The sequence below is a fragment of the Gordionus sp. m RMFG-2023 genome, chromosome 1 (genome assembly GCF_954871325.1).
Source record: "Gordionus sp. m RMFG-2023 chromosome 1, tfGorSpeb1-WG-v2, whole genome shotgun sequence".
NCBI classification, from domain to species: Eukaryota; Metazoa; Nematomorpha; class Gordioida; order Chordodea; family Parachordodidae; genus Gordionus; species Gordionus sp. m RMFG-2023.
The window spans coordinates 29,111,543-29,163,579 of record NC_088775.1 but is presented as its reverse complement, the minus strand read 5'-3'; the positions used below and the strand labels follow the sequence as shown (position 1 = coordinate 29,163,579).

The window sequence follows — 52,037 nt, the reverse complement described above, 5'->3', positions numbered from 1 at the left end:
TGTCTGGCACCTCTTGAAATTCTGGAGATCAGACGAGGTTTGGGAAGGCCAAGGAATTGGTCAATGAAGGAATTAGTGATATAAATGTGTGGATTAGATTCAAGAATGTTTGAAGTTGGATTAGATTCAAGAATGTTTGAAGTTGTAATATCATCACAATTTGATGTAGATGGAATTGATAACTGTGTCAAAGGATTTAAGAGGGAACTGTGAGGGATTACTAGAAGAGGGGTAGAAGCGACAGAGCCAGAATGAGAGCATCTTTGTCCATTCACACTATGAGCCCATAAACGGCCATTTCCAAGTATTAAAATAGAATTTCTGCATTGAGAACAGATACTTCTATCCAACATAATATGTGGGTCTACTATTGGGTATTACAATCCATCAATTATCCATTAATATTTTTATTATATCTGAGAATTCATAACTGTACTTCATCATTTTTGGATGCAGGCATTTAAGATTATAATAATTATATACATTCAATCTTTCAAATTAGCATATGTTGTTCACAATGATATATATATAACATAGATTGGCGATTCATTCATTAAATGCATGATAAAAATGTCCTCATATTGCAATCAGCTGTAGCGCCATTTTGTAGTTTGGATATCCATTATTTGTCAGCATGAAATATTAATACATATATAATATTGGCAAAACTAGTCTACGAAGATAATTTATTTTGAAAAGTTTCCATTTATGATATATTATTTTTCTTATATTCTTAAATATTATGGTAAGATTATAATTTGTTTTAATTATTTCTTAGTCTAGTAAATTTTTATGAACGTAGATTAGCTGATTATACCTAAAAAAATGATTCTAAGACTAACCCTCCTTTTATTTTTTAAAATATAGTTTAACATAATTCAGTATGGACTTATAAATCATATGTTAATTTTAGGATACATACAAAACATGTCTTTTAATATCACTATCATTTATTATTTTATTTAGATAATGGGAGTGTGCTGTCTTCAGAATTGTATGGCACAATTAATTTTATATTGATGATAGATCAGTAAAATAAAAATAATGAAATAAATTAATGAACAAACTTATAGAATGTTTGATTATATGAATACAAGAAATTGTCTTGGGAAGGGATATAAAGCCCCGCTATATATAAATAATATGATTCCAGAATATCAAATTCATTTTGATATTCTGTATTCAAACCTTAAAACTTTAAGGTTAACAAATGGTGAATACGTTTATAAATCTTCAAAAAAAACATGTGTAGAGGGGCTTATTCTCTCCATGACAAGTATCCTGGAAATTGGAAAGGAGTTATTAATTGGAGAAAATCCTAAAATGAAGTATTATATTTAACTTATAACAAGAGTTATTCATTAAATTTTAATATAATAATTTTTTTAAGGTTCTTTTTAACATATAAAACATCACAAGATCATTTAGAATTATAATTTTGTAGTATTCGTAGCAGGAGTGGATTTAATGATAATCCATCAGCTTATCAACTACAATCTGCTGTTCGCACTCCATTAATGGTGAAATTAGATCCAACAATCATGGGAAATAGCATTTCCTTAGATAATACGCAAGTATTATGTTCAAATTGCAAATATTATGTTCAAATTTTCAAAATAATCATGATAATGATGTTAACATTATCAAACCTATAGCCAATCTAGTACCCATACCCACCACTTCATCTTATTATTTTAGAAACACAAACCAAACATATTCCGAAATTATTTTTATATTTAGATAATGTATCAATTATATATCGGGATATATTGTACACCAACTTATTAAAGAAAAAAATCTACATTGTGATGTTTGCATTACAGCAATGGTTAGTGATTCTTATAATGATAATAATATCAATAATATGCTAATAAATATTAAAAATAATGGGGGGGTTGGTGATAGCTTCTACTAGTATGTCCAAACTATGCAGAATATGTGAAAGTTCATTTAGAACTTATCAAAATGAAATCATACATAAAAATATTTTTAAAAAAATGGAAGTATTAATTTTTTCCAAAATAATAGGTACAAATATTTAAAAGAAATGAATTTAATATTTTTTTAATAGTCACAAATCTCTTTATCGATCTTTGTGATCATATCATTGAACATGAAATTGGGTATAGCCATTTTCAAATTCTTGTAAAATTAATTGTTCAAAAGTAACCAATTATTAGATTTTATACTATTTTTTTTAAAGATATTTAAATATTAGATTTTATCATTTTGCTGACTTAAGAAACCAGGAATTGAGAACTGGTATGTGACAGAATCTTACGAAAGCAATACAATTTAATAATTAATAATTCATATATAATAATATATATATCTTCTATTATATTTTAAAAATTATATTGTATAAGGAATGACCAGATATTAGGCATATTATAAAAATTATGATCTTATATATTATTTATGCTAATTAATTATATTAATTTTTATAGGTGAATATAATCAAAAATGACGAAAATGTACTCAAAAATAATATGAAAGTGAATTGTTGCAATATCTTTTCCTTTTCAAGGCCTATACATTTATATCATTATATACTTATTAATTATACTTTAAATAAATGATTTATATAATATAATTTATACTCAAGCAAAAAATGATATTATTACATTATGTATTTTTTGAAAAAAAATAAAAGATATTTTTTTATTTGTCATTTATAATTAAGATGAAATAATCAAAACAAAAAAATGATCAAATATGAAGAGAATCTTAATAGTATATACTTTTGGAGTTATCTTAAGTTCTTCCTTTATAATAAAATTAATAATACAAAATAAAAAAATTAACAGCACCTATTTCTCTTATTAGTAACAAAATTTGTAGATTTTATTTAATTTTATCTATACAGGTCTATTTTTTACATAAACTTATGAGTGATTATTGTTTTAAGTTATAAGCCACTATTTTACATAAAATTTAAAGTACCAGCTACTACAATAAATATAGGTGCATCTATGATATTTATTATTAAGACAGGAATCATAAAAGATTATATATGTAAAATATAAAAATAATATATTTATTATTTTTAATTAAAAGATTCTATAAATGAACATGTGTGTAACAAGATTTTTATTGAAATATCAAGTGAATTTGATAAAACTATAAAAGCTAATATTCTTGGAAATGAGGGGTGGTATTGTGGCTCTTTATATATGTATATCTTGAGTCTTATATTTTAGAATACTAATAAAATGAATTGAAGAACTTGCTAAAATCATCAGTTGAGGTGAGAATTTATTTTGTATTGATATAGATAATTTAAAAATAATGATCGAGCCATTTGATCCATATGGGTTAAAGGAATCTGGGTGGTAAAGGTTAATTGGAGATTATTTGGTGGATTTTTTGAGGGTATAATAGATAGAGGTATGGAATATTTTGCATGAAGGGTGGTATTGTGTCTTTTTAAATGTGTATATCTTGAGTCTTATATTTTAGATTACTAATAAAATGAATTGAAGAACTTGCTAAAATCATCAGTTGAGAATTTATTTTGTATTGATACCGAGAATTTAAAAATATAATAATAATAATGATGAGGCATTTGATCAACGTTCAAGCTACAAAATGGCGCTACAGCTGATTGCAATGTGAGGATGTTTTTAATGAATGAATCGCCAATCTATGTTATATATATCATTGGTTGTTCACCATTTGCCATGAATGCAGGGATTTATCAATATAATTTTATGTATTCAAACTTTCAAATTAGAAGCTATCAATTTTAAATTAGACATAATGCTATTATAATATGTGATGGTATTAGGTTATTTTAAATCTATCAATTCTCTTATATTTGGATAATGCTAATATGTATTTTAAGAATTCAATCTGTCTTGATTTCTTACCATTCTACACCACCTGTCTTGAAAGCAGGAATTTATCAGTGTAAATTTTATATGTTAAAACTTAAAAATAAGCAGCAAACAATTTTACATTATAGACATAATATAATACTATTGTAATTTGTGATGGAGTTTGATTATTTTAAAATTTAATCAAATCTCTTGTAATTAAATAATGCTAATACATGTATTCCAAGAATTTAATAATTATCATCTGATTTTGAATTTATAGATATACAGAAACATAAACTAAAAGTTTACAAATATCATTAAACTATAATCCTGAAATGATAATATCAATTATCAGCTGATTTTGAATTCATAGCTAAATTAAATACTCCTAAAATGATAATATAAAAAATTATCAACTTAATTTTAATTTATAGCCATACAAAGTTACAAAGGCAAACACCTTTATCAAAATATGGAAGTAATAATTTGCCTTTATGGTATCGGGCCGATCCGTTTGTCTGTCTTTTGTCATTATACCATTTCGTTTCAATTTATCGAAAAATTTCATCTAATTTTCTCCACGCTTCTTTTAGAAAAATTTCAATAACCTATTTACTTTGACCACAACATGCAATGGTAAATTATTTAATATACATTATGTGATTTATTGTTTTCTAGATGTTTGCAAATATTTGACTGCAAGAAGAGAAATCTAATTTTCTCCATGCTTCAATTTTTAGAAAAATTTCATCTAATTTTCTCTACTCTGTAAATGATACCTTCCTCATTCTCCACTCTGTAAATGATACCTTCCTCATATAGAAGGTCAAAATATTATAAAAACAAAATATATTTTACCTATAATTCACCCACCTGCAATGGAAAAGGTTACAGTGTAAATAACCTATTTACTTTGACCACAGCATGCAATGGTAAATTATTTAATATACATTATGTGATTTATTGTTTTCTAGATGTTTGCAAATATTTGACTGCAAGAAGAGAAAGTTTTTACAAAATAACATAAAATATTATACTTTAAATTTAAATAATTAATCAAAATTTTGTTAATATATTTTCTTTTAAATTTTATTAAAAATAGTTTATCTAAATTATGATATAATATTACACTTTAAATTTTTTTAAAATAATTAATCAAAATTTTGTTAATATATTTGCTTTTAAATTTTATTAAAAATAGTTTATCTAAATTATGATATAATATTATCCTTTAACTTTAATATAAATAACAAATTTTTTTTAAATAAATTTTTCCTTAAGTATCTGGCATTCTGGCTGGTGATGGAGACAGAAATGTGGTGATATCTGGGGTCTTTTTGGAAGAAGATCAAGAACCCGTTTCTTCCAATCTCAATCAAGTGCAAGAGGCTGGGGAGAGTGTTGGAGGAAGTATTTTACAAAATAACATTATACTTTAAATTTTTTTAAAATAATTAATCAAAATTTTGGGGAATGACTAAAATACGCGTCCCCAAAAACTACGCGTCCCTACGCGTCCCCGGTCAAAACGATTTATTTTTATTAATATTAATAGGAAATCTTATTAAGCTTTATAAGATGAGTTAGAAAATGTTTTTTTTAATTTAAAAAAAATACGGTAACTATATAAAATTTACAAAAATTTATTTTTTTAAAAAATAAACTACGCGTCCCCGGTCAAAATACAGTTTTTTTTAAAAAATCAAAACGGATTCATATTTAGCTTATTAAAAGAATACAGAATATGTAAATATTATATTTTAAACTATTTTATAACTTAGTGATTTTTTCAAAAAACACTTTTTTTTCAAAACACTACGCGTCCCCTGTCAAAAAACCTTTTTTTTTAAAAAATAATAGCAGATTCATGTTTAACTTTTTAAGGAGATTCAGAAAATGGTATTAATAAAAAAAAAATTTTTAAAAAAATTTTTTCCAAAAAAATTTTTTTTTGGCTAAACTACGTCCCTACGCGTCCCCGGTTAAAAAACCGTTTTTTTAAAAAAATAAAAGCAGATTCATGTTTAGCTTTTTAAGGAGATTCAGAAAATGGTATTAATAAAAAAAAATTTAAAAAGAAATTTTTTCCAAAAAAATTTTTTTTTGGCTAAACTACGCGTCCCTACGCGTCCCCGGTCAAAATACAGTTTTTTTAAAAAAATCAAAACGGATTCATATTTAGCTCATTAAAAGAATACAGAATATGTAAATATTATATATTAAACTATTTTATAACTTAGTGATTTTTTCAAAAAACACTTTTTTTTTCAAAAACACTACGCGTCCCCGGTCAAAAAACCGTTTTTTTTAAAAAATAAAAGCAGATTCATGTTTAGCTTTTTAAGGAGATTCAGAAAATGGTATTAATAAAAAAAAATTTAAAAAGAAATTTTTTCCAAAAAAATTTTTTTGGCTAAACTACGCGTCCCTACGCGTCCCCGGTCAAAATACAGTTTTTTTAAAAAAATCAAAACGGATTCATATTTAGCTCATTAAAAGAATACAGAATATGTAAATATTATATATTAAACTATTTTATAACTTAGTGATTTTTTCAAAAAACACTTTTTTTTTCAAAAACACTACGCGTCCCCGGTCAAAAAACCGTTTTTTTTAAAAAATAAAAGCAGATTCATGTTTAGCTTTTTAAGGAGATTCAGAAAATGGTATTAATAAAAAAAAATTTTTTCCAAAAAAATTTTTTTTTGGCTAAACTACGCGTCTCCGGTCAAAATACAGTTTTTTTTAAAAAATCAAAACGGATTCATATTTAGCTCATTAAAAGAATACAGAATATGTAAATATTATATATTAAACTATTTTATAACTTAGTGATTTTTTCAAAAAACACTTTTTTTTTCAAAAACACTACGCGTCCCCGGTCAAAAAACCTTTTTTTTAAAAAAATAAAAGCAGATTCATGTTTAGCTTTTCAAGGAGATTCAGAAAATGGTATTAATAAAAAAAAATTAAACTACGCGTCCCCGGCCAAAATACAGTTTTTTTTAAAAAATCAAAACGGATTCATATTTAGCTCATTGAAAGAATACAGAATATGTAAATATTATATTTTAAACTATTTTATAACTTAGTGATTTTTTCAAAAAACACTTTTTTCGAAAACACTACGCGTCCCCGGTCAAAAAACCGTTTTTTTTAAAAATAAAAGCAGATTCATGTTTAGCTTTTCAAGGAGATTCAGAATAATTTTGGTAGTTGAGAATTCAAATAAAATATTTAAAAAAGCCAATGTCTAGCCCATATTTAAAATTAAAAAATTTTCAAGGATATCTATTTTAAATTTTACCCAAGTTGATTTCTATCATAAATGTAAATTATGATATTTCTAATACCCTTACATTGCAACATTTTTACCTCTTTTTCTCCTAAATATTAATATTTTTATGAAATATATTAATAAAGCATATTTAGTATCGTATACACCTAACTAATTAGTAATTACCCATCAACCTCGTCATTCTGATTAAATTAAATTAATTTTATAAAAAAAAATTTTTAATATATATATATACAAATATTTCAAAATATAAAATTGACGGGGGGGCTCAATGGTTAGAACGTATGCCTTCCGAACGATAAGTTGCTAGTTCGAATCCCGGATTGCCATAAAAAATTTTAAAAAAAATTTTTTAACATTAGCGTGATAATAATAGCTCTCGATTTATTTAACATTAAGATGATAGGAAAGTTGATAGAAAAAAAAAATTTTAACATTAGGAGATAGGAAAGTGAAATTAACGTTAAAAAATATCAAAGTTGATAGAAAAAAAATACGAAAACGTTCATTTCTTGATTACATTTATAGATAGATAGATATATATCATATTAAATCAATGTGTTAAAAAGCTAAAAAATCAAACAAAGTTGAGTGTTCTAAATCTGATTGATGAATTAGAAAATATTATAATTATAATTTATTTTTCATTTATGTTAGTAATAAGTTTTTTAAAATAACTTTCTAATCTTACATTAATAGTTAAAATTTATCATTTTATGTTTTGTATATGGGAGACTGGGGTTAGGACCCCGGGCTTGGCAAACCACTTAATCTCATTTCAAAATTAAATATCCTAATATAGTTTTTATTAGTTTACATCTATAGACAAAAAATCTTTTGAAATATTAAATTATTAAAAATTTTATTTAAGAAATAAAATTTTGATGAAGTTTTCAAAAGATTTTTACATGATATAATTTTAATTATAATATATAATCATTTATATGTAAATTAAATTTTATAGTTAATTTTAAACACTCTTCTATAATTTGGAAATGTTCAATGTGTATTTATTATATCTAGATATATTTCAATCATAATTTGTCAATTTAGAGCTAGCGGCGCTTGCTAAACCATACAAGTCAATTAAAGCAGTTAATAATGAAAAAAATTTCAAAATCTTGTAAAGGCAATTCATGTCTGTTTTATAATTGGTGTTTAGGATTTATGCTATCATAATCTCTCCTTAAGATCTTTATTTTTTATGTCCAAAATGTTTATTAAATTAACCAAAATTAAGTTTCAATTTTTATATAAAATAAGCCTCAATTTATAAGTATATGATATATACTACAATACAACAAAATTATTCTATTTGTATCATTATTAATAAATAAAAATACATTTCAATTTATTATGGCCTTAAAAAACCAATGGTTTAGGAAGCCCCTTGAAGTGGTTTGCCTCACCCCGCTATTGGGGATTGTTAGACATATATTTGATTTTTACAAAAAATAAAATTTAAAAAAAATAAATATATTCTTAAATTTTTTTATAAGGCCCCTTTATAAAGTTTTGTTTTCGGTATCTAATCATATTTTATTTTTTATATTATGTAAAAAAAAACCAGAAACTATAGCCAATTTTTTAAAAATAGGTTAGACTAACCGCAGTCTCTCCTACTATATTCACCAAATTTATAAAACAAATAATTTTATTAATCAGATAAATATACCATTTATTATTTCAAGAAATATACAATTTATTAAATATAATAAGATTACTAAAACATAATTTTTAATAAAATACCATTTATATTACATATTATTATATACAATCGTAATAGGTAAAAAAATGTAAATATTCGTTTGTTGTAAAATAATGTGGGTGTTTCAATCACGGTAGTCTTTATAGAATGTTGTTTCCGACGTATCACGATTTAGTTTTCCATTTTCAATCATTGACCAAACTATAATATGATGTTGTTTTCATCTTCGATATCTATTTATAGTTTATATAATAATATAATATATTTATTTTTATATGCCTTTTTACCTTCAATAATTATAGTCAAAAATTTCAAATTATAGGACTTTAATAATTGGTAATATTTAAACTTAAAAATAACTATTTATATTGTTATTACAAAAAAATAATTGGATGCATTGTTCTAACTGTACAAACTTTCTCTAATATTAGCTAAACAATATTACATTATTTATACTATATTAATGATTTGTCCCGCTATTGCTTTTGATCTTATATTTAATATATTTTATAGTTATAATATTATGGTTTTAGCCATAAAAATATTAAAATTATTTTCATATTTTTATGGCTAAAACCATAATATTATAACTATAAAATATATTAATATAGTATAAATAATGTAATATTGTTTAGCTAATATTAGAGAAAGTTTGTACAGTTAGAACAATGCATCCAATTATTTTTTTGTAATAACAATATAAATAGTTATTTTTAAGTTTAAATATTACCAATTATTAAAGTCCTATAATTTGAAATTTTTGACTATAATTATTGAAGGTAAAAAGGCATATAAAAATAAATATATTATATTATTATATAAACTATAAATAGATATCGAAGATGAAAACAACATCATATTATAGTTTGGTCAATGATTGAAATTGGAAAACTAAATCGTGATACGTCGGAAACAACATTCTATAAAGACTACCGTGATTGAAACACCCACATTATTTTACAACAAACGAATATTTACATTTTTTTACCTATTACGATTGTATATAATAATATGTAATATAAATGGTATTTTATTATTGACAAATTATGATTGAAATATTATCTAGATATAATAAATACACATTGAACTTTTCCAAATTATAGAAGAGTGTTTAAAATTAACTATAAAATTTAATTTAGATATAAATGATTATATATTTTAATAAAAATTAAAATTTTGTCATGTAAAAATTTTTTGAAAATTTCATCAAAATTTTATTTCTTAAATAAAATCTTTAATAAATTAAATATTTCAAAAGATTTTTTGTCTATAGATGTAAACTAATAAAAACTATATTAGGATATTTAATTTTGAAATGAGATTAAGTGGTTTGCCAAGCCCGGGGTCCTAACCCCAGTCTCCCATATACAAAACATATAAAATGATAAATTTTAACTATTAATGTAAGATTAGAAAGTTATTTTAAAAAACTTATTACTAACATAAATGAAAAATAAATTAATAATTATAATATTTTCTAATTCATCAATCAGATTTAGAACCCTCAACTTTGTTTGATTTTTTAGCTTTTTAACACATTGATTTAATATGATATATATCTATCTATCTATAAATGTAATCGAGAAATGAACGTTTTCGTATTTTTTTTCTATCAACTTTGATATTTTTTTAACGTTAATTTCACTTTCCTATCTCCTAATGTTAAAATTTTTTTTTTCTATCAACTTTCCTATCATCTTAATGTTAAATAAATCGAGAGCTATTATTATCACGCTAATGTTAAAAATTTTTTTTTTAAATTTTTTATGGCAAAACGGGATTCGAACTCGCAACTTATCGTTCGGAAGGCATACGTTCTAACCATTGAGCCCCCCCGTTAATTTTATATTTTGATATATTTATATATATATATATTAAAATTTTTTTTTATAAAATTAATTTAATTTAATCAGAATGACGAGGTTGATGGGTAATTACTAATTAGTTAGGTGTATACGATACTAAATATGCTTTATTAATATATTTCATAAAAATATTAATATTTAGGAGAAAAAGAGGTAAAAATGTTGCAATGTAAGGGTATTAGAAATATCATAATTTACATTTATGATAGAAATCAACTTAGGTAAAATTTAAAATAGATATCCTTGAAAATTTTTTAATTTTAAATATGAGCTAGACATTGGCTTTTTTAAATATTTTATTTGAATTCTCAACTACCAAAATTATTCTGAATCTCCTTGAAAAGCTAAACATGAATCTGCTTTTATTTTTTTAAAAAAACGGTTTTTTGACCGGGGACGCGTAGTGTTTTCGAAAAAAGTGTTTTTTGAAAAAATCACTAAGTTATAAAATAGTTTAAAATATAATATTTACATATTCTGTATTCTTTCAATGAGCTAAATATGAATCCGTTTTGATTTTTTTAAAAAAACTGTATTTTGGCCGGAGACGCGTAATCTGCTTTTATTTTTTAAAAAAAAAGGTTTTTTGACCGGGGACGCGTAGTGTTTTTGAAAAAAAAAGTGTTTTTTGAAAAAATCACTAAGTTATAAAATAGTTTAATATATAATATTTACATATTCTGTATTCTTTTAGTGAGCTAAATATGAATCCGTTTTGATTTTTTAAAAAAAACTGTATTTTGACCGGGGACGCGTAGTTTAGCCAAAAAAAAATTTTTTTTAAATTTTTTTTTTATTAATACCATTTTCTGAATCTCCTTAAAAAGCTAAACATGAATCTGCTTTTATTTTTTAAAAAAAAAGGTTTTTTGACCGGGGACGCGTAGTGTTTTTGAAAAAAAAAGTGTTTTTTGAAAAAATCACTAAGTTATAAAATAGTTTAAAATATAATATTTACATATTCTGTATTCTTTTAATAAGCTAAATATGAATCCGTTTTGATTTTTTAAAAAAAACTGTATTTTGACCGGGGACGCGTAGGGACGCGTAGTTTAGCCAAAAAAAATTTTTTTGGAAAAAATTTCTTTTTAAATTTTTTTTTTATTAATACCATTTTCTGAATCTCCTTAAAAAGCTAAACATGAATCTGCTTTTATTTTTTAAAAAAAACGGTTTTTTGACCGGGGACGCGTAGTGTTTTTGAAAAAAAAAGTGTTTTTTGAAAAAATCACTAAGTTATAAAATAGTTTAAAATAAAATATTTACATATTCTGTATTCTTTTAATGAGCTAAATATGAATCCGTTTTGATTTTTTTAAAAAAAGTGTATTTTGACCGGGGACGCGTAGAAACGCGTAGTTTAGCCAAAAAAAAATTTTTTTTTTATTAATACCATTTTCTGAATCTCCTTAAAAAGCTAAACATGAATCTGCTTTTATTTTTTAAAAAAAAAGGTTTTTTGACCGGGGACGCGTAGTGTTTTTGAAAAAAAAAGTGTTTTTTGAAAAAATCACTAAGTTATAAAATAGTTTAAAATATAATATTTACATATTCTGTATTCTTTTAATAAGCTAAATATGAATCCATTTTGATTTTTTAAAAAAAACTGTATTGACCGGGGACGCGTAGGGACGCGTAGTTTATTTTTTAAAAAAATAAATTTTTGTAAATTTTATATAGTTACCGTATTTTTTTTAAATTAAAAAAAACATTTTCTAACTCATCTTATAAAGCTTAATAAGATTTCCTATTAATATTAATAAAAATAAATCGTTTTGACCGGGGACGCGTAGGGACGCGTAGTTTTTGGGGACGCGTATTTTAGTCATTCCCAAATTTTGTTAATATATTTTCTTTTAAATTTTATTAAAAATAGTTTATCTAAATTTTGTTATAATATTATCCTTTAACTTTATTATAAATAACAAATTTTTTTTAAATAAATTTTTCCTTAAGTATCTGGCAATCAGGCTGGTGATGGAGATAGAAATGTGGTGATATCTGGGGTCTTTTTGGAAGAAGTTCAAGATCCTTTAACTCAAATCATAGAACTACCTCTACATTTCCCATTCTTAGATGAAAGTTTTATAGATGAAGAAGATGTAGTAGATACCTCCATTGCAGCTAATAGCTCTGATACTTTTCCAGTAATAGTTAATAGCATTCAATCTTCATTCTTAAATATCGAACAACCATATAATTTTATTCTTTCCCCAAAAAATCGTAATTTATTATATTCCAATAATATTTATATATACATTATAAATTTGGGTTTTTATTTAAATGTAGACTAAAGCATTGTACCGCTAGAGGTACTTTGTTAAATAGGAAGTTTACATTAACCAATTTTCACAACCATTCTGATGAATCTGAGGAAGAGCATTATGCAATTTTAGTAACTATGAATAATCTTAAAGAACAAATTCGAGCATACCCCTACCAAAGCAAACGTAAAACATATAATCAAGTTATGCGTATTAGAAAAATGGATCCACTCGTTCAACTCCATCCTAATGCTCTACCAACATTTATATCTGTGAAAAGTATTATGAATCGTGTTATTAAATCATTGAGACCTCCTTTACCTCTTATAAATTCTGATATCCGATTAGACAGCGATTATACGTTAACACTAGATAATAAAACATTTTTAATTTCTAATGAAAATAATGAATTATTAATATTTTCTACACATGAATTACTTGAATGCCTCTGTAATGCTGACCAAATTTTGATGGACGGTACATTTTTTTCGTGTCCATTATTATTTAAGCAATTATACACTATTCATATGATTAATCATACAATAATTCCTTGCGCATATATATTGTTGCCAAATAAAAAGAAAGAAACATATTTTAAAATGTTGGATCTTTTAAAAAATTATTGCCTCTCTATAGGTTTTTTATTTTCTCCTCCTAAAGCACTTATAGATTTTGAAATGGGAGTACTTAGAGCTCTCGAAGAAATGTTTCCAACCATTTCTGTCAAGGGATGCTACTTTCATTATTGCCAATGTATTTTAAGACGTATACAGGGTAATAGATTGGCAGCATTTAGTCGACTTAATCCTGATTTTAAGAGATTTTATCGCAGACTCATGGCGATATCCTTTTTAACTGAAATGGACATACCATTGGTATTGTCTGAATTAAAGAGTGAGGTAGAGGCCTTTAATTTAGATCCCATAAGAGATCTTTTTACATATTTTAAAAATACTTGGATTAACCTAAACGCAAAATTTAAATATAAGATGTGGAATATGTATGATGTTCAAGGAGTAAGAACAAATAACCATGTTGAAGGATTTCATCGTTCTCTAAAAGAGTATATAACATATTCTCATCCTAATTTATATCTTTTTATTGATATATTAAAACAAATACAACAAGATATGGATATCAAATTCATTCAATTGCGTAATGGGAAAAAAGTTACTGAAAGGAAAAAAAAATACTGTATAATAGACGAGAAATATTTTTATATTATGCTACTTATACACCAATGCAGTATTTAGATAAAATATCGAGATATTTAATATCGAAAAAAATTAATGAGATACCTGCTGACTAGATATTGAATTTGTCCACTCATTATTATTTTTCATTATTAAATATCTTGATATTTTATCTAAATACTGCATTGGTGTATAAGTAGTATAATATAATTTCGTATATTATACAGTATTTTATTTTCCTTTCAATAACTTTCAACCCAATACGCAATTGAATGAATTTGATATCCATATCTTGTTGTATTTGTTTTAATATATCAATAAAAAGATATAAATTAGGATGAGAATATGTTATATACACTTTTAGAGAGCGATGAAATCCTTCAACATGGTTATTTGTTCTTACTCCTTGAACATCATACATATTCCACATCTTATATTTAAATTTTGCGTTTGGGTTAATCCAAGTATTTTTAAAATATGTAAAAAGATCTCTTATGGGATCTAAATTAAAGGCCTCTACCTCACTATTTAATTCAGACAATACCAATGGTATGTCCATTTCAGTTAAAAAGGGTATCGCCATGAGTCTGCGATACAATCCATTACCCTGTATACGTCTTAAAATACATTGGCAATAATGAAAGTAGCATCCCTTGACAGAAATGGTTGGAAACATTTCTTCGAGAGCTCTAAGTACTCCCATTTCAAAATCTATAAGTGATTTAGGAGGAGAAAATAAAAAACCTATAGATAGGCAATAATTTTTTAAAAGATCCAACATTTTTAAATATGTTTCTTTCTTTTTATTTGGCAACAATATATATGCGCAAGGAATTATTGTATGATTAATCATTATATGAATAGTGTATAATTGCTTAAATAATAATGGACACGAAAAAAATGTACCGTCCATAAAAATTTGGTCAGCATTACAGAGGCATTCAAGTAATTCATGTGTAGAAAATAATAATAATTCATTATTTTTATTAGAAATTAAAAATGTTTTATTATCTAGTGTTAACGTATAATCGCCGTCTAATCGGATATCAGAATTTATAAGAGGTAAAGGAGGTCTCAATGATTTAATAACACGATTCATAATACTTTTCACAGATAGAAATGTTGGTAGAGCATTAGGATGGAGTTGAACGAGTGGATCTATTTTTCTAATACGCATAACTTGATTATGTGTTTTACGTTTGTTTTGATAGTGATATGCTGTAATTTGTTCTTTTAGTTTATTCATAGTTACTTAAAATGCATAATCCTCTCCTTTAGATTCATCAGATTCCATTGATTTTCAATTATTTTTTTTGAAATTATTATTTTTGGGGGAGTAAAATTATATAGCAGTTCGATATTTACATTAAGGTTGAGTGGTTATATTTATGAGGAAAAGATTGGTGAAATTTATTACATCTTTTCCAGCCATGAAATTTTTATCTGCATGGTAAATGTAGATTTTTATAATGTGTTATAGTTTGAGAAAATTAATATTAACATTGTATTGTGGGAATATATTCTGTATGTCATATTACTACTAATTAAATATTATATTTTATTAAAGGATATTTGTAGCTTTTTAAATTTATTGTTCATTTGAAAAAATTGATAATTTGCGAAAATTATATTTCATAATAAAACTATTTATACATATATTTTTGTATCATATCTAAACAAGTGTATGGGTGGAATAATAAAGGAAATACAAAATCTTAATTTCTAATCCTTTTTTATTCAAATAATCAATTTTGATAATATATTTCTGACGCGATATCTTTTTTAAATTAAAAAAATTGATTAATTAATTAATAGACTTTTCTTATGTCTTGCTCAATCATAGGTTTTAATTAAATAGGTTAATGGTAAAATTAAATCAGCCATCGGCAGGTGCTCAACCCAAAGTATGATACGAACAATAATTATAAAATCTCTTTCAAAAAATTATGAACAAACCTAATCTAAACGGATTTAAATATTAGCAATTATAAACATATAAATAATTAAACATTTTTGATTTAAGATATTAATAAAAAATAATTTTTTAATGTGATTTATTGGATGATGTTAACTTTGCAAAATTTATTTCTCCACAGTTATAGATCTACCTAAAAATATATAGACATTCCTCTATCAATGTAAAGTTTAATATAGCTTCGAATCTGAAGGGCTTATAAATTTAGTTTAGTTAGATATTGTATATCGAGGGAAAGCAACTTGCCGACGAGATATATATTCTAATTTAAAAAACTTTAACTGAAGATCATAATTAAAATATTTGGGTCTAAAGCGGACACATAGTATATGTGGAGAGAGAGAAAAACTAAATAGATAAGGTGCTATAAGATACTCAAAATTTATCAATCGGACAGATTAAAAATTATGTTTTGAAATGACTTTTCCCCTTTATTAAGCTTTTACAGAAAGTTTGGCTCATGTTGGGTCTTTTAAAGAAAGATTTACCAATCAGCAGGATAAAAAAAAGCTTGCAGGCAATTCTAGTTATTATATTATAACAGAAAAACACTCTTGTACCATACCGCAAATACTTGTATCTAAGATACAAGTTCCTTTTGTATCTTGTACTCAGTATATTTTTAACAAGATACTAATATCTGTATATAAGATCCTTTTCTGCGAATGGACAGGTAAAATATATGTTTATTTTATAGCCTATCAATTTTTTTTATATAAATAAATTAAATGTTTTTATTTGGTGAAACAAATTTATCCATATATCTAAATAAATAAAATAGAATATAGAAGAAATTGTAGTCCATAAATTAAAAATATGTATAGAAAAGATATGTTACATAGAAAATATAACATACATGATAAATTTAAAAAGTAAATTTATTTCCGTTAGATGGCGTAATATATTATAAATTTAGATTTTAATTAAAAAAAATATGAATAATACGAGCATAATCCTTTACTTTGGATAAATTTATTTGGTACAAGCTATATAATCATAAAATGAAAAAAAATTTAAGTTTCCATCATTATTTTTTGAGTTATGATGTCAATTCTTAGTTTAGTCAAAAATATTTAGATTTTTGGGATTTTAAAAATGTTTTATTTTTTTGACTCATGTTGTGTAAACTTACTCATATAAACATAAAATGAAAAAAAATTTAAGTTTCCTTCATTATATTTTGAGTTATGATGTCAATTCTTAGTTTAGTCAAAAATATTTAGATTTTTGGGATTTTAAAAATGTTTTATTTTTTTGACTCATGTTGTGTAAACATACTCATATAAACATAAAATGATAAAAAATTTAAGTTTTCGTCATTATATTTTGAGTTATGATGTCAATCCTTAGTTTAGTCAAAAATATTTAGATTTTTGGGATTTTAAAAATGTTTTATTTTTTTGACTCATGTTGTGTAAACATACTCATATAAACATAAAATAAAAAAAAAATTAAGTTTCCGTCATTATTTTTTGAGTTATGATGTCAATTCTCAGTTTAGTAAAAATATTTAGATTTTTGGGATTTTAAAAATGTTTTATTTTTTTGACTTCATGTTGTGTAAACATACTCATATAAACATAAAATAAAAAAAAAATTAAGTTTCCGTCATTATTTTTTGAGTTATGATGTCAATTCTCAGTTTAGTAAAAATATTTAGATTTTTGGGATTTTAAAAATGTTTTATTTTTTTGACTTCATGTTGTGTAAATTTACTCATATAAACATAAAATGAAAAAAAATTTAAGTTTCCGTCGTTAATTTTTGAGTTATAATGTCAATTCTCAGTTTAGTCAAAAATATTTAGATTTTTGGGATTTTAAAAATGTTTTATTTTTTTGACTTCATGTTGTGTAAATTTACTCATATAAACATAAAATGAAAAAAATTTTTAGTTTTCATCATTATTTTTTGAGTTATGATGTCAATTCTTAGTTTAGTCAAAAATATTTAGATTTTTGGGATTTTAAAAATGTTTTATTTTTTTGACTCATGTTGTGTAAACTTACTCATATAAACATAAAATGAAAAAAAATTTAAGTTTCCTTCATTATATTTTGAGTTATGATGTCAATTCTTAGTTTAGTCAAAAATATTTAGATTTTTGGGATTTTAAAAATGTTTTATTTTTTGACACATGTTGTGTAAACTTACTCATATAAACATAAAATGGAAAAAAATTTAAGTTTTCGTCATTTTTTTCTGAGTTATGATGTCAATTCTCAGTTTAGTCAAAAATATTTAGATTTAGGATTTTAAAAATGTTTTATTTTTTTGACTCATGTTGTGTAAACCTACTCATATAAACATAAAATGAAAAAAAAATTTAAGTTGCCGTCGTTAATTTTTGAGTTATAATGTCAATTCTTAGTTTAGTCAAAAATATTTAGATTTTTGGGATTTTAAAAATGTTTTATTTTTTTGACTTCATGTTATGTAAATTTACTCATATAAACATAAAATGAAAAAAATTTTTAGTTTTCATCATTATTTTTTGAGTTATGATGTCAATTCTTAGTTTAGTCAAAAATATTTAGATTTTTGGGATTTTAAAAATGTTTTATTTTTTTGACTCATGTTGTGTAAACTTACTCATATAAACATAAAATGAAAAAAAATTTAAGTTTCCTTCATTATATTTTGAGTTATGATGTCAATTCTTAGTTTAGTCAAAAATATTTAGATTTTTGGGATTTTAAAAATGTTTTATTTTTTTGACTTCATGTTGTGTAAACATACTCATATAAACATAAAATGAAAAAAAATTTAAGTTTCCGTCATTATTTTTTAAGTTATGATGTCAATTCTCAGTTTAGTCAAAAATATTTAGATTTTTTGAGATTTTAAAAATGTTTCATTTTTTTGACTCATGTTGTGTAAACATACTCATATAAACATAAAATGAAAAAAAAATTAAGTTTCCGTCATTATTTTTTGAGTTATGATATCAATTCTCAGTTTAGTAAAAATATTTAGATTTTTGGGATTTTAAAAATGTTTTATTTTTTTGACTCATGTTGTGTAAACATACTCATATAAACATAAAATGAAAAAAAAATTTAAGTTTCCGTCGTTAATTTTTGAGTTATAATGTCAATTCTCAGTTTAGTCAAAAATATTTAGATTTTTGGGATTTTAAAAATGTTTTATTTTTTTGACTTCATGTTGTGTAAATTTACTCATATAAACATAAAATGAAAAAAAATTTTAGTTTTCATCATTATTTTTTGAGTTATGATGTCAATTCTTAGTTTAGTCAAAAATATTTAAATTTTTGGGATTTTAAAAATGTTTTATTTTTTTGACTCATGTTGTGTAAACTTACTCATATAAACATAAAATGAAAAAAAATTTAAGTTTCCTTCATTATATTTTGAGTTATGATGTCAATTCTTAGTTTAGTCAAAAATATTTAGATTTTTGGGATTTTAAAAATGTTTTATTTTTTGACACATGTTGTGTAAACTTACTCATATAAACATAAAATGGAAAAAAATTTAAGTTTTCGTCATTTTTTTCTGAGTTATGATGTCAATTCTCAGTTTAGTCAAAAATATTTAGATTTAGGATTTTAAAAATGTTTTATTTTTTTGACTCATGTTGTGTAAACCTACTCATATAAACATAAAATGAAAAAAAATTTAAGTTTCCGTCATTATTTTATGAGTTATGATGTCAATTCTTAGTCAAAAATATTTAGATTTTTGGGATTTTATAAATGTTTTATTTTTTGACTCATGTTGTGTAAACCTACTCATATAAACATAAAATGAAAAAAAATTTAAGTTTCCGTCATTATTCTTTGAGTTATGATGTCAATTCTTAGTCAAAAATATTTAGATTTATGGGATTTTAAAAATGTTTTATTTTTTTCACTCATTTTGTGTAAACTTACTCATATACGCATAAAATGAAAAGAAATTTAAGTTTCCGTTATTATTTTTTGAGTCATGATGTCAATTCTCAGTTTAGTCAAAAATATTATGATTTTTGGGATTTTAAAAATGTTTTAATTTTTTTGACTTATTTTGTATAACTTACTCATATAAACATAAAATGAAAAATTTTTTTAGTTTCCGACATTATTTTTTGAGTTATGATGTCAATTATAATACGGAAGTAGGACTTCAAGTACAAATTTCAAAGTTTTAAAAAGATAATTTTTTTTATAAAATTAGTAAATATGTGTATATTACATAAAACGGTACTCGAAATATCTTACATAATATTTTATTCACCATTGTAAAAATGTTGTTTACAGTTATGGAAAAAGTTAATATAATATAAAAATTATTTATCTCAATAGAATATATATAAAGGTAAAAAAAACTATTATTTATTCATATATAAATTCTCAAATACAGGAAATATTTTTAATTTTACAATTTATATTAAATTTTTTAAAATATTATTCATAGCATATAGAGCTATTTTTTTTTTTGAATATTTTATTAATTTCTATATATAAAGATATGAAACTGGCGTGCAAAACTCTTTTTAAATAATTAAGGCTAAGTTGGTTCAGGCCTTGGAAATATTTTTAATTTTACAATTTATATTAAATTTTGTAAAATATTATTCATAGCATATAGATCCATTTTTTATTTTGAATATTTTATTAATTTCTATATATAAAGATTTGAGACTGGCCAGCAAAACATTTTTAAAAAAATTAAGGCTAGATTGGTTCGGGCCTTGGAAAAAGATGATAAATATCTTAAATGCCCTATTAAAATAAAATTATACAATTTAAATTTAATAAGATATTTATATTTGTATTCTGCACATTTTATTTTTAGTTATTATCAATGTCTGATTTATGTAATATATGTAAAATAATTGTTGGAATCTTTTGTGATTTTTGTCGAAGATGGATTCATGCTAAATACATCCCTAAATTATCAACGAAAATGATGAAAGATTGGGCAAGTTGTAAAGAAATTTTTATATTCTCATCATGTTATAGCATAGATGATGCTTTACCTAGACTTATTAAAAATAACAATATCAATTTTGCTTTAAATGAGTTAAGATTAATAGAAATTCATTATAAAGTTTCTGAAAAATATATAAAAAATAAATTAATAGGTGATGAAGATATTATTTCATTTAAAATTATAAAAGCTTTTCAACCCCAAATTTTAACTCAATACTCCCCAAGATTAGCTATGGGCGATGGTAAGTGTTTTTATCGCTCTATGTCTTTAGCTCTTTATGGACAAGATGAGCATTTATACATTCGTCTTTTAACAGGCATTGAAATATAATAAAAAATAAAAAAATTTATGACATAAATTCAAAATTTTATAATAAAAATAAAACAATACTAAACAGAGAATTGACATCATACCTCAAAAAATAATGACGGAAACCTTTTTTTCATTTTATGTTTGTATGATTAAGTTTACACAAAATGAGTCAAAAAAATAAAACATTTTTAAAATCCCAAAAATGTAAATATTTTTAACTAAACTGAGAATTGACATCATAACTCAAAAAATAATGACGGAAACCTTTTTTTCATTTTATGTTTGTATGAGTAAGTTTACACAAAATGAGTCAAAAAAATAAAACATTTTTAAAATCCCAAAAATGTAAATATTTTTAACTAAACTGAGAATTGACATCATAACTCAAAAAATAATGACGGAAACCTTTTTTTCATTTTATGTTTGTATGAGTAAGTTTACACAAAATGAGTCAAAAAAATAAAACATTTTTAAAATCCCAAAAATGTAAATATTTTTGACTAAACTGAGAATTGACATCATAACTCAAAAAATAATGACGGAAACCTTTTTTTCATTTTATGTTTGTATGAGTAAGTTTACACAAAATGAGTCAAAAAAATAAAACATTTTTAAAATCCCAAAAATGTAAATATTTTTGACTAAACTGAGAATTGACATCATAACTCAAAAAATAATGACGGAAACCTTTTTTTCATTTTATGTTTGTATGATTAAGTTTACACAAAATGAGTCAAAAAAATAAAACATTTTTAAAATCCCAAAAATGTAAATATTTTTAACTAAACTGAGAATTGACATCATAACTCAAAAAATAATGACGGAAACCTTTTTTTCATTTTATGTTTGTATGAGTAAGTTTACACAAAATGAGTCAAAAAAATAAAACATTTTTAAAATCCCAAAAATGTAAATATTTTTGACTAAACTGAGAATTGACATCATAACTCAAAAAATAATGACGGAAACCTTTTTTTCATTTTATGTTTGTATGAGTAAGTTTACACAAAATGAGTCAAAAAAATAAAACATTTTTAAAATCCCAAAAATGTAAATACTTTTGACTAAACTGAGAATTGACATCATAACTCAAAAAATAATGACGGAAACTTAATTTTTTTTTCATTTTATGATTATATAGCTTGTACCAAATAAACTTATCCAAAATAAAAAATTATGCTCCTATAATTCATATTTTATTTAATTAAAAACTAAATTTTTAGTCTATTGCTCCATCTAACGGAAATATATTTATGATTTTTTAAATTTTATTATGGGTATTATATTTTTTTAACGTATCTGTTCTATACATATTTTAAATTTATGAACTACTCTTTCTTCCATATTCTATTTAATTTATTTAGATAATTTTAATTTTGAAAATAAATTTGATTTAGATAATACAAATACATTATTTATATTTTTAAAATATATTTGATAGGCTATAAATAAATTTATACCTGTCTATTCGCAGTTTACCTGTCCATTCGCAGTTTACCTGTCAATTCTCAGTTTATTTACACCCGAAAATTAATATTTAGTTTCATGGATAGATGAATATTTTTTAATATTATAAATATATTTTTTTTCCGGTCACCTCGTTTACATTTATTTATTGCTTGAAATCGAAAAACTAGATAGGAATATATATTACAAATTTACAAATTTTCATTCGATATTATAGTGTACAAAATTTAACTATCTACAAAAATAAAACAATTTATGAGGTTAAATAAGAAAAGAACAATTTGAAGTTTTTCCATATAGAAAAAGAAAAGTACGAAAGTAAATTTTTTAAGGTTATAAAATTTTAAAGGTTAAATTAATCATTTTATTTTTACATATTTAACATTTCCCTCTTTTTTTAAGTGACTTCATTCCTCAGTTTATCATTTTCTCCGGCTTAGTTTGTTTGTCCATTGAATAATCGTTTGTTGAACATCGTTTGCTGTTTGTTATTGATCATCCCATTTCCATTTAGCTTTCAAATTTTTATTTTTTTTATTAAAATTTTTTATTCATTTATTTATAACTAAAATTTTTTCTAGATCGTAAGTTATAATTTCGATCTTAAACTTAACTTATGTATTTTGAACTTGTGATTTTGAACTTGAACTTGATCTTCATTTTATTCACTTCTTTCCCCTCTAAAAACCTGTGTAGTATTTTCATTTGTTACTATGTTTGTTGTTTAGCCTTAGTTATATCTTTTTCATTGGTTTATTCGAATCACTAGCTTGTTATCCTGATCGTCTAATCATTCGCTTGATCATCATCATCACATTATCATATATATTTAGTTATCATTGTTTGTAAATATATATTATGATCAATTTATCTCGAAAAAAATAATTTTGGAATAATTGAAATGATAATGGAATAAATAATTTATCGGAATCATTCATAGAATAATAAAAATCACTTGGAATATTGAATCATAGAATATTTTGAATTGTCGCGTTTTATATAATAATTTTTTTTTATTAAATTTTAATCATTTTTATTTTTAAAATTTGAATTTTACTCACTTATTTTTCAATTTAAACAATTTCTTCATATCATAATTTATCTTCAAATTGTTCTTTATAATAAAGGATTTCTCTCGCCTTTCATTTTTAACATATGATCTCCATATCATATTCTTAAAAACTTTTTTAACATCAAGATATTTAACTTTTACCTTGCCTCTCTTTATAATATTGTTATACATTTCTTTATTTTCAAGTTTTTTAAATTTTTTATTAATTATAAAAGTTATTTTTTTATTTCCTTTAATGTTTATATCATTATTTTCTTTAATCACAATTATTTCTTTAAATTTTATTATATAATTTATCTCTTTTAATTTATAAGAATCTATTTCAATTTGAATATTTGGTACTAATTCAATATTTTTCAAGTTTTTATTATTATGAGATTTATAATTATAATGATCATTTCTTTTATTGTTATGTGTTTTTTTATCATATTTGGGTTACTCACTGAATCACGGGGAAATTTTTGATATTATTTTTTTTTGATATTATTTATTTTTATTTATTTTTTTTTAATATTATTATTTTTATTTATATTTTTTAAAAATTAAAAAATTTCCTTTTTTACATAAAATAATAAATAAGTGCTGTAAACATTTCTAAAAAAATCGAACGCGTTCACGTTCAAGTTCAAGAAAAAGGGACGCGTTCACGTTAACGTTCACGAACGCGTTTACGTTCATAAAACCGTTCAAAATTTTATGATAAGTTTTTTTAAAATTATATAAATAAACTTATATTTTTTAATACAATATATTTTAGCCATGTTAAAAAATAATATAGTTTTATTTTGATAATATAATTATAAATAAAATATAATATAATATAGCGAATAAAAAGATATTTTTATTTATAAAAAAATTTTCTTGTCTTGTCCTTCACTGAGGAAACACTCAATTGAGTGGCATCCACCACCCAAAAGAGGGCGTTTCCAGTGCAGTGGATTTACATCCACTGTTTGGCAGTAATTTACCCTACTGTCAGAGCCCATTTAATTAGAGAGGAATGATGGTACCTCTAGTGATTAAGCAAAAATCTACTAAAAAAATTTTTGACAGTAATTTACCCTACTAACAAGGTTTCTTATTAAATTTTAATAACAATTGTTTTTAAAATATTTATCTGATAGACAGGAACACCTGGCAGTTAATACGGCATTAGCTATATTCAAATGAGGGGATTGCGGTATTATACTTATTAAACAGCTCTTTTAACGTGGAGAATTAATTAAAAACATATTGTTTTGTTATTTGCAAAAATTGAGATAAGTTATCCTCTTCCAATCCATTCTCTACTCTCGACAAAAAAAAAGGATATCTCGAAATTAACAGTTCTCTAGGGTTTTCATAGCATTTTTTTCAATGACGCTATAAGTTTATTTTTAATAGGTTTGTTCTGTGGAAGTTTTATCCATGGTCATTGAAGTTTGAATGCTGGATGTATAATTGCAGAAAGAACATATTGATCCTTATATATATGTTCAAATCTTTAAAAAAATAAAATATATGTAATTAATTGAGAGTAATAGGTTTAATACCTTTTATTAATCCCATTTAATATGGCGTCTATCAATGATTGACCATATTTGAGGCCACTAATTTTTTTAATTTTAAAATAACTATCATTATTGTTGGGGTCAAATATCCCAAATGCATTATTTCTTCAAATTTAATGATTTAACTTAGTTATATCATATAAAAGCAAATAATTATTAAAATCAAATGTCGTTTTAAATTGAAACCTGAAGATTTTCACAATATAATACTTTTTGGCTACATTTTACACTTGGCAAGCATTGGATTAGTTTCTTCAATATAGGATGTTAATGTAAAACATTTATCATATTTGGCCATGGTAATGATAATTCATCTGATTTTAGATTTTCAGAATCAGATGATGAGGATTAAATAATAATATCCATGCTTATGCTAATAAATTAAATTAAAATATAAACAATAATATTTAAATTAATAAACTATGTGTTAAAAAAATTGAAATGTGAAAAGGAAATACACAGCCGATTAAAAAAATATAAATTATACTTTTTTTAAAAAGATTCGGAAATATTAAATTTTTCAAATAAATAAAAATATATTTTTAAAATTGAACGAACGTTAAATTCGAACACGTTCGTCATAAAAAAGGAACGCGTTCACGTTCAAAGTTCGTCAAAAATAAAAGGAACGCCGTTCATCATTTTTTAAAAAAAAACGAACTTCGTCGTTTACAACACTATAAATAAATGATCATCTGCATTTTGGTGGAAATTTTTATCATAATTCATTAATTTTACAATAAAACGGAGTATATTTAAAAAAACTTGTGAAAATTTTCATAACGTGTTCTATGAAGCTATTAAGTTAGGACTATTAAATCAAATACTATATTATTTATTAATCAATTTTTTAGAATAAATTTTATTTTGTGAAAAAGGTTGATATTTCAGAGAAGAAATAGTTATTTTTAGATTTGTAAATTAAAAGTAAGCACTTGTTTAATTTGGGGCATTGTTGGGTTTTAAATCTTTGAAATTGAATGACCCATAAAATTAAATATAATTTAATTGATACTCATATATATATAATATTGTTTCAGTTATTATAATTTTATTAAAATTGTATCGCATAAATTACAAACAATAAAATAGTTAGATTATCCATAGCGATTCTCAAAGCTAATTATATCAGTTTCAATGGTAGTCTTCTAGCCAAAGAGCTATCCTAGACAACACTTACGTCCCTTTTTCATTTTTGTTTCCCTGCGTCACACCATCTCCGTTCTTTTTTTTTATAGTATTATTATATATTTTTCAAACATTTTTAAATATATTAAAACATAAAATATTATATTTTCGTTTTTTTTAATACTTTATATTATTTATTATCAACTGAATAAAAAAAAATTTGTGGAAAAAAGGTTAATATTTCAAAAAAGAAATAGTTATTTTTAGATTTAAAAGTAAGCACTTGCTTAATTTGGGCATCGTTTGGTTTAAAATCGTTGAAATTGAATGACCCCTAAAATTAAATATAATTTAATTGATACTCTTATATATAATATTGTTTTCAGTTATTATTAATTTTATAACATTGTATCGCTCAAATTATTAAAATACCAAATTAGACAATTTATAGCTAAATTGTTAAAATTAAAATATGACTTCATTCTACCAGACCAAACAATGGTAAAAAAATTTTTTAAATTAAAAAAGATAAATAAATAAAAAAATAAAATAAATATAAAAAAAATATGTTAAAAATTTCCCCATGCAGTGAGACCCATATTTGTTATATAATTTTCTACTTTCATAATAATTTTTATTATTAGATTTATTATATTGATTTCTGTTATAATAATTGTCTGTTTCACTATAATAATTATTATTATGATTATTTGTATAATTTTAACATTGAAAATTTTTATTAGGATAATTAGATATATTATTTGATCTAGATGTTTCTTTTATCTCACCGATTTATAATTACATTAACATTTTAATATAAACATTGCTTTCATAAGTTGAACTTTCATCTCTCGGTACCATTGCTTCCATAGCCAAAAATAAATCTGGTAAATTATGTATTAAGCTTTAAGTATTTTTACTCTCATAATATTTCAAATAATCTTCTAATTTATCTATGGACTTTGTTTTATTATTATGGTCCCTTGTTGGTTTATTCATAAAAATTTTAATTATTTTTCACTTTTTCATTTTAATCATCTTTTACGTGTTTTAGAATTAAATAAACATAACATTCCAGAATCCTCTTTCATCTAGTTTGACCATGTTCCAGTAGCTAAAATCATATCTAAAATTTGTCTTTGAAAAATATCTAAAAAAATCTATGAAGTAGCTTTTCTGTTACCATGATAATAATGAAGGCAGTGAGAAAACAATAAATTAAATTACCTTTTTATTTATCTAAATTATATATATTACAAATTTACAAATTTTCATTCGATATATATAGTGTACAAAATTTAACTATCTACAAAAATAAAAAAATTTAATTTTTTAAAGTTAAATAAGAAAAGAACAGTTTAAAGTTTTTATATATAGAAAGAGAAAAGTACGAAAGTAAATATTTTAAGGTTGATATATATTTTAAGGTTATAAAATTTTAAAGGTTACATTATTCATTTTATTTTTACATATTTAACAATTAACATAAGACAATAAATAAGAGTGAACACGACCACCGAACAGGGTTGCCAGGTCAAAATTTTCAAATTGTGGGAGAAATTCGGTATTTTGTGGGAGTAATATAAAAATTGTGGGAGAAATATAAAAATTGCTAAACAAATTTTTTTGCGGGCTCGAATCTATTTTCCAAAATAAAATAGGTAATTATTTTTCAAAATAAAATAGCCAACTATTTAAAATAAAATAGCCAACTATTTTTCAAAATAAAATAGCCAACTATTTTTCAAAATAAAATAGCCAACTATTGATCAAAATAAAATATCCAACTCTTTTTCAAAATAAAATAGGTAAATATTTTCCAAAATAAAATAGGTAACTATTTTCCAAAATAAAATACACAACTATTTTTCAAAATAGGTAATTATAGTAGGACACAAAATTTCTTAAATACTATCTTTATTATTAAAATAACATATTGATTTATTATAATATATTAATTTTGTTTAAAAATAATAACCAACGATCTTTTTTAAATACAAAAGAATGTAAACAAGATAAAATTTTATAAAAAAATTGTAATTTTACAATGTAAAAAAATATATTTTATGCTAATGTATAAATAAGATTTTATAAAAAAACAAACAATTTTAAATTTACAATGTAAAAAATAATTATAATCAGTGCGGGGAAGTTGTTCTACAGTATTTAGTTAATACAATGTGGGAAGGGAATATGATATTTTAAGGCATCAAAAATCTTCAAACCATAAATCAGTACAGGGCAGTCTATCAACATCTATTGCAAACCAAAAATATTCTTCAAAAATAAGAAATAATAAAGATGCAACTACAGTTGCGGAAATGGTAAATACCTATCATGCAGTACAACATTCAGAGAGCTATTTAACATCACAATGTTGGTAGAATCTTTCCCCATAATATTTAACGACTAATATAAATGAAAAGTATACTTTGTAGAACACAAATGAGCAAGGTTATCATCAATGTTTTAGGATATAAATCCAGAAGGTCAATTCTTCACGATTTGAAAGATGTGCAAACATATGCAATTCTAACAGATGCATCTAATAAGGATATATCAAAACATTTCCCTTGATCCTCCCCTATTTCATCAAAATTAATGTTATTTCAATAAAACTATTAAAAAAATTTTCTCCAGATATGAAATATCCAAAGACATAGCTAACCATATATATGGGTAAATATGGCAGATTTGGCCTTACCAATGAATTGCATGGCAGCTTTCTGATCTGATAATTCCTCAGTGAATTTGGCAAAAACCAGAGTCTATTTACAGAATTGAGTCAGCATAATGTTGGTTGACAGGTTCCTCCTAATACGCGCCATCGTAGAATTTTAAAATTTTACAAACCTTTAAAAAATAAATAGATTATAAAAGCTGTCCTAATATTTTGAAAAAAATTTTCAAAAATAAATGGCAGAAGTATATTTATGAATTTTATATATAGGAAATCTACTATATGCTGTTAATATGCAGTTGCAATCAGAAGAATATAATTTAATAAAGGTTCACTAAATTATGCTGCAGAAATACCAAAGTAAGAATATTATTACTATTATCGTAATTATTAATAAGATTTAATATGATGACATGTTTGAGGAGATTGTAATGCTTCTTTATTTGTATGATTTGCCAAAATATTCAAAATATTAATTTTACAATGTAAAAAATAAATTTATTTGATTTTATGCAAATGTATAAATAAGATTTTATAAAATATAGAAAGTCAAATAGTTATAGTTAATTATATTTTATTTGAGATTTAAATAATGGAACTAAACGTTTACCGTCGTTATTAAGATATTTATAAAATTCCTGGCATGACATTTTATAATTTTGTTTAACCATTAACCTCTAATGTTGTTAAAGCAATTCGATTCTCTCCTTTCTCCAGGCAGTCCTCATCAGGCTAAAAATGCGCTCCGATGAGGCATTAGAATGAGGTAAGGAGAAAACATACTCGCAAATTTTTTCCAAGCATGAGGATTTATAGTTATTACGAAAAATTTCCACCCATTTCTCCTCTGCTTTTAGACCATCTAACTTTAAATATTCTGGCGAATCATAAAAAATGGAAAAAATTACAATCTCTTTAAACAAGGCTTCAATGTCTATCGGTAATTTTAATATATTTATTAAATTACAAAAACCATCAAATGATGGTTTCTGTTCCAAGGTCATAATATTTACACACTTGTAAATAGAGTTATTAAAATCAAATCTTGATTGTAAATATTCCAAAATTGTCTTAATAAAAATATTTGCTTCATTTAAAAATACGTTAATTATAGTAATATTTGAACATTTTAATATGATATTTTTAGCAATAGCGCCATAAAATTTATTATCTATTTTTAACTGTAGAGATGAACAGAGCTGTAGCATGATTTTGTGAATCTTTATCAATAAAGAATCTTCTGATTGCAACTGAATATTAACTACATGAAGTAGATTTCCTACATGTGAAACTAATCCCAAATCTGCTTCTGACATTTCATCCTCGAAAAAAATTTTCAAAATTTTATGACAGCTTTTAAAATCTTTATTTAAGAAGTATTTCTTTAAGGGTTCGTAAAATTTTAAAATTCTCTCGATGGCAGGTATTAATGATAACCACCTGATAGGTACATATCGCAACAACTCTCACCATTCCAAATCAGACCACTCCACCAATTCTTTTAATTCAGTGACTCTTTTAGTTGATGAACTAAATTCGTTAAAACATTTCATCACAATTACTTCGACATCTACAGATAGTACATTCATTGCCTTCTTGCAAGAATTATGCAGTATATGGCATATACAGAATTGGTATTAATTCATTATTGTGCTGCCTCAATTCGCTAAATACACTTTGATTTTTACCAAAATTAACAGAGGCATTATCAGCGCAGAAAGCTGACATGCAACTCATTGATAACCCTGAATCAGCTATATTTACCATTATGTGGTTAGCTATATCGTTGGATTTTTCACTATCGGATGAAAAAAATTTCAATAGTTTTATAGAAATGCCCTTATTCTTGTTGAAATAGCGAAGGATCAGGGGAAATGTTTTAATATTTCCCTTATTTGATGCATCTGTTAAAATAGCATATGGATGTCCTTCTTTCAATTCGTCTAGAATTGACCTCTTGGATTCAGGTCCTAACACATTTATGATAGCCTTGCTCATTTTTGTCCTACCACAAGTAAAGTTAGCACTATTTTGGAGTCGTTAAATATTTAAAAACATTAAAATGCTAAAAAAAAAATTGTGGGAGAAATTAAAAAATTGTGGGAGCTTTTTGTGGGAGATTTCTAATTGTGGGAGTTTTGTGGGAGTGAGATGTATGTGGGTAAACTAAAAAATTGTGGGAGACTCCCACTGATGGGGGGAGACATGGCAACCCTGCCACCGAATGAAATTTATACGACTCTTGGTCACAGTATATATTTAAAAATTTTCGAAATTTTTTTCCAATTCAACTAATCACACTTATTAACCGAAACGATCCATATAGGGACAAATCTATGAACCTTTTTAAAATATCTCAAAACCTCCTAAAATGCAACTCGAATGTAAAGATCATATGTACATCAACTTACCATAAAGCAATTTGTTTCACGCAGTAAAAATTTTTATATGAATAAATAATTTTTTAAAAGAAAACATTATTAATAACTTATCTATCCATCAGATATTAATTTGAAATTTGCACAGATATTATTTGCAGAAGCCTTGCCGCTCGGGGAATTAAGAATTTGAGATCCATATTAATATTTAATTATTGAAATATTTGTGAGTAAATTACCCCCCCCCCCCCCACCCAATATTTTGATCGTTTAATTAATCCCATTTCGATATTTTTTAATTTAGCAGTATCAATTAGGCGCGGCGTCAATTCAGCGCAGCGACAATTCAGAGAGACTCCAAATCAGCGCGTATACAAAATTTATTAGTATAAAACAAAGGGATCATTAAAAATAAGTCATGCTGAGGGAGTCATGCTGAGGGTTGGATATCAAAAATAAATTAATTTAATAAACAAATATTTATACTCTGATTTCTTTGGTGGATAATTTACCATGTTATAAGATATATTGATCCAAGAGAATTCAAATTATTTTTTAGATGTAAGAAATTAACAAACGGGTTTTATGCTAGAGGTTGAATTTTTCAATCATATCTAGCGATTGTATTAATTTGAAAAATAATTATAGAGTTAAACCTTTAAGACTGACTCATAGATTTATTTAAAGTCTTTAAAATAATTCTATTAATCATAAAAAATAAATATCATTTTTAAATCAGGGTTTCGAACCGAATCGTCAAACAGGAACGAACCGTTATAATTTTCTGAACCGTAACCGAACTTTAATAAAAAGAGCGAACCTAACCGTTATAAATATTCTTGAACCAATTTAAACCGGTTCACAACGGTTTTTTAAAATAATTAATTTAAAATTTTTAATCCAAATTTGATTAATTTTCCTTGGGGGCAATTTAAATTCGTAATTTCTTATAAAATTAGAATTTTTTATACTTAGCTATCAGCTTCATGTCAATAAATACCAAATTTATTTTTTATACTTTATATACTCAATTTAATAGAGATTAGGCAAATTACTAGATAATTAGATAAGAAAATCTTCATGGTTAAATTAAATAAGGAATTATATAAATATAAATCAAAAAATTTTTCTCGAAAATATTATGTGGTTTATGATTAATTTTTTTAAAAAAAATCAAATTTATAAAACAGGAACCGTTATAAATTCAAAACCGAACCTAAATGATATTCTTCAAAAAAAACCGAAATGGAACAAAATCTTCATTAAATTTTAAACTAAAACCCGAAACCAACCGATATACTTAACGGTTCAAAACTCTGATTTAAATAATTTGATTTTTTATAGATCAACATATCTTATAACATGGCTAATTGGTACAACAAAGATCGGTATAAATTTAGTTTGTTCATTTTTTTTTTGATATTATTAATTTAATTTTAATATTACACATTTATTAAATAAAATTGAGATTTTTGTAATATCAAAGTTAAATTTTATTTGTTATTACACATTTAGTAAATAAAATTGAGATTTTTGTAATAAAAATCAATTATTTGTTATTACACATTTAGTAAATAAAATTAAGATTTTTGTAAAAAAAAGATGAAGTTAAATTTTATTTGTTATTACACATTTAATAAATAAAATTGAGATTTTTGTAAAAAAAAATATGAAGAAATAATTAAGACCAACATTCAAAATGATTTCTATTTAATCATCCATTTTTTTATACTAATAAATTCCAACTGTATTCGATACGCGCCGAATTGATGCTGCACCGAATTGACGTGGAACCTTTTTCCAACATGTAAAAGTTTATTTGTAATTTTTTTTTATTATTAAACTTAACAATTCGACAAAAACATGAAAACATCAACATTTAAAATTAATTTGAAGCAAATGTTTTATTAACAATCGTTTGGCTGCAACCTGCAACGTACATCCTATCATTTTGCAGAAATACCGGTGGTGTAATTGTAAACTGCTTTTCATCCGTAAACCATATGAAATGAACTAACCTCTGAGGGTATTTTTGTAGGAGTTGTTTAATACGTACCAGACGGAATATCTAACTCGCATATGTTAGGTCATGAGCTTGTTTCTTTTTTAAACATTTGCTACAGATCTTTATGGATAATCCGATGCATTGAAGATTGTAAAACATCTGTTTCTCGGAATATTTGACGAATTGTTTTGTGGGTACTAGGTCGGTTTTCAGAATCAAAATTTTCTGTAGTACGAGCTGTGCGTGTCTACCACCATACCGTTTTTCTGTTGATCTGGTAGCATCTATTTTTGAAATCAACCTATTTAATTAAGGCTGTAATAGACCAGTTTCTGTTAGGAAATTACTTCAAAATTTTTGGAACCATAATGTATTTGTGGTCTTAAAATTAATTTTTACATGTTGGAAAGTTCTAATTTTATTTGTCCAATTTTGAGCATAACCTTGGATCCTGTCGATACCATTTAATGATATTTGCGGATAACATTGATAATTATTTTTAGAATTCTTAGATTTATTCTAAAATAAAAAAGGGCATCAGTTCAATTGGAATACAGTGTATATTAATCCTACCTCATACCTTTTTACAATCTTTCGAAACCTTAAGTGAAATATCTAAGGTGATAAGAAAGAAATATGTAAGAAATGGATTATTTTTAAAAAAGGTTTTTCTATGTAAAAAATTACGAACGACATTAGGGAAATTTCTCCAATTTATGAAATTAGTATCTTCATCTAATATAAACACTAGTCCTTATTTTTATTGATTAGCTAATTTGCGCTAACGTGGCCCGTTAGCTTGAACTGTTTAGTTCGATAAAACCTAACAGATTCTTATTGACTGCCTCGCACTGCAGAAGTCTTAAGTATCTTTTATATTTTACAGGATGTAGTGGGTTTGGTGTCTAATAAAATTAGTATTTATCCTTATATAATATAAACACTAACCATTATCTTTGTTGAATAACTCTAAGTTAACCGCTAACGTAACGAGGTAGAACTGCATATTTCTGTAAAAACTAACAGATACTTATTGTCTTAAGCATTTCTCATAATCACTTTTATGCTTAGATTAACACTAACCAGGGGTGTATTGCTTGGGGGGGGGGGTCGCTATTTATTATTTTATTTTTAGCCCTCTTTCCAAATTTTGAGGAGGAATTGAGCTCCCCTGCCTAAAAATTTAAATATTTTTTTAAGTGTTAAACAATCCCCTTTCTTTTTATTATCTTATAAAAACCAAATTTTTATAAATCTTTAATAGCACGTTGGTCATAGACCTGCACAAATGTGAGCGTACATGAATTATATGAAGGCCCATCTTTCATATAATTATGCCGATTTTTACTACCAACAAACCTAGTAACCCAGAAGTAAAAGTAAAAAAGGATGGAACTACATCCCAGCTATTTATATATGTTAGTAATGAGTATAGGTAAGGAAGGAAAGAATAAAGAATAGAAAAAGTTCCTTCTTCCAAAAAAAAAAATTAATTTTTTTATTTAGTAAATTTTATTTGCAAGTATTAAAATATATAATTGTTTATTTTTTTAGAATATTGTAATGAAAGAAAGAAAAAAAAACTTATTTTGGAAAAGTAGGTTTTTTATGTAAAAAATAAATAAATAGCATTCTAAATTAGAATTTTTTTTTATTTATTTTATTGTTTATTTTAAATTTCAAATTTAGGAAATAAAAATTTTTGTAAGGTAAAATATAAAAAGAAAGATGGAGGATAAATTCAAAATTTAAAAATAAAATTTTGAAAGTAAAAAAATAAAAATGGAGGATAATTAAGGTAAGAAACAAAATGGAGGAAAAAATATAGTATTAGAGATAAAAGGTTATTAAAAATATGTAATTTATAATTATTTGGAAGAAGGTAAAATAAAGAGAGTAATAAAATTTAAAAAATATTTTTTTTTTTCTTAATTGAGTCCATAATGATAATTAATATTTGTAGAATGACATCAATTAATGTAAGAATTATTAGTTCCAATTTTCCTAAAGAGTAAAGTATAAAAATTTATAATTTAACTTGGGTTAAAATTTTTTTCATTGTATCATATTTCCATTTAATCACATTTGTTTATAATTTTATTTATATCTAATGTATATTTGTTATTTCTGTCCTTATGATCTCCAAGTCTTAAATAAGCTTTTATTGTCTGATTGTTCACTGCTTGAGTTTTTATTGAGATGGTCCATGTGTTTTCTTTCTAACTATGTGATCATTTCAAATTTCTTAAAAAATATCATATGTTTCATGAATCCATTCAATACATTAATCAAAGTCCACATAAAATATTTTCAGGTGATTTGTCAAATCTCACAAAATTATAATTTTGAGCATAAACTTTATTTTTCTTAGGATTCTTTATTAGAATATTCCATTCCAAAATATGTAGAAGTTATCATCATTGATATGAGAGAATGTTTTTCCATTATAACTTTGCATTTTTCCAATAATTTAACGTTAATTGTATACAATGTTTCTAAATCATTATCATTCATAGCATTAACTGATAAAATGTTATTGACCCAATAATATTTCAAACATCAAATTTTCTTTTTAAAAAATTTACAGCCCCATGGAAATTATCCCCTCTGTCTGGTTCACCAGCAAGTAAAATTAAGTTTTGAGTCTACTCTGAAAAGGCTAGTTAGCATTTTTCAGTGAAAAACTGTCATCCTACCCTCTATCGAGGTTTAATCTTAAAGAATACTCAATCTTGAAAAAAAATCAATTCGTGCCTCAGGCTTAGCGAATTTTAAAACCTTTATGGTTGAGCTGATTTAACAACACTCAGTGGCGCCCCCCCCCCATATAACTTACGAAAAAAAAATTTTTTAATTTAAAAAATATTTTTTAGATAGAAAATTTTTTTTTTTAAATTTTATTTTAAATTTTTTTTCTTATTGCGAATAATTAAATAAAATTATATAAGATATGAAAATGAAATATATTTAAAAAAACAAATAAGAATTTTCAATTTTAAATGATAACATGGTTTAAAAATATATATTATAAATTATATGTAAAATATATAATAACAATAAAATATATTGTAAAATAATAAATAACAATAAAAATATATTGTAAATGTTTTCTAGCATAGTTAAATTAGATATTTATAAATTTAATAATAAAATTTATATTGTTAAACTAATTAGATTTTAAAAATTTTAATTAATTTTTTATAATTTTTAAATAAAAGAAAAATCATTTAATTTGGTAAATATAGAGAAAGTAAAGGTGATAAAAAATATGCTTGGGATTAAAAATTTTAAACCTAGAGTAGTTTCTAGATAGTCCAATCGCTTAAATATTGATGCATCTACGATTGAGGATTTTTATAAAATAAATATTTTTATTCCCCTTACTGATACATTTTTATTTCAATTAAAGGAAAGATTTATTAGTCACAATTTTATTCTAAACAGCTTTCATTTTCTTTTGCCGGTTGAGTCTGAATACACTTGTACCACGAGAGGATATTAAGTCTCAGAGTTTAATTCTGATAAATTATTAGGATATAATAAGTTACTATGTGATGTCGAATTTTGGTATAAAAATTTTGACAGAATAGAGTATTTGAGACCTAAAAATGCTTTGCAGGCCCTTTCCATGTGTAATAGCACTTAAGATTCCCTGCCTAATATAAAAACAATGCTTTTTATTTTAGCTACCTTACCGATTAGCACCTGCACTAATGAAAGGTCTTATTCAATTTTGAAAAGGTTAAAACCCTATTTTAGAAATAGCACCGGTGAAAGCCGTTTGATTCGTAAAAATATTTATAAGGAGATTATTCTAAATAAAAATTTGATTCTTGATAAATTAGTTAAATCTCAGAGAAAAATACACCTCTCTTTATGAATTCAAATCATAAAATTGCTATATTATTATAACATAAAATTTTTATATTCTATAAGTAATATAATGAATTCTTAGTCATAATCTTTATATATTATACTATTTTTAATAAAAATATTGTATTTGCAAAAAGAATTAGTGATCTGTATCGGGCCTAATTTTCAAGCCCGGCCTGGGCCGAAATTATTTTAAAAATTTTTTGCCGGCCCGAACCTTTTTTTAAAAAAGTTTTGTCGGCCTGGCCTGAATTTATTTAAATGTAGAAATTCATTTTTATAATTACTCAAAATAAAAGATATATGTTACATGGCGTCTAATTTTTATAAATAAAATCAAATATTTTTATTTTACATAAAATTGATATATTTAGATATATTTTTAAAAAAAATCCAATGCCCGATCCAACCCGACCCGAATTTTTTAAAAAATATTAGGCTCGAACCCGATTTTCCTACTTTTGCAGATCTCTAATAAGAATTATTAATGTTTTATTAGTAAACTCATTTGTTATCATTAAAATAATACATAGTTAAATAAAGGGGTGTTATTTATACTAAAGTATTTTAATAATAAATAAAATCTATAATGAAATTCTCTGCAAAATTTTGTTATATGCAAAAATTTAATTAAAATATAAAAAATGGGAGGTTGGGGGGGGGAGCGATTTTATTCTTCTTTCTACACCGAATGGATTGAATTAATTTACAATTGACTAAACATTGATAAAATTTTCAGAATAATGCTTTCAGTTGCGTAATAATCATAAATTTGGCCAAAATTTTGTTAGTAATATTTTTTTTCATTTATGCTGGCACTATAGTGGTTAGACACTAATAAAGCACAAAATATTGGCAAATTTTTAACCCCCCCCCCCCATGGATCAATTTTGGCTACGCCACTGACAACACTATAGGCAAAAATAATTTGTTTATAACTTTTAACAATATTTTAAATGTTTAAATAGGAATTTGAAATTTTCAACATATGTCGATTGTTAAGATTAATCAATGTTAATAATTTGTAAAATTTAATATTCATAAATATTAATGGACTAGATCTACAAATACGGAAAAGTAATGAAAAGGAAGAAGGGGGGATGAAATCTTTTTAAAAAATTACATCCCAAAGGAAACAGCGAAATGAAAGATCTATGAAAAATTATACAGCCCCCCTGCCAAATTTTTAAGCAATATACCACTACCCTAGCACATATCAGGTCTTGCCATGAATCACATAGCAATATGTTTAGCCAACATCTAAACATTTCCCAAGTGCCCTTTACAAACAGTGCACATGGCTGCGCATTCATTAATTAAATGGATTTTTTTAACTTGTGGAAGAAATTAATAATGTTTTAAAAAATTCACCTATTTCTAAACATTTAAAGAAATTATTAAAATTCGGGTATTTTCGTCGGGTTCTTTTTGTCCACGGGATTTTTGCCAGGGGGCATTTATGTATAATGTCTTTTTATCGCTATTTTTGCCCGGATCTTTATGCCCAGGACACTTCTGACTGATTATTCTAAATATGGTTATTTATTAATAATATATAATTATTTATAAGAATTTTATTCAACAAGACAAGAATATGGGCTTGAGACTTTTTAACAGCTCATATTCCCTTGACATAAAATGCGATAAAGCATAACGGTCGGTAAGAAATATTAATTTGTGATATCGACTAGTGATATCCCGCGAACTCTTTCATATTTTCTAATTTTTTTAAATTTAAATTTTGACGAAAAGTTTTTATATTATTTTGTAAGATCACATCACATTTATCTTTTCGTCGTTTATCATATATTATACTCAAAATCAAAATAATTTTCTAAGTAATTTGCTGGAAAGTAGCATCATATTTTATTACGTATACGTTTAAATATATTATTTAACTCAAACATTTTTATAACTTTATTTTTTTCAAACTTATTTATAGAGTTTATAAATAATATACATCGTTTTTGGACCAAATTTTCCAACCACATTAACATTATGTTTTCTAGTAAGAATATATAATTTTATAAATTTATTTAACTCTTTAAATTATAAAAGGATTATTTACTACGAATCTCATATTTGGAATAATAATTTTTTGCAAAACTCCTGCTATATATAGTAAGAAAATTTTATTTTTATAAAAATTAATATCAATAATTATTTTAAACGAATTATTCATTAATCAATATAAAGAATAACGAAATTTTATGTTGAATATTTTTTTCATATTTGATCGAAATATTCGAAATAATTCGAAATTATTCGCAAGTTTAAGAAATTATTTATAATTATATTAAATGCCAAATTATTAATTATTTCATGTTCCCTACGGAACATTTTGCCTTTTATTTATATAAATCCCTTTTTTTAAATTTTGAAAACCCAATTTTTTATTTTTGAAAATATTTGTAAAGAATTTAATTTTCGAATTAAATCGAATATTCGACGAATCAATTCGAATAATGCTTTTATTATTCATACGAATACGTATATAGAATTATCAATTATAAGATTCGAATATGAATAATGCAAATATTCGATTCGGATTTTATAGTTCCTATAATAATAATATGAAATAAAAATTTAATCTTTATGTTGAACATTATTAACGAATAGCGTATCTTATTTCTAATGATGATGGTAATGTTAATCAAGACCCAGTTGAAGCCGATGTATCCATTAACACTCTCACATCTTTAGGAGCACAAGGGGAAAGAAATTCGCCCACCGACAAAAGTGAGACCTTTATTTTTTAGATTGAATAATTTTGTGACTTATTTTAATAAATTATTTATAGTTATGACCTAAATTTCTCGAATTAAATCAAAAGTTTCTAAAATTCTAATGGTAAATAAGAAACTTATTAAGGATAAATAAATATTTATTCCAAATAGTAAATGTGAGAATTAAATCAATCAATAATAATAATAAAAATACCCAAAACTTTATTAAACATTTTAATAATTACCCTCCCCCGTTAAATAATAAAATAATTCATTTTAAGAATCTCAGGTGAGAGTTCAACCTTCTTTGGAAACTTCTATAGAAATAGGTCAAACCCAAATAGAAACCATAGCTTCAACAAATTCTTTGGAACCTTCTACAGCAAAAGGTCGAACCTTATATTATATCACAACCCAAGCTTCAGCAACTTCTTCTTAGAAATAACTTATTATTTTTTATGAAAAAATGATTACATTTATTACAATAATTTATATTAATAATTTTTTTTTTTAAATAATCGCCCTAAATTTGGATTTTTTTTGCCTGTTGAATACATGAACCAAAATCGTATTTATTTTAGCAGTAGTCCTACAATTTTTTTATTTATACAAAATAATTGTTATAATTCATATTTCTCTATTTATTTTAAAATATTGGAAAATGTTTTTTTTATATTGGAAAATGTTTTTTTTACATTGGAAAATGTTTTTTTTACATTGTATTAATGATAAATAATTTTTAGTAGAAATAAAGATTTAATTATTAGTTGGTATCAGAGTTGTTAAAAGATACTTTTTAAATGGATCTAGATACATATATATCTGCTAAAAAGTTATCTTGATACAGATACAATTTTTTAAATGTATCTAGACACAGATACAATTTTTATTATACTCTTATATAAGCTTTGCATAAACCTAAATTAGGATTTTATTGTGAAAATGCATGTAATGAGCTAAAAAATTTATTGACTCGATATCACATTTAACAAAATATAACTAAAATAATGATTTTTAGATTTTAATATAATTACATATTATATGAAAATATATGATTAAATTGTGTTAAATATATTTTAAATGTTAAAATTATTCGTATGACCTTTAGTACTTTTTCTTTCCTTTTCTTTTTGTAAAATATATTTGTATGACCTTTAAAAACTTATTGTGCTTTTCTTTTTTTATATGTTAAAATAACTTTTCTTAAAGTAACCTTAAAAATGTACATATGTAAATATTGTTAAAATAATAATATATATATAGTTGTAAAACGATATAATATTTTTAGAGAAATAAAGATAAAATAAAATAAACGATATCGCCTTCTTTGAAAATATCAAAATGATTTAAAATAATTAACAAAATTTGTCATTAAGGCATCCTCATTTATCTGTAAAGACATTTTTAGCTATACGAAGTCTTTCTACCAGAACCCTTGAAGGGATTAGGGGGTTATATTTTATGAATAACAATTTTATATCAGGATATTCTCTTAAAATACTAAAATCTCGACATTTATTTTTTTGAGTATCAAACTTTAAATCATTAACAATCATATCACTACTGTGGGGTAATGAAAAAAATCGGATATTAAATTATTTGTTTTTTTTGACAGATTATTTGTTTGCAATCAGTTGAAGACCTTAATAATTCATCAACTAATCTTTGTATTGATTGTTTTTATCATTAACAGTGTTTGATTTTTTCTCATAAAATTTAAAATTACAATAGTAAACATTTATTTAGTATCTATACCCTTAAATGTTTTACAATGTTGCAAGTTGAGGTGATGCTAACTGAAATTTTCGTATTTTTTGGTAGATATGGCAAACATTTTACTATCAGAGATTTGTTTTATTTATTTTGAGATATTATTTTAAAATATGCTCTAATTGGCCATGGAAAAGCAATGTCTGAACTTGTTTATGCTTCTTGATTATATTACTTCTTCCTCTTCATCACTATTAATATTAATCTTAAACATTTAAAATTAGTATAATAAAATAAAATTAACCAATTTCATTAAAAATAAAAATGGCAGATTCCTTGAGTTACATTGTAACATCAAAATTTGTCTGGGTTATTGATAAACTCGGACATAATATTTAATGAATTATATATATTTTTTTATATATATAAGTTTTAATATTTTATATATATAATTTTTTATTATAGTAGTTTTAATATTTTTTAATAAATATGTTAGCGGCAATGTTGAGATAGTGGCAGGGTAATTTTGTTATTTCGGCAAAGTATACATTGCCGAAATAACCAGGCAATGTGCACATTGCCGGTTAGGCGATGTATTCTATTTTACAAATTAATAAATTTATTATTTATTTGAGATTAATTTATATTTTTAAAATGATTTTTATATTTTTATATTTTACGTAATTTTATCTATTATATATCTTTTGATAGATAATTTGACAAATGACATAATCGTTATTTTTGAACTTTTTTGAGTTTTTTTAAAGTAAATAGGTAAAAATCTGTTTTTAAACATGTTAAATTAATATTTCAGTGAAAGTGTAGTATATACAGAAAAGTGACAATTGTCATAATCGTTATTTTTGAACTTTTTTGAGTTTTTTTAAAGTATATAGGTAAAAATATGTTTTGTAAACATGTTAAATTAATATTTTAGTGAAAGTGTACTGTAGAAAAGTGACAATTGTCATAATCATTTTTTTTGAACTTTTTTGAGTTTTTTTAAAGTAAATTGGTAAAAATATGTTTTGTAAACATGTTAAATTAATATTTCAGTGAAAGTGTAGTATAAAAAAGTGACAATTGTCATAATCGTTATTTTTAAACTTTTTTGAGTCTTTTTAAGGTAAATGGGTAAAAATTTGTTAACATGTTAAATAATGTACTCATTAGCGTACGCAGCGGAGGGGGGGGGGTCAGCGAAAGTGTACTATAAAAAAGTGACAATTGTCATAATTGTTATTTTTAAACTTTTTTGAGTTATTTTAAAGTAAATAGGTAAAAATATGTTTTGTAAACATGTTAAATTAATATTTCAATGAAAGTGTGGTATAGAAAAGTGACAATTGTCATAATCGTTATTTTTAAACTTTTTTGAGTCTTTTTAAGGTAAATGGGTAAAAATTTGTTAACATGTTAAATAATGTACTCATTAGCGTACGCAGCGGAGAGGGGGGGTCAGCGATAGTGTACTATAAAAAAGTGACAATTGTCATAATCGTTATTTTTAAACTTTTTTATGTTTTTTTAAAGTAAATGGGTAAAAATTTGTAAACATGTTAAATAATGTACTCATTGGCGTACGCTGCGGGGGGGGGGGGTGGTCAGCTAAAGTGTACTATAAAAAAGTGACAATTGTCATAATCGTTATTTTTAAACTTTTTTGAGTTATTTTAAAGTAAATAGGTAAAAATATGTTTTGTAAACATGTTAAATTAATATTTCAGTGAAAGTGTAGTATAGAAAAGTGACAATTGTCATAATCGTTATTAAACTTTTTTGAGTCTTTTTAAGGTAAATGGGTAAAAATTTGTTAACATGTTAAATAATGTACTCATTAGCGTATGCAGCGGAAAGGGGGGGTCAGCGAAAGTGTACTATAAAAAAGTGACAATTGTCATAATCGTTATTTTTAAACTTTTTTGAGTTATTTTAAAGTAAATAGGTAAAAATATGTTTTGTAAACATGTTAAATTAATATTTCAATGAAAGTGTAGTATAGAGAAGTGACAATTGTCATAATCATTATTTTTAAACTTTTTTGAGTCTTTTTAAAGTAAATGGGTAAAAATATGTTTTGTAAACATGTTAAATCAATATTTCATTGAAAGTGTACTATAGAAAAGTGACAATTGTCATAATCGTTATTTTTGAACTTCTTTAAGTTTTTTTAAAGTAAATAGATAAAAATATGTTTTGTAAACATGTTAAATTAATATTTCAGTGAAAGTGTACTGTAGAAAAGTGACAATTGTCAGAATCGTTATTTTTAAACCTTTTTGAGTTTTTTTAAAGTAAATGGGTAAAAATATGTTTTGTAAACATGTTAAATTAATATTTCAGTGAAAGAGTACTATAGAAAAGTGACAATTATCATAATCGTTATTTTTGACCTTATTTTAATAAATAGATAAAAATATGTTTTGTAAACATGTTAAATTAATTTTTCAGTAAAAGTGTACTGTAGAAAAGTGACAATTGTCATAATCGTTATTTTAAAACATTTTGAGTTTTTTTAAAGTAAATAAGCAAAAATAGGGTTTGTAAACATGTTAAATTAATATTTCAATGAAAGTGTACTGTAAAAAAGTGACAATTGTCATAATCGTTATTTTTAAACTTTTTTGAGTTTTTTTAAAGTATATAGGTAAAAATATGTTTAGTAAACATGTTAAATTAATATTTCAGTGAAAGTGTAGTATAGAAAAGTGACAATTGTCTTTTTCTATTGTGAAGATACAAAATCTTACAAGATCCGGCTTGCTACGAGATTTTCGTTAATAATATAGCGTACAAATATTTTTTTAATAATATTAAGAAGCATATAAATATGATAGGGAAATTCCCACCCATTTAACGAAATATGTCTGATTTGGTAAATATTATTTAAAATAATAAAGAATTTACCCCTATCAAATAACTAAAAGTGCGTATATGATGTCACAAAAATATAAAAAAATGAATAAAATTAATGACCTTATAAAATTTGTGAGAAATAGATTATAAACCTGAAGAAAATTTTAAACACAAATTTTTCAAAGGCCTTCAAAGAGAGAGCCTAGCATTATTCAATAAAATATAGTAAAAAAAATTATCCAAAAGCCTTTATTTCTCGAAAAAAACTTAGATAAACTCATAATGTTTGATGTATAATCTTAGTAATTGTTTAAAATAAATATAAATATCAGGGCTAGAGAACTGCACGGGCTGTCCGACCCGAAAACCCGACCCGACCCGAAAATAAATAATAATATTAATATCTTAAATAGTCAGTATAATTTATAATATTAATTATAAAATCATATTATTTAATATTTATCACATTTTAGGATTAAAATGTCAATCATATTAACATGCCATGTCATTATTAATTATTATTTTATAAACCTAACAACCGGATACCAAACTATTTTATCACTAAATTGTGTGTTTCCCGTGAATTACAAGATAAGACATATTTTATGTACTAAAGATAAGTTTTATTCATTATTTATTATTTATCTAGCCTATACATTGTCTTTTTTAACATTTGTTTTAAAAAATTTCCATATAAAATTTAAGATTGGGATTTGATTCAGGGGAACTTATTTCTATAATTTAAATTTCACTACCATAAATTTTAATCATCCTAGATATTAAAAAATATTATATAAAATTGGTAATGATATTCTAAGTTACATTTATATATAAAATATAATCTTTACTTATTTCGTTTTGGTATTATTATTTTTTTTATCTATCTACCTTAATATGAGTTGTAAATTTTCCAGCTAATTTTGGTTGTCAATATTTTAAAATATAGCAGAAAAAAATTAGGAAATTAATACAAGATTCTCAAAGAAAATAAGATGTATACTGTGATATGTAAAATTTAAACCATGAATATTAAAAAGAATCTGTATCTGTATCTTTTGTCAAGAAAATGAAAAATATAAATGAAAAAGATACAAGATTCTTTTCAGAATTAAGGATCTTAGATACAGATATTAGTATCTTATTAAAAATGTCAAAATATACTGAGTACAAGATATAAATGGATCTTGTTTCATGTATCTTAGATACAAGTATTCGCAGTACTGCCCAACTCTGTTTATTTCAATCTAATTGATTAAAGTCATTTTAAATATTTTTTTTAGATTTTAGACACAGCCATATTAAAAAAATTATCTCAATGGATGCAAAATTATAAAGAATTGGTGAAAAGATTAAGACAAAAGAGTATGAAGTAAGGGAGAATCTTAATGGAAAATCCGATGTATGGAAGAAATTTTCATTTATATATGATGAAAATAAAGAAAAGCTTAATTATGTCATTTGTATTATATGCAAATTTATTTATGTATATAATTCAATAACAACAGGTTAGATATTTATACATAAAATATGATCTTATTAAATTATTTTAGGCACAAATCAACTTAAAAGACATAAATGTGTATATACAAATACAAGTACAACAGCAGAGAGTAAAAAGACACAATTAACAATTGATAGTCTTTTTGGTACTGATCCGAAAAAACTCAAAAGTTGTACAAAATTGAAAAAAGAGTGCACAAAGGTGCTTACTATGTTTTGTGACGTGATTTGAGATCATTTGATACAATTCATGGGGAAGGCTTTGTTGATTGTTGCCAATATTTTGCCAAAAGTATTTTAGCACTTAAATTCCTGGCTATCCCTGCTTCGTCGGCTAGCAGTGAAAGGGCGTTTTCAGCTGCTGGTAGGGCCTTTGAGGAGAGAAGGACTGTTTAAAGCCAGATAAACTGGACGCCTCTTTATTTATATATCATAATTATTCACTTTGTGATAATTTTGATAATGATATTGATTAGGTCAATATAATATAATATGTTCATTATATTTTTTATATATTTTTTAACTTTTATATCATATCTATATTCGCATAAATGATGCTTATTGTATTATATAATCGTTATAATTTTTAAATTCGCTTGTATTAATCGTTTTATAATATTTTTTACAAATTTAATAAAATGCAACTTAATAAATATCTTGAATAGATTATGGCCGTCAAATAAACTTTTATTTAAGGTGGCTGAACTGAATAAATACACATAAATTTTTTTTTGGTTATTATAATATTAAAACTTAAATTGCAAAATTTTATTCGGGTCGGGCTCGGGTCGGGTCGGGTTGGACTAAAAAATGTGTGCTCGGGCTCGGGTTGCGAAAAAATTACTTTGCAGTTCTCTAATCAGGGCCAACCAAAATTCTAAAATTTATTTCGTAAATATATTCATTTTTGAAAAGCTATTTAATACTTTGATAGATTTAAATTTCAATATTAGCTTTAACTTGTAATTTCAGATCGTTCACTAAAGTGAATAAATATTTAAAATGTATTTACTCACTGAATTGAAATAAATGAGTCAAAGATATTATAGTTAGTTGATATACAAATAACTGATGCAGCATTCTATATTTAAATATATTTCGTAGTTAACATTTTAGAAAAAAATAAATTAATCTTACAGTTATTTTAATCTTATATAGGCCCATTATTATAAATTATGTTAAAAAACATTTCCGGGTGCTATGAAGATTAAAGTTTAATCATAATAGTGGAATTTTTTATCATTTGAAGTGATTAATTTATTCATAATAAAATCTTGAGTTTAATCAAATCAAGGCATTGACGATTTGCAGGAAAATAACTCATCATTAATTTTAAATATATAAATAAAAGCGAATTTAGGAATTTTATTGTTGATATTACTGTTAGTGACTTTAAAATATAAAACATATCTAAACTGAAATTTTAAGTTTACAAAACATTTTTTTACCTATTTACTATAAAAATACTCAAAAAAGTTTAAAAATAACGATTATGACAATTGTCCCTTTTCTACAGTACACTTTCACTGAAATATTAACTTAACATGTTTACAAAACATATTTTTACCTATTTACTTTGAAAAAACTCAAAAAAGTTCAAAATAACGATTATGACAATTGTCACTTTTTTTATAGTACACTTTCACTGAAATATTGATTTAACATGTTTACAAAATATATTTTTACCCATTTTCTTTAAAAAAACTCAAAAAAGTTTGAAAATAACGATTATGACAATTGTCACATTTCTATAGTATACTTTAATTGAAATATTAATTTAACATGTTTACAAAACATATTTTTTATTTACTTTAAAAAAACACAAAAAAGTTTAAAAAGTTTAAAAATAACGATTATGACAATTGTCACTTTTCTACGGTACACTTTCACGGAAATATTAATTTAACATGTTTACAAAACCTATTTTTACATATTTACTTTAAAAAAATTTTAAAAAAGTTTTATAATAACGATTATGACAATTGTCACTTTTCTACAGTACACTCTCACTGTAATATTAATTTAACATGTTTACAAAACCTATTATTACCTATTTACTTTAAAAAAACTCAAAAAAGTTTAAAAATAACGATTATGACAATTGCCACTTTTCTACAGTACACTTTCACTAGAATATTAATTTAACATGTTTACAAAACATATTTTTACCTATTTACTTTAAAAAAACTTAAAATAGTTTAAAAATAACGATTATGACAATTGTCACTTTTCTATAGTGCATCCTAACTGAAATTTTAGTTTATATAAAATGAAAAAAAATTTAAGTTTCCGTCATTATTTTTTGAGTTATGATGTCAATTCTCAGTTTAGTCAAAAATATTATGATTTTTGGGATTATAAAAATATTTTATTTTTATGACTCATATTGTGTAAACCTACTCAAATAAACATAAAATGAAAAAAAAAATAAGTTTCCGTCATTATTTTTTGAGTTATGATGTCAATTCTCAGTTTAGTCAAAAATATTTAGATTTTTGGGATTTTAAAAATATTTTATTTTTTTGACTCATTTTGTGTAAACCTACTCAAATAAACATAAAATGAAAAAAAAAAAAGTTTCCGTACTTATTTTTTGAGTTATGATGTCAATTCTCAGTTTAGTCAAAAATATTTAGATTTTTGGGATTTTAAAAATATTTTATTTTTTTGACTCATTTTGTGTAAACTTACTCATATAAACATAAAATGAAAAAAAATTTAAGTTTCCGTCATTATTTTTTGAGTTATGATGTCAATTCTCAGTTTAGTCAAAAATATTTAGATTTTTGGGATTTTAAAAATATTTTATTTTTTTGACTCATTTTGTGTAAACTTACTCATATAAACATAAAATGAAAAAAAATTTAAGTTTCCGTCATTATTTATTGAGTTATGATGTTAATTCTCAGTTTAGTCAAAAATATTTAGATTTTTGGGATTTTAAAAATATTTTATTTTTTTGACTCATTTTGTGTAAACCTACTCATATAAATATAAAATGAAAAAAAATTTAAGTTTCCGTCATTATTTTTTGAGTTATGATGTCAATTCTCAGTTTAGTCAAAAATATTATGATTTTTGGGATTTTAAAAATATTTTATTTTTATGACTCATTTTGTGTAAACCTACTCAAATAAACATAAAGTGAAAAAAAAAATAAGTTTCCGTCATTATTTTTTGAGTTATGATATCAATTCTCAGTTTAGTCAAAAATATTTAGATTTTTTGGGATTTTAAAAATAATTTATTTTTTTGACTCATTTTGTGTACACTTACTCATATAAACATAAAGAAAAAAAATTTAAGTTTCCATTATTATTTTTTGAGTTATGATGTTAATTCTCAGTTTAGTCAAAAATATTTAGATTTTTGGGATTTTAAAAATATTTTATTTTTTTGACTCATTTTGTGTAAACCTACACTCATATAAATATAAATGAAAAAAAAAATAAGTTTCCGTCATTATTTTTTGAGTTATGATGTCAACTCCTCAGTTTAGTCAAAAATATTTAGATTTTTGGGATTTTAAAAATATTTTATTTTTTTGACTCATTTTGTGTATACTCATATAAACAAAAATGAAAATAATTTAAGTTTCCGTCATTATTTATTGAGTTATGATGTTAATTCTCAGTTTAGTCAAAAATATTTAGATTTTTGGGATTTTAAAAATATTTTATTTTTTTGACTCATTTTGTGTAAACTTACTCATATAAACATAAAATGAAAAAAAAATTAAGTTTCCGTCATTATTTTTTGAGTTATGATGTCAATTCTCAGTTTAGTCAAAAATATTTAGATTTTTGGGATTTTAAAAATATTTTATTTTTTTGACTCATTTTGTGTAAACTTACTCATATAAACATAAAATGAAAAAAAATTTAAGTTTCCGTCATTATTTATTGAGTTATGATGTTAATTCTCAGTTTAGTCAAAAATATTTAGATTTTTGGGATTTTAAAAATATTTTATTTTTTTGACTCATTTTGTGTAAACCTACTCATATAAATATAAAATGAAAAAAATTTAAGTTTCCGTCATTATTTTTTGAGTTATGATGTTAATTCTCAGTTTAGTCAAAAATATTATTTTTGGGATTTTAAAAATATTTTATTTTTATGACTCATTTTGTGTAAACCTACACTCATATAAATATAAAATGAAAAAAAATTTAAGTTTCCGTCATTATTTTTTGAGTTATGATGTCAATTCTCAGTTTAGTCAAAAATATTATGATTTTTAGGATTATAAAAATATTTTATTTTTATGACTCATATTGTGTAAACCTACTCAAATAAACATAAAATGAAAAAAAAATAAGTTTCCGTCATTATTTTTTGAGTTATGATGTCAATTCTTAGTTTAGTCAAAAATATTTAGATTTTTGGGATTTTAAAAATATTTTATTTTTTTGACTCATTTTGTGTAAACCTACTCAAATAAACATAAAATGAAAAAAAAAAAAGTTTCCGTACTTATTTTTTGAGTTATGATGTCAATTCTCAGTTTAGTCAAAAATATTTAGATTTTTGGGATTTTAAAAATATTTTATTTTTTTGACTCATTTTGTGTAAACTTACTCATATAAACATAAAATGAAAAAAAAATTAAGTTTCCGTCATTATTTTTTGAATTATGATGTCAATTCTCAGTTTAGTCAAAAATATTATTTTTGGGATTTTAAAAATATTTTATTTTTATGACTCATTTTGTGTAAACCTACACTCATATAAATATAAAATGAAAAAAAATTTAAGTTTCCGTCATTATTTTTTGAGTTATGATGTCAATTCTCAGTTTAGTCAAAAATATTATGATTTTTGGGATTATAAAAATATTTTATTTTTATGACTCATATTGTGTAAACCTACTCAAATAAACATAAAATGAAAAAAAAAATAAGTTTCCGTACTTATTTTTTGAGTTATGATGTCAATTCTCAGTTTAGTCAAAAATATTTAGATTTTTGGGATTTTAAAAATATTTTATTTTTTTGACTCATTTTGTGTAAACTTACTCATATAAACATAAAATGAAAAAAAATTTAAGTTTCCGTCATTATTTTTTGAGTTATGATGTCAATTCTCAGTTTAGTCAAAAATATTTAGATTTTTGGGATTTTAAAAATATTTTATTTTTTTGACTCATTTTGTGTAAACTTACTCATATAAACATAAAATGAAAAAAAATTTAAGTTTCCGTCATTATTTATTGAGTTATGATGTTAATTCTCAGTATAGTCAAAAATATTTAGATTTTTGGGATTTTAAAAATATTTTATTTTTTTGACTCATTTTGTGTAAACCTACTCATATAAATATAAAATGAAAAAAAATTTAAGTTTCCGTCATTATTTTTTGAGTTATGATGTCAATTCTCAGTTTAGTCAAAAATATTATGATTTTTGGGATTTTAAAAATATTTTATTTTTATGACTCATTTTGTGTAAACCTACTCAAATAAACATAAAGTGAAAAAAAAAATAAGTTTCCGTCATTATTTTTTGAGTTATGATATCAATTCTCAGTTTAGTCAAAAATATTTAGATTTTTTGGGATTTTAAAAATAATTTATTTTTTTGACTCATTTTGTGTACACTTACTCATATAAACATAAAGAAAAAAAATTTAAGTTTCCATTATTATTTTTTGAGTTATGATGTTAATTCTCAGTTTAGTCAAAAATATTTAGATTTTTGGGATTTTAAAAATATTTTATTTTT

General features: G+C 23.6%; 4 protein-coding genes and 1 long non-coding RNA gene across 8 annotated transcripts; 4 read left to right on the top strand and 1 right to left on the bottom strand.

The window, feature by feature from the left end:
• The first annotated feature begins 612 nt into the window (after positions 1-612).
• Positions 613-2,599, top strand: LOC135931778 (uncharacterized). 4 transcript variants are annotated; one of them, XR_010573156.1, is made up of 7 exons: positions 637-745; positions 967-1,030; positions 1,074-1,328; positions 1,391-2,028; positions 2,072-2,165; positions 2,204-2,262; positions 2,448-2,599. It is a non-coding gene; the product is annotated as an uncharacterized LOC135931778 (long non-coding RNA). The 4 variants fall into 4 exon arrangements; XR_010573154.1 differs by having other exon boundaries at positions 2,204-2,599; XR_010573155.1 differs by having other exon boundaries at positions 613-698; positions 2,072-2,599.
• Positions 2,600-4,609: 2,010 nt separating this feature from the next.
• On the top strand, positions 4,610-12,983 carry LOC135923899 (uncharacterized). Its single transcript, XM_065458901.1, has 5 exons — positions 4,610-4,750; positions 4,793-4,825; positions 5,100-5,228; positions 12,646-12,912; positions 12,979-12,983. Exons 1-5 carry the CDS (start codon positions 4,621-4,623, stop codon positions 12,981-12,983), a joined length of 564 nt encoding a protein of 187 aa, XP_065314973.1. The 5' UTR covers positions 4,610-4,620.
• Positions 12,984-13,090: 107 nt separating this feature from the next.
• Positions 13,091-14,206, top strand: LOC135923892 (uncharacterized). Its single transcript, XM_065458888.1, has one exon. It carries the CDS (start codon positions 13,091-13,093, stop codon positions 14,204-14,206), a length of 1,116 nt encoding a protein of 371 aa, XP_065314960.1.
• A 109-nt stretch (positions 14,207-14,315) lies between these two features.
• LOC135923884 (uncharacterized) lies at positions 14,316-15,392 on the bottom strand. Its single transcript, XM_065458877.1, has one exon. It carries the CDS (start codon positions 15,390-15,392, stop codon positions 14,316-14,318), a length of 1,077 nt encoding a protein of 358 aa, XP_065314949.1.
• A 19,610-nt stretch (positions 15,393-35,002) lies between these two features.
• Positions 35,003-40,688, top strand: LOC135923877 (uncharacterized). Its single transcript, XM_065458865.1, has 5 exons — positions 35,003-35,029; positions 39,466-39,531; positions 39,582-39,644; positions 40,143-40,262; positions 40,531-40,688. Exons 2-5 carry the CDS (start codon positions 39,522-39,524, stop codon positions 40,686-40,688), a joined length of 351 nt encoding a protein of 116 aa, XP_065314937.1. The 5' UTR covers positions 35,003-35,029; positions 39,466-39,521.
• Positions 40,689-52,037: the final 11,349 nt, after the last annotated feature.

Excerpts from the sequence above, each read along its gene's own strand:
- LOC135923884 (XM_065458877.1), bottom strand. The coding sequence starts at position 15,392 with ATGAATAAACTAAAAGAACAAATTACAGCATATCACTATCAAAACAAA.
- LOC135923877 (XM_065458865.1), top strand. Across the intron at positions 39,645-40,142 it reads CAAAACTCCTGCTATATATA|CGTATCTTATTTCTAATGAT; the intron begins GTAAGAAAATTT and ends ATTAACGAATAG. Across the intron at positions 40,263-40,530 it reads AAATTCGCCCACCGACAAAA|AATCTCAGGTGAGAGTTCAA; the intron begins GTGAGACCTTTA and ends ATTCATTTTAAG.
- LOC135923899 (XM_065458901.1), top strand. The coding sequence starts at position 4,621 with ATGATACCTTCCTCATATAGAAGGTCAAAATATTATAAAAACAAAATA. Across the intron at positions 4,751-4,792 it reads TTTGACCACAGCATGCAATG|ATGTTTGCAAATATTTGACT; the intron begins GTAAATTATTTA and ends ATTGTTTTCTAG. Across the intron at positions 4,826-5,099 it reads TTTGACTGCAAGAAGAGAAA|TATCTGGCATTCTGGCTGGT; the intron begins GTTTTTACAAAA and ends TTTTTCCTTAAG.
- LOC135923892 (XM_065458888.1), top strand. The coding sequence starts at position 13,091 with ATGAATAATCTTAAAGAACAAATTCGAGCATACCCCTACCAAAGCAAA.